Source organism: Oncorhynchus keta, chromosome 35 (assembly GCF_023373465.1).
Source record: "Oncorhynchus keta strain PuntledgeMale-10-30-2019 chromosome 35, Oket_V2, whole genome shotgun sequence".
Taxonomy (NCBI): Eukaryota; Metazoa; Chordata; class Actinopteri; order Salmoniformes; family Salmonidae; genus Oncorhynchus; species Oncorhynchus keta.
The window spans coordinates 66019690-66091778 of NC_068455.1; the positions used below are offsets into that span (position 1 = coordinate 66019690).

At 40.5% G+C, this 72089-nt stretch overlaps 3 protein-coding genes and 3 long non-coding RNA genes across 15 annotated transcripts in view; 1 reads left to right on the plus strand and 5 right to left on the minus strand.

The window, feature by feature from the left end:
• Nucleotides 1–5259: 5259 nt before the first annotated feature.
• On the minus strand, nucleotides 5260–7652 carry LOC127916076 (uncharacterized). 4 transcript variants are annotated; one of them, XR_008093294.1, is made up of 2 exons: nucleotides 7518–7652; nucleotides 5260–7435 (listed from the first exon to the last, which is right to left on the minus strand). It is a non-coding gene; the product is annotated as an uncharacterized LOC127916076 (long non-coding RNA). The 4 variants fall into 4 exon arrangements; XR_008093293.1 differs by having other exon boundaries at nucleotides 5260–7476; XR_008093295.1 differs by having other exon boundaries at nucleotides 5260–7394; nucleotides 7436–7652.
• Nucleotides 7653–8566: 914 nt separating this feature from the next.
• On the minus strand, nucleotides 8567–10260 carry LOC118368864 (uncharacterized). The gene is made up of 3 exons (XR_004822443.2): nucleotides 10045–10260; nucleotides 9369–9522; nucleotides 8567–8704 (listed from the first exon to the last, which is right to left on the minus strand). It is a non-coding gene; the product is annotated as an uncharacterized LOC118368864 (long non-coding RNA).
• A 13276-nt stretch (nucleotides 10261–23536) lies between these two features.
• Nucleotides 23537–32600, minus strand: LOC118368865 (potential E3 ubiquitin-protein ligase ariadne-2-like). The gene is made up of 4 exons (XM_035753311.2): nucleotides 32396–32600; nucleotides 31414–31514; nucleotides 26201–26368; nucleotides 23537–26044 (listed from the first exon to the last, which is right to left on the minus strand). The coding sequence occupies exons 1-4, from the start codon at nucleotides 32505–32507 to the stop codon at nucleotides 25592–25594; spliced, it is 834 nt and encodes a 277-aa protein (XP_035609204.1). The 5' UTR covers nucleotides 32508–32600; the 3' UTR covers nucleotides 23537–25591.
• A 16793-nt stretch (nucleotides 32601–49393) lies between these two features.
• On the plus strand, nucleotides 49394–51279 carry LOC127916077 (uncharacterized). Of its 4 annotated transcripts, none has more exons than XR_008093300.1 (4): nucleotides 49394–49923; nucleotides 50003–50106; nucleotides 50175–50538; nucleotides 50801–51279. It is a non-coding gene; the product is annotated as an uncharacterized LOC127916077 (long non-coding RNA). The 4 variants fall into 4 exon arrangements; XR_008093298.1 differs by having other exon boundaries at nucleotides 50175–50584; nucleotides 50801–51278; XR_008093297.1 differs by having other exon boundaries at nucleotides 50175–50636; nucleotides 50801–50860.
• A 10365-nt stretch (nucleotides 51280–61644) lies between these two features.
• LOC118369171 (uncharacterized) lies at nucleotides 61645–63437 on the minus strand. The gene is made up of 3 exons (XM_035753635.1): nucleotides 63433–63437; nucleotides 62012–63220; nucleotides 61645–61924 (listed from the first exon to the last, which is right to left on the minus strand). The coding sequence occupies exons 1-3, from the start codon at nucleotides 63435–63437 to the stop codon at nucleotides 61645–61647; spliced, it is 1494 nt and encodes a 497-aa protein (XP_035609528.1).
• A 7791-nt stretch (nucleotides 63438–71228) lies between these two features.
• The window catches only part of LOC118368866 (uncharacterized), a 20696-nt gene continuing 19835 nt past the window's right edge, over nucleotides 71229–72089 (minus strand). For all 4 annotated transcript variants that reach the window (XM_035753312.2, XM_035753313.2, XM_052497332.1 and 1 more), the window contains one exon: nucleotides 71229–72089. This exon is cut by the window's right edge and continues 785 nt beyond it. In XM_035753312.2, coding sequence (XP_035609205.1) covers nucleotides 71263–72089 — 827 coding nt within the window. In that variant the 3' untranslated portion in view covers nucleotides 71229–71262.

Here is a 72089-nt window from a genome sequence, read left to right on the forward strand (position 1 = left end):
AACCATTAGGGCTACCACAGCATTCTGCAACGATACAACAGGACAATGACCCAAAATGCACCTCCAGGCTGTGAGGGACTATTTGACCAATGACAGTGATGAACTGCTGCGTCAGATGACATGGCCTCCACAATCACCCGACCTCAACCCAATTGAGATGTTTGGGAATAGTTGGACCACAGCTGGTTGAGAGAATGCCAAGAGTGTACAAAGCTGTCATCAAGGCAAAGGGTGGCTACTTTGAAGAATCTGAAATATAAAATATTTTGTGATTTGTTTAACACTTTTTTGGTAACTACATTATTCCATATGTGTTATTTCATTGTTTTGTTGTCTTCACTAATATTCTACAATGTAGAAAATAGTAAAAATAAAGAAAAACCCTTGAATATGTAGGTGTGTCCAAACTTCTGACTGGTACTGTGTTTAAGAGTAATATTATATTATAAACTCAGCAAGAAAATAAACGTCCTCTCACTGTCATCTTTGTTTATTTGCAGCAAACTTAACATGTGTAAATATTTGTATGAACATAACAATATTCAACAACTCAGACATAAACTGAACAAATTCCACAGACATGTGACAAACAGAAATGTAATATTGTGTCCATGAACAAAGGGGGAGTCAAAAGTAACAGTCAGTATCTGGTGTGGCCACCAGCTGCATTAAGTTCTGCAGTGCTTCTCCTCCTCATGGACTGCCCCAGATTTGCCAGTTCTTGCTGTGAGATGTTACCCCATTCTTCCACAAAGGCACCTGCAAGTTCCCAGACATTTCTGGGGGGAATAGCCCTCACCCTCCGATCCAACAGGTCTCAGACGTGCTCAATGGGATTAAGATCCGGGCTCTTTGCTAGCCATGGCAGAACACTGACATTCCTGTCTTGCAGGAAATCACGCACAGCATGAGCAGTATGGCTGGTGGCATTGTCATGCTGGAGGGTCATGTCAAGATGAGCCTACAGGAAGGGTAACCACATGAGGGAGGAGGATTTCTTCCCTGTAACGCACAGCATTGAGATTGCCTGCAATGACAACAAACTCAGTCCGATGATGCTGTGACACACCGCCCCAGACAATAACGGACCCTCCACCTCCAAATTGATCCCGCTCCAGAGTACAGGCCTCAACGCTCATTCCTTCCACGTTAAACGCGAATCCAACCATCACCCTTGGTGATACAAAACCACGACTCGTCAATGAAGAGGACATTTTGCCAGTTCTGTCTGGTCCGGCGACGGTGGGTTTGTGCCCATAGGCGACGTTGTTGCCGGTGATGTCTGGTGAGGATTGTGTGTTCCTGGTGTAACTCGGGCAGTTGTTACCATCCTGTACCTGTCCCGCAGGTGTGATGTTCTGTTGTACCGATCCTGTGCAGGTGTTATTACACGTGGTCTGCCACTGCGAGGACGATCAGCTGTCCATCCTGTCTCCCTGTAGCGCTGTCTTAGGTGTCTCACAGTATGGACATTGCAATTTATTGCCCTGGCCACATCTGCAGTCCTCATGCCTCCTTGCAGCATGCATAAGGCACGTACACACAGATGAGCAGGGACCCTGGGCATCTTTCTTTTGGTGTTTTTCAGAGTCATTAGAAAGGCCTCTTTAGTGTCCTAAGTTTTCATAACTGTGACCTTAATTGCCTACCGTCTGTTAGCTGTTAGTGTCTTAACGAGCGTTTCACAGGTGCATGTTCATTAATTGTTTATGGTTCATTGAACAAGCATGGGAAACAGTGTTTTAAACCCTTTACAATTAAATATCTGTGAAGTTATTTGGATTTTTATGAATTATCTTTGAAAGACAGAGTCCTGAAAAAGGGATTCTTTCTTTCTTTTTTTCTGAGTTTATAAGATTTATCTGGCTTTGTAAATTTCTAATTAATTCCACAATTAAAGGGTTTCCTCATCAATCTACACACAATACCTCATAATGACAAAGCAAAAGTCTTTGGGAATATTTTACAAATGTATCTATTGATCATCCATGTTTCTACAACTTGGTTGGAGTCCACCTGTGGTAGATTTAATTAATTGGACATTATTTGGAATGGCACACAACTGCCTATATAAGGTCCCACAGTGGACAGTGCATGTCAGAAAAAAAACAAGCCATGAGGTCGAAGGAGTTGTCCTTAGAGCTCAGAGACAGGATTGTGTTGAAGCACAGATCTGTGGAAGGGTACCAAACAAATTCTGGAGCATTGAAGGTCCCCGAGAAGGCCTCCGTTATTCTTAAATGGAAGAAGTTTGGAACCACCAAGACTCTTCCTACAGCTGGCCGCCTGGTCAAACTGAGCAATCAGGGGAGAAGGGCCTTGGTCAGGGAGGTGATCAAGAACCCGATGGTCACTCTGACAGAGCTCCATAGTTCCTCTGTGGAGGTGGGAGAACCTTCTGAATTGACAAACATCTCTACAGCACTCCACCAATCAGGGCTTCATGGTAGTGGCCAGACGGAAGCCACTCCTCAGTAAAAATGCACATGACAGCCCGCTTAGAGTTTGCCAAAAGGCACCTAAAGGACTCTCAGACCATGAGAAACAAGATTCTCTGGTCTGATGAAACCAAGATGAATCTATTTTGCCTGAACGCTAAACATCATGTCTGGAGGAAACCTGGCTCCATCCCTATGGTGAAGCATGGTGGTGAGAGCATCATGCTGTGGGGATGTTTTTCAGTGGCAGTGACTGGGCAACTAGTCAGGATCGAGGGAAAGATGAACGCAGCGAAGTAATACAAATACTTGTTCTCCCCACTGTATGTAAATGTCATATCCGTTGTTTTTTTAATACATTTGCAAACATTCCTAAACCTGTTTTGTCTTGATGGGGTATTGTGTGTAGATTGATGAGGGAAAAAAATATTTAATACATGTTAGAATAAGTCTGTAACGTAACAAAATATGGAGAAAGTCAAGGGTTCGGAAAACTTTCTGAATGAACTGTAGATATTGCACATTACATGAGAGAGAATCACCAAATGGTGCCGCAAAGTATTGACAAAGTAGTGTGGGGTTGCACCTCCATCACTTGGTCATTGCTATTGTTGTCAACGTTCCACAGACGCACCAGCCACATTGATGTATTGAAGTAGAATGGCGGCTAATGACTTTGAATTGTACCTAATTAATGTTTCAACCAGTGATGTAGTTGAGTCACTAAACCTTGAGTCTGAATCGAGTCCCAAGTCCCTTGTGCTCGAGTCCGAGTCCAAGCCTGAGTCACCAATGGTCGAGTCATGAGTCCCTTCGGCTGAAGTCAGAGTCCCAGTGCTCAAGTCCATGTCCAAGAGATCAAGTCAGAGTCACTGGGTCCACATGAACTGAAAATAAAGTTATTTACCCAGTCAGATATAGCGTAGTGGAAAGATACATTTACTAAATCAATTGTTTGCTATTCCTTTTCCTGTCTTTCTGTGCCACCAAATGTTTGCATACAGGCTACTAGTAGTTTTACCAGGGCCACATTCAGTTGAAAAACGTTCTTCAGATTGAAATTCTATGAATAGAACGTTATTTCTTATTCCACATGTCAGAGAGGCATGTTTGTTTAACATGGCATATTTATATCTGAACTTTCCAAAATGTTGTGTCCTGCTGAACGCGACCCAGGTTATTCGCTATAGCTAGCCAATGTGTTAACGTGATGGAACAAGTTGTCACCTAAACAAATGGTTAATGGTTACTCAAATAGCCTGATTTTAGAACTGCCCGCGATATGCTTTATGGATGTAAAATGCAGCCTGCCAATGTACGATAGAAAGACAAAAACGTAGGACTGGTATTTTGGGTCATGTCGTTTGAATGGTAGAATCAAGCATTTTGATTTGGCAAAAGTGGGAGAGTTGAGCGAGATAACATTCAAAGATAGACATATATTCTCTATAACCTGCTCAAGGGAGAAACAAACATTGTTAGACCTTTGTTGTACTATTAAACATAATGCTGCTATTGTTTTTATTTTGAAATAAAATCAATCAAATTTGATGTGTCACATGCTTTGTAAACAGGTGTAGACAAACAGTGAAATGCTTACTACTGCCGTTCCCAAAAATGCAGAGGGGACATTTAAATAATAGATGTGCAGGTGTACGAGGTAATTCAGGTAGATATGTACATATAGGTAGGGATAAAGTGATAACAACCAGATAGATTATGAAAAGTAACAGCAGCTTACGTGATGAGTCAAAAACGTTAGTGCAAAAAGGGTCAATGTAGATAGTCCGGGTAGCTATTGCTTAACTATTTAACTATTTAGCAGTCTCATGGCTTGTGGGTAGAAGCTGTTCAGAGTCCTGTTGGTTCCAGACTTGGTGCATCACACAGCATCTTGTGTTTCTCAACCAGGCCAAGGGTTGCTAACTAAAAGGCTGGTGGTGTAGCAAGAGAGTTGCCTGCACAACGTTATAATTGGAGGCTGAGCCAGAGCAAAGCTTGTCTTCCTGTTTGCCCACACCAGTCGCTTGCGTCCCTGCAGCTCACCAGCTGATGTAGGCTGTGTTTACCGGACACATCCTTCAGGCTGCTGAGCAGAACTGAAAAGCTCTCAATTTCCCCAAAAAACTATTGTCCAGTCCACATAGTAGTCAGATTTTAGTCAGAGATAATTTTGTCTCCTCTTGTCTTAGTCAACTGAAACCATTTTTTTTTGTTTAGTTAGTTTCTTTCTGTGTCTATATAGCTAGTTGTAGTCTGGTCAATTGCCAATGAAAAATAGGTGTTTGACTATTATTTTAGTCACTATTTTTGATGATGAAATTAATACTGCAGTGTACTGATCTTTGCCTAGGTAGGCATGTTAGGATCTAATTTCATTGGGTTATTAGTGGATGCTTGATAATAAACTTTGTCAAATTAATCATGAATAAAAATGTCAAAGGGCTAAAAAGCAAGACATTTGTAAAAATGTGCTTGAAATGTCAGTGATAACTACATTGGACTAAGAATAGGTCACACATTTTTTATTAAAAGAAGAATCTGATTTAATTTGTTGACAACAATCCGTATTATGCAATATACATGTGTCAAACCACATTTCACGCCTCAAGGAGTCAATTAATCAATATTCATAAACTTCTTCCACAGTAGTAATAGAAATAGGGCAAATAGCATCCTGAGTTAAACGGAGTTAACTGCTAACTTGGAAACATAAAAGATGAACTGGCACAGAAAGACAGGAAACACAGGGATAAATACAGTGGTGAAAACAAGCGACACTGTAACAGTTTTCTTTAGGTGAAGGAGAAGCGGACCAAAATGCAGCGTGTTTTTTTTAATTCATGTTTAATAACAAAAGATAAACACAAACACTACAAAAACAATAAACGTGGAAAACCAAAAACAGCCCTATCTGGTGCAAAACACAGAGACAGGAACAATCACCCACAAACACACAGTGAAACCCAGGCTACCTAAATATGGTTCCCAATCAGAGACAATGACTAACACCTGCCTCTGATTGAGAACCATATCAGGCCAGACATAGAAATAGACAAACAAGACATCCAACATAGAATGCCCACTCAGACACCTGGAGGGGGTGGCGACAATAACGAGGACAGGTGAAACAGATCAGGGTGTGACAAGATGAGTAATGCGAGATATGTAAACATTCTTAAAGTGTCATTATTAAAGTGACTAGTGTTCCATTTATTAAAGTGGCCAATGATATCAAGTCTATAGGTAGGTAGCCGCCTCTCTGTGCTAGTGGTGGCTGTTTAACAAGCTCTTTTTCAATCTCTCTGTCCCAGCGTTGATGCACCTGTACTGACCTCGCCTTCTGGATGGATGCGGGGTGAACAGGTACTCGCTCAGGTGGTTATTGTCCTTGATGACCTTTTTTCGCTTAAACATGACCTTCATTCACATACCATTTTTCCCCAAACGTTGCTTTTTTTGTGTCAGCAATTAGACATGGTTTTTAGGTGGAGCTAGTTACCCCTTAGTACTCTACTGCACTTAGTCAGATATTATCTCAAAGTGTTGCCTGAACATGTGGGGAAAATGATGGAAGAACCAAGATCATTTGGTATTTAAGAAATCCATTTTGGGGAACATCTGAAGTTCAGAGTTCTGACTGGGAAATGTTGAATTTCAATCATTTTAGTCAATAAGATTCTTGCTACGTAAGCTTAACTTTCTGAACATTCAGAAATGTATTGTAAATAAATTGTATTATTAGCAACATTTAATATATTACATTTTATTTGTTGAAGAATTGGTCCGACGTCAAAAGCATGTGAGCACAGTCATGTCTGACTTACCACTTCACACTTCACACCCTTAAGGAAAAACCACACGAATTTCACATGATCTTATGTGAAGTTAATGTGATAACCAGTGGTGGAAAAAGTACTCAAGTGTCATAATTGAGTTAAAGTAAAGATACCTTAATAGAAAACGACTCAAGTGAAAGTCACCCAGTAAAATACTACTTACGTAAAAGTCTAAAAGTATTTGCTTTTAAATTTACTCAAGTATCAAAAGTAAATGGAATTGCTAAAAAAGTTCAACTATTAATTTCACATTCCTTATAGGGGCACACTCCAATACAAAGACACTAATTTACAAACAAAGCATTTCTGTTTAGTGAGTCTGCCAGATCAGAGGCAGTAGTGATGACCAGGGATGTTCTCTTGATAAGTGTGTGAATTGGACCATTTCCCTGTCAAAAAGTAACTAGTACTTTTGGGTGTCAGGGAAAAATGTATGGAGTTTAAAAGTACATTATTTTCTTTAGGAATGTAGTGAAGTAAAAGATGGCAAAAATATGAATACTAAAGAAAGGTACAACTTATGTACTTAACACCACTGGTGATAACATGAAAACATGTAAAAGCAACACTTGAGAACATGAAACTGCACATGTGAATACATGATCTCTTGAAATACAGTGCCTTGCATAAGTATTCACCCCCCTTAGACTTTTTCACAATGTATTTGAAAGTCATTTGAAAGTATTTCCCACATGTGAACAACTGACCTCACATGTGTCTCTTTTGTTTTCACATGTGAACAACTGACCTCACATGTGTCTCTTTTGTTTTCACATGTGAACAACTGACCTCACATGTGTCTCTTTTGTTTTCACATGTGAACAACTGACCTCACATGTGTCTCTTTTGTTTTCACATGTGAACAACTGACCTCACATGTGTCTCTTTTGTTTTCACATGTGAACAACTGACCTCGCATGTGTCTTTTTTGTTTTCACATGTGAACAACTGACCTCACATGTGTCTCTTTTGTTTTCACATGTGAACAACTGACCTCACATGTGTCTCTTTTGTTTTCACATGTGAACAACTGACCTCACATGTGTCTCTTTTGTTTTCACATGTGAACAACTGACCTCACATGTGTCTCTTTTGTTTTCACATGTGAACAACTGACCTCGCATGTGTCTTTTTTGTTTTCACATGTGAACAACTGACCTCACATGTGTCTCTTTTGTTTTCACATGTGAACAACTGACCTCGCATGTGTCTCTTTTGTTTTCACATGTGAACAACTGACCTCACATGTGTCTTTTTTGTTTTCACATGTGAACAACTGACCTCGCATGTGTCTCTTTTGTTTTCACATGTGAACATTTCAACTCAACATGTGAAAATGAAATGCAAGGGAATTCATTAAATTGTGTGTGTGGGGGGGGGGTGATGGCATTACCCTTTTGCTACAAAACAGCAAGTGAGAGACAAATGATAAGCGCTCATTTAAATACATCACATGTTTTATGCCCATTGGTGAGAAAGAGAGCAAGGAGATTATTGAACTGCAATGCCAAGCATATCGCCCACCTCAATTAAAAAAGATTTGTCACGCAATTAAGCTGAAATCAAATCAATGTTGACCGTTCAAAATGGGTCATTCTTGAATTGTGTTGGCGTTTGGGCATGGCATTTTGGTAAAGCAATTACATAATTTAAACGTATTTTGGAACATCCTCCCATTCTAAATCAACTAATGTGGCAGCTTAATGAGATAATGTTTTCCATTATGATAACATTATGCCACTACTGGGAGTAGTAACTCCAATGATGGTAACACACATGCCTAAATCTAAGGTCATTAATATATAAAAAGACTAAACTGTCTTTAATAACTTAAAATATGCTTACATTTGACATGATCACCTAGTACTGACTTTCCAATATGACCTCAACTGGAATTTGAACTCACTATCTCTGGATTTTGGGTATGCTGAAATTCTGCTGCACCACAAGTTCTGTAGCATTCTCAGATGTCCCCTACACATTCATTACCAATAATATATCTCTGCGCTGCTTTTGTAGTTATCAGTTAACATGATTATTCGCCCATCATTGATTTAATTTTCTTACTTCAGAAATCTGAGAATGTTCTCTATAGTTGTGTAATGTTGGTGTGGGATATCATTATGTTTTTATGTTACTCCTTAATTCCTATGATAAATATAATCGTATTATACAAAGATAAAATGTACTTTGAAGTCCTGAATATGACAAGAGAACACAGCAGAATGGTGAGGAACAGTAGGCTTAGTACTTCAACTGGGGAGAGGCTTAATTGACAGAACAACAGAGTGAATGTAAAGGTGAAAGTTTTATTAAAATATTGAAACATCCCGGAATGGATGTAGACTAGGTTCTGGTGACGGGACCTTCAGCTGGTGGCGGTGGGGAAATGGAGGACTGACGGCGCATGGTGGCACTATCCTTTTGCTGCAAAACAGCAAGAGAGAAACAAAGGGTAAGCATTCCCTTAAATACATCACATGTTTTATGCCCATTGGTGAGAAAGAGAGCAAGGTGGTTATTGATCTGCTATGCCAATTGGTATATTAGGAATCCTGGTGGAATTACGTTATTATACTGTGACTCATTGGCTAAAAGGATAAGTAAATCGCTCTCCGCTGTTTAGACTTGACCAGATTTTACAACACCTGGATATATATTTTAATCTGTATTTTAATCGGTGCGCAAGCGGTGTACTTGATCTGCGCATGCTGAGCGAGCCTCCCTCTTTTAGCACGAGTGAAGTGAGTTCGGATCAACTGAATGTATGCATTTTAGAAGTAGTTTTCAAATTGGCCTACAAACCCTTCCCAAAAATAACATGGTGCTGTGGTAGAAGGTTTACTTTGAATGGCGATTTTCGGCATTTATCAGTGCAATTTCAGATGTGTCCATGCAAATAGTATTATTAGGGGAAATCGTTCTTGCAAAGCATATCAACGTTTTAATCGAATATTATATTAATCTGACTATCTGGAATAATAGCATTATTGTGTGCTGTAACCGTACGCAATTATGGGCAATTCTAGGCTACTACTGAACCAACGTTTATGTAAGAGACATTCTGACCATCCTTTCAGATTCAACTTACGCTACACTTCATTGGGATGTCATGATCAGCCAGTCATGTCCTCCAGGCAAGATCAGCACTTGCATAATGATAGACTGATTCTGTATCCCATAGTGGCCGAGCCCGTATGAGTCTTCCAGCTGTTTGTTGGTGAAGATCAGCCGCATTTCCACCGCTAAAAAAAAGCCAGTTCAGGGTATAATGTTTATTGTCACAAATCAGGATATTGGTGGCAAATTATCTTCTCATTAGATTATTCTTGTACTTTTCTTCTTCGTAATGCATTCTATTTAATTTATATTTTCTGTTATTTTCTATGACATGTTTACATCTGAGTGAAATGTCTTGCCTACTTTACACTACATTTTTGTCAGAGGACTTTCCCAACCGTGACGATGTTATCAGTCAGTATATGTAGGCTACACTGTAGGCATTTTTTTCCATTTTATCAGTCATTCTTCAGTTGACCACCTGGAAGTCTTGTTCATGTCTATACTGGAGCTAGACAGATGCAATTGTTGTGTTACAAAGTTAAGGTAAACAAGCCTAATATCCTGATAATATCTTCCCAAAAATATTTTGCGGTCAGACAGATTAAGTGGTGAATAGTGATTGCTAATCTGCTACTATGCATTAGGCCTAGTTTACAAGTAACCAAACATAGTATACAAAGTATGTTTATATTCTACCTCCATACCTTTGGTTGTCGGGTATTTATCAGCAATTTTCTTCTTCAGTTGTTTTACAGTCATACTCTTCATCTCTTCTTCTGTATTACCTACATTGTATGCTGTTCTGTCCTTTTTAATACCTATCACTATGACCTGGTAGAGCATTGTGCTGAATATGCCTGCGAGTTTCTGAAGTGTATGAGGCTGTGGTATGAGGCTGTGGTAGCGTTATGTATTGTCCGACCAAATGTAGCCTATGGGTGTGTTTTGTAAAAGCTAGATGCTTTCACTTTCTTATTTTTATTCAGCTATATGCTATAGGCCTAGCTATGTGTGTTTCTAACTTGTTCTTGGTCATTCCTATAACATGGCAGATGAGAAGACTGAAAACACATGGTTGAAAAAGCATTACTGGTGCAGTGGAGCTTGTTTTGACATGTTTTTATTTTTTGATTGTTCAATTAACAACTAACATTTGACCTACATTGAACATCATAGAAACCAATAGCTATTTCCACAAGCTGAATTTGCCATATTATCTATTTTTTTATGCATTAACTCCGAGTGGTTAGCGGGTTAATTCAGTGTGGTTACATAGTTAAAACTGAAACAACCCAAAGGGTCAAGTTTAGTTATTCATTCAGGCTAATTTCCATGGCATGTGAAAATGTTAATGGATGCATTTGCTGCATTGGTTTTGTTGGTAGGCCTCTCTGATACTATCCTCAAAAAGCCACGGTAGCCTATACTTGGCCACACAATTTGAAAAGTGGGATACAGTGCTATGTTCACAGTAAACACATGGCGAAAGTTGCACAGAATGCTCACATTGTTCAAGTTTCTGCTCACAAGACTTGTAATTTACTCATTGCCAAACAGGTTTAATATGGGCTATGATGGGACCAGAGTTTTTATAATCAGGTCACACGGTTTTAAAAAACTGTTGGAAAAACTCCTGGCCTTGGGGAGGATGACAGCCTTGTCAAACTGCAGCAACCTTGTACTTGTTCATACTGACAAGGTACAAATCTGTTGCAAGTTCAAACCCCTGTGTGAATTTAAGTATGTTCTCTCTAATTCTCTCTTTCTATCTTTCTTTCTCTCTCTCGGAGGACCTGAGCCCTACGACCATGCCTCAGGATTACCTGGCATGATGACTCCTTGCTGTCCCCAGTCCACCTGGCCGTGCTGCTGCTCCAGTTTCAACTGTTCTGCCTGCGGCTATGGAATCCTGACCTGTTCACCGGACGTGTTACCTGTCCCAGACCTGCTGTTTTCAACTCTCTAGAGACAGCAGGAGCGGTAGAGATACTCTTAATGATCGGCTATGAAAAGCCAACTGACATTTACTCCTGAGGTGCTGACTTGCTGCACCCTCGACTGTGATTATTATTATTTGACCATGCTGGTCATTTATGAACATTTGAACATCTTGGCCATGTTCTGTTATAATCTTCACCCGGCACAGCCAGAAGAGGACTGGCCACCCCTCATAGCCTGGTACCTCTCTAGGTTTCTTCCTAGGTTTTGGCCTTTCTCTGGACTTTTTCCGAGCCACCATGCTTCTACACCTGCATTGCTTGCTTTTTGGGGTTTTAGGCTGGGTTTCTGTACAGCACTTTGAGATATCAGCTGATGTAAGAAGGGCTATATAAATACATTTATTTTGATTTGATTTTGGAGGTCTACAATTTGTTTTCTGAGGTCTTGGCTGAGGTCATTTTCCCATGATGTCAATCATAGAGACTCTGAGTTGGAAGGTAGGCCTTGAAATACATCCACAGGTACACTTCCAATTGACTCAAATGATGTCAATTAGCCTATCAGAAGCTTCTAAAGCCATGACATAATTTTGATATTTTCCAAGCTGTTTAAAGGCACAGTCAACTTAGTGTATGTAAACTTCTGACCACTGGAATTGTGATACAGTGAAATAATCTGTCTGTAAACAATTGTTGGAAAAATTACTTGTTTCATGCACAAAGTAGATGTCCTAACCGACTTTCCAAAACTATAGTTTATTAGTAAGGAATTTGTGGAGTGGTTGAAAAACGAGTTTCAATGACTTCAACCTAAGTGTATGTAAACTTCCGACTTCAACTTTACATGACATCAGAGCTCTTGCTCTGCACTTCACAGAGCTTTATCAGTTTTGACTGAGAGCCGTTCTGAACTTGAACACCTTGCACGACAACGCGTTTCCCCCACCCCTCCTGCTTAATTGGGCAACTTTTTCAAATAATGTTGAGTAAGAGAAATGCTGTAAATTAAGAGCGTCATAGAAATGTTCTGTATTATCAAATGAGGAGACACAAAATAATCACACAAGTCAGAGTTTTACTTAAACTAAATCTTTATTTACTTAAATGATGTGAGTGCTTTGCAATAATGATGATGGCTGGCCGACGGACCACCCTTAGGTGATTCGTTGGGAGCCCCGACACTAAGAATACACAGACCTTTTATAGCAAACATACCATCCTGAATGTTCATGACAAACAACAGATGTATGGAATGGGTCACAAGGTTGGGATTCGTATGAAAGATACTAATAATTCTCAACTGACAGTATCTGCTGTACAGACTGTTCTTATTGTACAGAGTATAACCCTCAGCCTTCTCTCAGAAATCATCTCCCTCTCTCAGCAATCATCTGGTCCTCTCTTGAGCAACAGAACACTGGCTTATATTGCTTCAGAAGGAGTCTGTGATTGAAGACAGCTGTGTCCTGACGAGGGGGCGGGGTCAGCTCTCCAATCATCAATTGGGGCCGACCAATCAGCTGCTTGGGGAGAATTTCAGGAAGCCATTTCCTGAAACACACTCACAAATACACAAACTACAACATAGAAACTGGGGAACGTAACACCAGAAACCTGTAATTGAACGGGCACAGTATTATTGGTGACTTCCCCTATAGAGAGACCGTCCAGTGTCCTAGTATCCATGGGCACAGAGAGAGGCTGAGTAGGAATACCAAGCTCCGAAGCTTTCGTGGCATTCATAAGATTTTCATCAGGCACGCCATATCGAAGGTACGAGTGTGCCTGAGACCAGACCTCCTTTCACTCTTGCGTTCCTTTAGGCATCCATCAATTATAATGGTTAAAGCGATAAGGGAGTCGAGGTCCACCGGCAGTTCCCGAGCAGCTAGCTCATCCTTTACCTCAGATAATTCGTGCAGAAAAGTATCGAAAAGAGACTCCGGATTCCTGGCACTCTCGGCGGCCAACATGCTAAAGTCCACCGCGTAGTCTGCCACACTACTTTTTGACGTAAGTCAAGCAGTTTGCTGGCCGCCTTTCTCACGGATACTGGAGACTCAACTTCTCACCTCTGCCATGACTTCCTCCAAATGACCACAAATGGCAGATTGTTCCCAAACTGCCGTAGCCCAGGAGAGCGCCCTTCCCGACATTAGCGTATTTATATACGCTATTTTCGGTCGGGTCTGAAGAAAACGAAGATGGCTGTAGCTCAAACATAAGCGAGCGCTGAGAAAGAATACCCCGGCAGGCGCCAGGATTCCCCGAATATTGCTCTGGAGCAGTTAAGCGGGATTCACAGGGAGTCGGGATAGGCTTGTACAAACTCACCACAGATAGGGAAAAACTTACTGGGTGATTGGGGTTTTTCAGAGGTGGCAGACAGTCTCTGAGCTAACTCCCTGATTTGCTCCTGTTGATGAATAAATATATGAGAAGCGAGACCAAGTTGAGACTCTGGACAAGGCGGATATGGTATAGTAAAGTCTGTTTATTATAGCGTAATAATATATGGTAAAACGTGCTGCACGGCTCCTTTCGGCCAGTTCTTATGGAACCGTCAGAAAAAAGAGAGCGAGAAACATGATGGGCAGTCCATTTTATACATTGAAATGACGTAGGTAGATTCTTGTAGTCCTGGCTTCTGGTAGGTTGCTTGTAGGTGATTGACAGTCCCCTCCAGTCTGGTGTCCGTATCCCATTGGTTCTTGACAGAGTTCTTTGTCTTTGGAGCCTATCCCGAAGAAGGTTGAGTGTGTATGTGTGTAGGAATTTCAGTGTTTATGTTCAGTGTATATTTTATCTCAGTCAGCCCCCCGTACGGGGCTGTACCAGTGCGGTTAGTATCTATTAGAAGGACAGGGGGAGGGGAAGGTTTATGACACAGTGTGCAAGCTATTTTATCATGCTTAGGCCACAGGCAGACAACAGTCAGTGAATGCGTTATTTCATGTGTTAATATGTTACTACACTCCATAATAGCCTTTAACCCATGGTTGTGGCATTCCTTCAAGGAACTGAGCCCTTCCAAAAGGCAGTGTAGCAACTCCTGATGTCTCCCAATGGTGGTTCCCTGTAGGGAGACAGCGTAGCGGAGCTGGTCCAAGTCTGCTGGGTCTGTCATGGCCAGTTCGTACTATCATGACACTAGGCGAGACCCAAATGCAGTCACAGGAGGCAGATGGTTGGAGTTTAAGATGTTTAATAAATCCAAAGGGAATAGGCAAGATCTGGTTATGACCTTTTGCCTGTCCATGACCAAAGTCCAGCAGGCAGAATGGTCAGGCAGGCGGGTACAGAGTCCAGAACAAGCAAGGGTCAAAATCGGGAGGACTAGATAAAGGAGAAAAGACAAAGCAGGAAAATGGGAAAAAATGCTGGTAGGCTTGTACATACAAGCCGAACTGGCACAGAGAGACAGGAAACACAGGGATAAATACAGTGGAGAAAACAAGCGAAACCTGGAGGGAGGGGGTGGAGACAATAACGAGGACAGGTGAAACAGATCAGGGTGTGACAGTGAAAGCCTAACACTCTAATGGTATGTTATAACTTAGCTAGTCATGTTGGTAATAGAACATGCCTTCAAATGATAGCCCCCAAACACAGACAGTGCCTGAAAGTATTCACACCCTGTGACTTTGTCCACATTTTGTTGTGTTACAAAGAGGGATTAAATTGATTAAATTGTCATTTTATGTCAACAATCTACACAAAATACTCTAATATCAAAGTGTAAGAAATATTCACACATGAAAAAACAATAATATATCGTGTTTAGATAAGTATTCAACCTCGAGATAATACATGTTAAAAACAACTTTGGCAGCGATTACAGCTGTGAGCCTTCTGGGTAGGTCGCACACCTGGATTGTACAATATTTGCACATTATTGCTTTTCTGATTTATTTTAGCTCTGTAAAGTTGGTTGTTGATCATTTTCAAGGGGAGACTCTCACGAACATAATGGTGTTCTCTTCCCCCCTACCAGCCAAGTGTCAGGAGACTCATCTGGTAACCAGTACTGGTTTAAAAAATCTAATGGAAAAATGAAGGTAGTTTTGTGCCTACCCCAAAAGAGGGGTTAAATATGTGTAAAATAAACTCTAAATATTTTCTGAGCTTTATATCTCCTAGATTTAGGACAGACACTTCAAAACCTTGTTTCTTATGATTTCTTTTTGGCCATTTATGAATGTGTTATTTAATGTATTTCTATGGGCTTTAGTACTCAAGGGCAAAATCAATATTTTATCAAATCATTTTTTAAGTATATGTTTTGTTACCTAAAGGGGTCCTAAAATTCACAATCAAATACCTAAATGGTCCATAGTATGACCATCTTAAAACAATTCCAGAGGTCAGCTTAGCACCCCTCCTTCCCCAACATCTTAGACTCTAAAGAATTAAGCACATTTCTACTCCTTATTTAGGCTTGCTATAATATAGGTGTAAAATACTTATTGACTCAAGACATTTCAGCTTTTCACTTTTTTAATTCATTTGCAAACATTACTAGAAAAAAAAATATTAATTTGACATGGGGTATTTTGTGTAGGTAGGCCAGTGACACAAAATCCCAATTTAATCCATTTTGGGGACAATGCCTACTTAAATGTTATATTCTAGCAACAGTTGAATAAAGCTATATGCTACTCATAATTCATTATATTATAATACATATTGATCTAACCTTATGGCAATTTGAATGATAGCGTAATTCAAATTCATGGCGCAAGAATGGATATCAATATTCACACTTGCTGCTAAGGCATGGTTTATGGACTAGAGTTTTGAGAACAGAGTAAGCAATAATATGTCAACTTCTTCATTGCATTGTGTTGTTGTAGCCTATGGAGGAAAATGTTATTGTTCCTAAAAACATAATCAATAGGGGAGCTACAAGATGTTTGCCCAGGGGCTGTGAGCGCGGCATCGGGAGCGCACACAATGTAAACTACCTGTCATTTTATCATCTGATTTTTAAAAAATCTTCAGAGTGGCTGTGGATCCGACTTTTCTTCCTGGGGGCTAAAGTTCCTTAAGCTTCTGCTCATGTGCGGTATTCTCTACTTACTCACAGGGAAGATCTCAATCGCATAGTCAGCACGTCCTCTCTCCTTGTCTCCTCAAAGATCATAGGATGAGAAAGCCTAAGGGCCCTTCCCTCTGACCAATGGCTTTTGAGAAGGAGATGAGTATGCAGTTGAGATCTTGCCATTGTCTCTGCTCTAGCCTACTTTATTTTGTACAGTCTTTTTTGCTAATCTTTATCCAGGGTTCAAATCATTTTAGGGGTGACTGTATACATCCAATGATTATTGAAGAATATAACACAACTGCCTCATGAGCTTAGTTCAACTGTCATATCCAATCAGCTGAGACCCAGAGTTCAAAATTACTTTTTATGAATGGGTGTGCACCCGACGCATGCAAATACACACAAACAAAAACACACACACACACACATACACACACCCCAATATATATATTTGATTTAAAATGGTTTAATGATTAATTATCTTATCTACAACTACAGAAATTGTATCTGCATTGAATTGTTGTGTTGTAAATCTATTGACGTACTATCTCTGTCAATCAGATGATAGAATAACATATACGTATATGAATTTCACAAAATATTATAAGGATTATACATGTTTTCTTCTAATGAGCTGTACTTTGACAACTTTGCATTATGCTTTTTTATATAAAAAAAATGTATACACCAGATATCATGGGTGCTTATAATTATTATTCTTATTTTTTCTTTACAGTAAATGGATGTTGTCATTATCTTCAACTCTTCCATACAACCAACCTACTTTGTTCAGCTCTCCTTTCAGCCTAATAGAGTACTCAGGCTCCTCAATGTGTGAGATAGTGTTTTTAAATGTGTTGACCTTTAAATTAATAATATATACCAATTTAATATTGAAGAACATAATTTATAAATGCCTTTATGTCTCCGTTCTGCAGCAGTTCTGAAGAGCTGGTCAGTACTGGTACAGTGTGTATCATTTCGTCTTGAGCATTACAGAAAAAGTGCTAGGACTGCAACATTACAGCGTTTCAACCACAGTGCTGACAGCAACACTCTAGAATTGAATGTCAGACTTGTGGTTGTCTGACTCTGACTGCTATTTTCAGTGTTCCTGCATGGTTGATAAGGCCACTGTTCCAGTTAGGGGGGTTTTGTATCTATGTGTTTATGTCTATGTGGTCAGACAGACAGACACAGACAGCAGGTCCTCACGGAGACCACCAGACACAGGAAGTGACATCACCACAAGATGTTACCTGAAACAGGGTTTTGACTAGAGGGAGTACAGCTACGGACAGAAGTGACTTTTTCGTAGCAGGCTAGGATATTGTTTGTTTTTTACAGTAAATGGATGTTGTCATCATGGTCAACTCTTCCATACAACCAACCTACTTTGGTCAGCTCACCTTTCAGTCTAATAGAGTTCTTGGGCTCCTCAATGTGTAATTTGAAGTGTCAATCCTTGATTGTTAAATCAAATGTGTTGACTTTTAAATTAATAACATTGAAATTAATTTCATATTGATGAAAATAACTTATACATGTCTCCCCTCTGCAGCAGTTCTGAAGAGCTGGTCAGTACTGGTACCGTGTATCACTTCCTCTTTAGCATTATAGAAAAAAAGCTAGGACATTTCAGTGTTTCAACCACATTGCTGACAGCAAAACTCTAGAATTGAATGTCAGGCTTGTGGCTGTCTGACCCTGACTGCTATTTTCAGTTTATCTGACCAACCATCTGGTAAGGCCACTGTTCCAGTTAGACAGACAGCAGGTCCTCATGGAGACCACCAGACACAGGAAGTGACACCAACAAAAGATGTTACCTGAAACCAGTGACGACCGGTCATTCAGACAACCACAAGCCTGACTTACAATTCTAGAGCTTAGAGAACCACAATGGTAGTTATGTCACGAGTCCGACCGAGGGTGTTTCCCCTTCCCGGGCGGGTGGCGCTCGGCGGTCGTCATCACCGGCCTATTAGCTGCCACTGATTGTTTTTCCTCTCCCTCCTTGTATGTTTAGTGGTAGCACCTGTTCATGTGTAATTAGTTAATTAGTTTGTCTTTATTAGTCAGCCGGCCCGTCTGGTTGTTGTGCGGGATTATTTCAGTGTAACCTTCGGCTCTGTTGTAGAGGTACGTGTTAGTGCCTGGTCGTTACTTTTCCGTTGTACATTCTCATTCCCTGTGTTTGGGGCCGTTACTATTGTGAGCACCCTGTGGTGCGTTGGTGCTATTAAAGACGCACAGCTTTGCACTCACTGTCTCCTGCGTTTGACTCCACACACCTACGACACCTGAAACATTACAAGTAAAAAAAAAAGATCTACACTACCGGTAAAAGGTTTTAGAACACCTACTCATTCAAGGGTTTTTCTTTCTATTTACTATTTTCTACATTGTGGAATAATAGCAAAGACATCACCACTATGAAATAACCCATATGGAATCATGTAATAACCAAAAAAGTGTTAAACAAATCAAAATATGTTATATTTGAGATTCTTCAAATAGCCACCATTTGCCTTGATGACAGCTTTGCAAATGTGACGCTTGGCATTCAGGCCTAAGCGTTCATTCTTGATGAGAATTTTGTTTCTCATGGTCTGAGAGTCTTTAAGTGCCTTTTGGCAAACTCCAAGCGGGCTGTCATGGGCTTTTTACTGAGGAGTGGCCACTCTACCATAAAGGCCTGATTGGTGGAGTGCTGCAGAGAATGTTGTCCTTCTGAAAGGTTCTCCCATCTGCACAGAGGAACTCTAGAGCTCTGTCAGAGTGACCATTGGGTTCTTGGTCGCCTCCCTGACCAAGGCTCTCCCCCAACTGTTCAGGTTGGCCGGGCAGCCACCTTTAGAAAGAGTCTTGGTGGTTCCAAATTTCTTCTGTTTAAGAATGATGGAGGCCACTTTGTTCTTGGGGACTTTCAATGCTGCACAATTTTTTTGGTACCCTTCCCCAGATCACAACTGATTGGCTCAAATGCATTAAGAAGGAAAGAAATTACACAAATTAACTTTTAAGAAGGCACACCTTCGCATTCCAGATGACAACCTCATGAAGCTGGTTGAGAGAATGCCAAAAGTGTGCAAAGCTCTCATCAAGGCAAAGGGTGGCTATTTGAGGAATATAAAATATAAAATAGAGTTTGATTTGTTTAACACTTTCGACCGGTAGTGTATATAAAAAAAATCTTGCGTATCTTAATTTCCACAATAACAATCTATTTATAAATACTATACATAAAGTCAAATACTCATTATTTGACAGCATTCCCTATCTTGAATGGTATATTGTATTTGTAGTTTATATCTTTATAAATTAATTGTTTAATTTTGTTGGTGGGGGGGTGTCTTGTTTCAGAAAAGCAAAGAATTTAGCTGTTTCTCGAGTCCCGTTGGTAGCAAATCTGCGATCTGAGGATAATTATCTTATTATCAAGTGACTATACATTAGCTATTAGAATGGAGGTAAGAGGTGTCCTGTTGTCCCTTTGCCTTAATCTCAAAAAGACCCCCCCTCGAGACTGTAACACCGGCGTTTCCTATTGGGTAGCCCAAAAATTGGGTCAGAATTACAGAAAGAGCTCAGGTCAGATGAGTCGAAGTTGAAGCTGGAATTGGGGTAAGTAACTGCCAATCTGATGTTCAAAAGTTTTTGTTAGTTTGTAAGAAATAATAGCAGATACATTTCGTGAAAATAAAGTAAATTTAAAAGACAAAATAAACACAAAATAGCAAAGTTGGGTCAGAGTTTGCAAAACGGTGGCCATCCAGTACAACGCCATCCTTCTGGACTTTTTTTTTATCAATCTGAATTACAATTATACAGAAGTAAAGATATATTTGTTATGGATCTCCCATCTCCACAGAGGAACTCTGGAGAGTGACCATCGGGATCTTGGTCACCTCCCTGACCAAGGCACTTCTCCCCCAATTGCTCAGTTAGGCCAGGTGGCCTTCTTTAGGAAGAGTCTTGGTGGTTCCATTACTTAGAATGATAGAGGCCACTGTGCTCTTGGGGACCTTCAATGCTACAGAAATGCTTTTGTAGATCTGTGCCTCGACACAATCCTGTCTCGGAGCTCTACTGACAATTCCTTCGACCACATGGGTTGGTTTTTGTTCTGAATTGGCTTCCTATTTTGCAACAAAGCATCCTTCACTCATGCTGCCAAACATACCCTCGTAAAAACGGACTATCCTACTAATCCTTGACTTCGGCATTGTCATTTACAAAATACTCAGCAAATTGGATGCAGTCTTTTTTTTTTTTTTTTTTAACCTTTATTTAACCAGGCAAGCTCGGGGGTTTGAACTCGCAACCTTCCGGTTACTAGTCCAATGCTCTAACCACTAGGCTACGCTGCCGCCCCACAGTGCCATCCGTTTTGTCACCAAAGCCCCATATACTACCCACCACTGCGACCTGTATGCTCTCGTTGATTGGCCCTCGCTTCATATTTGTCGCCAAACCCACTGGCTCCAGGTCATCTATAAGTCTTTGCTTGGTAAAGCCCCGCCTTATCTCAGCTCACTGGTCACAATAGCAGCATTGGTCGCCACCAAAGCCAATTCCTACTTTGGTCGCCTTTCCTTCCAGTTCTCTTTTGCCAATGAATTGCAAAAATCACTGAAGCTGGAGACTCATATCTACCTCAATAACCTTAAGCACCAGCTGTCTGAGCAGCTCACAGATCACTGCACCTGTAAATTGCCCATCCAACTACCTCATCCCATACTGTTATATATTTATTTATTTTGCTCCTTTATTATTATTATTATTATTATTTCACCACTATGGCCTATTTATTGCCTTACCTCCCTTATCTTACCTCATTTGCACACACTGTATATAGACTTTTTCTATCGCATTATTGACTGTATGTTTGTTTATTCCATGTGTAACTCTGTGTTGTTGTATGTGTCGCACTGCTTTTCCAGGTCACAGTTGTAAATGAGAACTTGTTATCAACTAGCCTACCTGGTTAAATAAAGGTTAAATAAATAAAAAATATAGACAGGCGTGTGCCTTTCCAAATCATGTCCAATCTATTCAATTTACCACAGGTGGACTCCAATCAAGTTGTAGAAACATCATGGATGATCAATGGAAACAGGATGCACCTGAGCTCAATTTCTGGTCTCATAGCAAAAGGTCTGAATACTTATCTAACTAAGGTATCTGTTTTTATTTTGTACAACTTTGCAAAAATGTATAAAACCTGTTCTCGCATGTGTTAACTTAGTCAGCCGAAGCCTTGAGGCGAGGGCTAACCGAGCTGTTGTCTGTGCCTAACAATGTTCGTGCTACTACCATATTGTGCCGCTGTCATGTTGCTGCTGTGTCTAAGATCTCTCTTTTCATAGTGTTGTGGTGTCTCTCTTGTCGTGATATGTTTTTAATCCCCGTCCCCGCAGAAGACCTTTTGCCGCTTGGTAGGCTGTCATTGTAAGTAAGAGTTTGTTCTTAATTGACTTAATTGTACTCAACACTAGCGACAGGAACACTTCAGTCCTGCGTTCGGCAGCATTAACCTAACGGTTCGCCTAGGAACTGTTCGGTAGGTCAGAAATCTAGTCATACTGAGGAGAGCTTTATTGGACGTAGTCAACTTCAGCAAGGAAGAGAGGAGAGAATGACCCGTTGGCAGGCCAGTGGCTCCTTTATGAAGGAGATGGGCTCACTAGACCTGTGTCTCCAACAGACACCGTGTGATTGGTTGCTTTGAGCATGCGGTCACACCCTTGCATTTGCCATTGTGAGACAAGTATTTGAAATAGAACAGGGAAGTTTGCGGGCGCACCTCCCATTTTCAGGTCCTTCACGAACTCAGACATGAGAGAGCACACCAAGCGTTTAGGTGAAACTCTCCAAAACCATCCAAGAATGTATGCGTCAATGAAACATTTTGTACACAATGTTATCACATTGAAGAAGGAACTAGAAAAGGAATTCACTAAACAAGAACATTTGTTATGTTTAGCATTCTGGCCGCTAGATGCTAATAGTCCAAGTCAAGCAGACAATTTGAATCATTGATCAGTTTTCTTTATGCTACATACTGTACAGTACCTGTCAAAAGTTTGGACACCTACTCATTCCAGGGTTTTTTGTTATTTTTAATATTTTCTACATTGTAGAATAGTAGTGAAGACATCAGAACTATGAAATAACACATATGGAGTCATGTAGTAACCAAAAAAGTATTGAGACCCCTTGACTTGTATTGTTACAGTCTGAATGTAAAATTTATTACATTTTACATTCAGATTTTGTGTCCAAACTTTTAACTGGTACTGTACAGTATGTAGCATAAAGAAAACTGACCAGAGATTTTGTGTCACTGGTCTACACACAACCCATAATGTCAAAGTGGAATTATGCTTTCAGATGTATATATTTTTTAATAAAAAATAAAAAGCTGAAATGTCTTGAGTACGTAAGTATTCAATCCCTTTAATGGCAAGTCTAAATACGTTTAGGAGTACAAATGTGCTTAACAAGTCATATATTAAGTTGCATGGATGAACTCCATATGGATGAACTCCATATTGAATATCCCTTTGATCAATACACCCAGTCACTACAAAAATACAAATGTCTTAGTTGCCGGAGAGGGAGGAAACCACCATTTGACCATGAGGCCAATGGTGACTTTAAAACAGTTAGAGTTTAATGGCTGTGATAGGAGAGAACTGAGGATGGATCAACAACATTATAGTTACTCCACAATAATAACCTAAACGAAGGATGCCTGTGCAGAAAACATGCATCCTGTTTGCAATAATGCACTAAAGTAAAACTGCAAAAAATGTAGCAAAGAAATTAACTTCATGTCCTGAATACAAAGCATCATGTTTGGGGCAATCCAACACATCACTGAGTACCACTCGTCATATTTTCAAGCATGTTGGTGGCTGGATCATGTTATGGGTATGCTTGTCATCGTCAAGGACTAGAGAATTTTTTTAGGCTAAAAATATATGGAATAGAGCTAAGCACAGTCAAAATCCTAGAGGAAAACCTGGTTCAGTCTTCTTTATATTAGACACTGCAGGACATATGCACCTTTCAGCGGGACAATAACCTAAAACACAAAGCCAAATACACACTGGAGTTGCTTACCAAGATTACATTGACTGTTCCTGAGTGGCCTAGTTACAGTTCGACTTGAAAATGGCTGTCTAACAATGATCAACAATCAACTTGACAGAACATGAGTATTTATTTTAAAGAATAATGTGCAAACATTGTACAATCCAGGTTTGCAAAGCTATTAGAGACTTACCCAGAAGGACTCACAGCTGCAATCACTGCCAAAGGTGATTATAACATGTACATTTCATTTACATTTAAGTCATTTAGCAGATGCTCTTATCCAGAGCGACTTATGTATTGCCTCAGATGTGTGAATGCTTATGTCAATGCATCATTTCTATATTTAAGTTAATACATATTCAAAAAAATGTAAAAACATGTTTTCACTTTGTCATTATGGGGTATTGTATGTGGATGGGTGAGAATTTTAAAAGAATCCTTTCTGAATTCAGTCTGTAACAAAAAATTGTAAAATAAATCAAGGGGTATGAATACTTTCTGAAGGCACGACAAATTGGATATTGTTTCATCATGTCAAATCAATTCAAATTTTATTTGTCACATGCGCCGAATGCAACAGGTGTAGACATTACAGTGAAATGCTTACTTACAAGCCCCGAACCAACAATGCTGTTTCAGAAAAGTACGGATAAGAATAAGAGATTAAAGTAACAAGTAATTCAATAGCAGCAGTAAAATAACAATAGCGAGACTATATACAGGGGGGTACCGATACAGAGTCAATATGCGGGGGCACCAGTTAGTTTAGGTAGTATGTACATGTAGGTAGAGTTATTAAAGTGACTATGCATAGATGACAACAGAGAGTAGCAGTGGTGTAAAGAGGGGGTGGGGGGGCACTGAAAATAGTCTGGGTAGCCATTTGACTAGATGTTCAGGAGTCTTATTGCTTGGGGGTAGAAGCTTTTTAGAAGACTCTTGGACCTGGACTTGGCGCTCTGGTACCACTTGCCGTGCGACAGCAGAGAGAACAGTTTATGACTAGGGTGGCTGGAGTCTTTGGCAATTTCAGGGCCTTCCTCTGACACCGCCTGGTATAGAGGTCCTGGATGGCAGGAAGCTTGGCCCCAGTGAAGTACTGGGCCGTTCGCACTACTCTCTGTATTGCCTTGTGGTCGGAGGCTGAGCAGTTGCCATACCAGGCAGTGATGCAACCAGTCTCTATGGTGCAGCTGTAGAACGTTTTGAGGATCTGAGGACCCACCCAAATCTTTTCAGTCTCCTATGGGGGAATAGGTTTTGTCGTGCCCTCTTCACAATTGTCTTGGTGTGCTTGGACCATGTTAGTTTGTTGGTGATGTGGACACCAAGGATCATGTGATCTTCCCCGGGACCACCCATACGTAGAATGTATGCACACATGACTGTAAGTCGCTTTGGATAAAAGCGTCTGCTAAATGGCATATATTATTATTATTATTATTATCTTGTTTGGCTGGTTCATGTAAAAGTGTTGAGTCAAGCAAAGCGCTATACAAATTAAATGTGTTATTATTACTATCATTTCTGTTAATACTATCATTATTATGATTATTATATAACTATTATTAAATATGTGTATTTGTTTGATGATTCATTGTTCTTGTACCCAGTGGGAAATCATTATAAAGGAAACAATATCACAATACTGGTAACATATTTAGAAGAGTACCCCTTGAACAATACCTAGGGTTATGGTTGACAATAACATGATTATAGAAATATTATCAGAAATGTATGTCTCATACAACAACCGCATTCATAAAACTTTTTCTAAAACATCCAGGTTATTTTAAGGGGGCAAACATTTCTGTTGACCATTGATTACATTTTTGAAATGATTATTATTTCTATTTGCGTTTTTCTTTTTGTATCAGGCACAGATAAAACAACAGAAATAGATCAGATAATAATCAGTAGTATATGGATTGTTAATCATGAAACATTATAGAATCTAATACATTTATTACACATTCTTACACATGTATTACTACGCACGTATTGACGTTATACACAATTTGAGTTAGGTACCAATACATTGACATTTTCAATAACATTTTTGTATTAATACATCCCAATTTCTGTGCTATTATGCCTGTTCTGCATCAGTGTAAGTAATTCAAGTGCCCGTAGGAAGGAAAGTGGTACACCTGGATAAAATCTTTATTTATCACTCCATGAGGGTATAGAAGTCTGCCTGGGGGCCACACCAGCAGAGCAGCCTATGAAGTATTTGCTGGTCTTCAAGCACTCAATTGTGAGCTTAAGGCAAACAAAACAGAACTCTTTATTGCAATTCTTGCATTCTATATTTTTACAGCCAGTCTTATCGTGTTCTAACAATGCACCACAGGTGGGACAGGCACGTGTGGATGGGCAGCCGGTGACACCCTGGACATCAGCAAAAGTGACAGTAGGGCAGGTCTTCAGCAGTTCCAGATCAATCATGCAGTCATCGTTGTCACAGTGGTCAGAACTCAGTTGTGAACCTTTCCACTGCTGCAGGCACAGCCAGCAGAACTCGTACAGCTGGCCTTTTTCTGCTGAGCACACTGTGCAGTGGACTCTCAGGTTGGAGAGGTCAGTCCTTGCAACATATGAGTTGCAGCCTGGACACTTGTTTGAGGTGAGGTGTGTAGGATAATAAGTACAAATGAATACTAAATAGGCTTGATTCTGTCCTGCAACATTGCATACTCACAGTTCTTTGAAAAGTGATAGTTTGAATGACTGGATAGTTGAATGCATAAAACAATTTCAGAAAATACTGACCGATTTGTAAGAGTTCTGGGCTGAAACCAAGTCAGCCATTGTCTCCTCAAATTTCTTCATCTCCTCAGGAGTCAGAAGAGCCAGTTTACGCACTTCTGTGTAAGACCACTCCGCACCACACATTTCACCATCTTCACGTGATGCAGGGCAAATGAATGTGCACTTTTTCTGGAATCACAAAATACAGTTTGTGGTCAGCGGTGAGAAATGCAAAATACTCTATTCAAATAGCTTTGTTCTTGATCTTGACGGCAAGTTATAAGCTTCAGAAATTCAGAACAATTGAGTATTCTGAAAAGTGTGTTATTTCATAGTTTTGATGTCTTCACTATTATTCTAATGTAGAAAATAGTAAAAAGAAAAGAAAAACCCTGGAATGAGTAGACTTTTGACTAGTACTGTAAGTATTCAGACCCTCAAATCAAATGTTATTGGTCACATGCACATGGTTAGCAGATGTTAATGCGTGTGTAGCGAAATGCTTGTGCTTCTAGATCCGACAGTGCAGTAATATCTAACAAGTAATCTATTCCCCAACAACTACCTAATACACAAAAATCTAAATAATCAAATCAAATGTATTTATATAGCCCTTCGTATATCAGCTGATATCTCAAAGTGCTGTACAGAAACCCAGCCTAAAACCCCAAACAGCAAGCAATGCAGGTGTTGAAGCACGTTGGCTAGGAAAAACTTCCTAGAAAGGCCAAAACCTAGGAAGAAACTTAGAGAGGAACCAGGCTATGAGGGGTGGCCAGTCCTCTTCTGGCTGTGCCGGGTGGAGATTATAACAGAACATGGCCAAGATGTTCAAATGTTCGTAAATGACCAGCATGGTCAAATAATAGGTCTAGGACAGGTAGCACGTCCGGTGAACAGGTCAGGATTCCATAGCCAGCCACCATAACACACCAGCCAGCTGGTCTGCGCATGCTCTGAGGTCTGGGCCAGCAGCCTTGCGAGGGTTTACACGTTTAAATGTTTTACTCATGTCGGCCACGGAGAAAGGGGGGAGGGGGCGCAGTCCTTGTTAGCGGGCTGCGGCGGTGGCACTGTATTATCCTTTAAAAGGGCAAAGAAGGTGTTTAGTTTGTCTGGAAGCGTGGCGTCGGTGTCGAGGACGTGGCTGGTTTTCTTTTTGTAGTCTGATTTCCTGTAGACCCTGTCACATACATCTCGTGTCTGAGCCATTGAATTGTCACTCCACCTTGTCCCTGTACCGGCATTTTGCTTGTTTGATTGCCTTGCGGAGGGAATAACTACACTGTTTATATTCAGCCACATTCCCACACTTCTTTCCATGGTTAAATGCGGTGGTTCGCTCTTTCAGTTTTGCGTGAATGCCGCCATCCATCCATGGTTTCTGGTTAAGGTATATTTTAATAGTCACAGTTGGTACAACATCTCCAATGCACTTCTTTATAAACTCACTCACAGAGTCAGCGTATAGGTCGATGTTGTTCTCTGAGGCTGACCGGAACATATTCCAGTCCGCGTGATCAAAACAATCTCGAAGCGTGGCTTCCGATTGCTCAGACCAGCGTTGAATGGATCTCGTCACTGGTACATCCTGTTTGCGTTTCTGCCTATTAGATGGTAGGAGCAAGATGACGTTGTGGTCGGATTTGCCGAAGGGAGGGCGGGGGAGGGCTTTGTATGCAACTAGGAAGTTAGAGTAGCAGTGGTTGAGTGTATTGGCCCTGCACGTAGTGCAATCAATATGCTGATAGAGTTAAGGTAGCCTTGTTCTCAAATTTGCTTTGTTAAAATCCCGAGCTACAATAAATGCAGCCTCAGGATATATGGTTTCTAGTTTACATAGAGTCCAGCGAAGTTCCTTGAGGGCCGTCTTTGTGTCTGCTTGAGGGGGAATGTACACAGCTGTGACTATAGCTGACTAGAATTATCTTGGTAAGTAAAATGGCCGGCATTTGATTGTAAGGAATTCTAGGTCGGGTGACCAGAAAGACTTGAGTTCCTGTATGTTGTTATGATTACACCATTAGTTGTTAATCATGAATCATATACCCCTGCCCTTCCTCTTCCCAGAGTGGTGTTTATCTCTGTTGGCGCGATGCTTGGAGAAGCCCTGCATTGGCTTGGCTGTGTACGTAGGGTCATTGTCCTGTTGGAAGGTGAACCTTTGCCCCAGTCGGAGGTCCTGAGCGGTCTGGAGCAGGTTTTCATCAAGGATCTCTCTGTACTTTGCTCCATTCATCTTTCCCTTGATCCTGTCTAGGTTGTTATCCTGGTACCACACTGCCAGGTCTCTGACCTCCTCTCTATAGGCTGTCTCATCATTGTCGGTAATGAGACCTACCACTGTTGTGTCATCAGAAAACGTAATGATGGTGTTGGAGTCGTGTTTGGTCACGCATTTGTGGGTGAACACGGAGTACAGGCGTGGGACTAAGCACGCACCTCTGAGGGGCCCCAGTGTTGAGGATCAGCGTGGCAGATGTGTTGTTGCTTACCCTTACCACCACGGCGGATCGTCAGGAAGTCCAGGATCCAGTTGCAGAGGGCAGTGCTTAGTCCTAGGGTCCTTAGCTTAGCCATGAGCTTTGAGGGAACTATGGTGTTGAACGCTGAGCTGTAGTCAATGAACAGCATTCTCACATAGATGTTCCTTTTGTTGGGGCGATATGCGAATTGGAGTGGGTCTAGGGAATCCGGGATGATGCTGTTAATGTGAGCCATGACCAGCCTTTCAAAGCACTTCGTAGCTACCGACGTGAGTGCTACAGGGCAGTAATCATTTAGGCAGGTTACCTTCACTTCCTTGGGCACAGGGACTATGGTGGTCTGCTTGATATTATTACAGACTCGGTCAGGGAGAGGTTGAAAATGTCAGTGAAGTTGCTCCACGCATCCTTTGAGTACACGTCCTGGTAATCCATCAGGCCCTTCAGCTTTGTGAATGCTGACCTGTTTAAAGGTCTTGCTCACATCGGCTACAGAGAGCGTTATCACACAGTCGTCTGGAACAGCTGGTGCTCTCATGCATGCTTCACTCATGCAGGCATTTAGCTCATCTGGTAGGCTCGCGCTACCGGGCAGCTCACGGCTGAGTTTCCCTTTGTAGTCTGTAATAGTTTTCATGCCATGCCACATTGGATGAGCATCAGAGCCGGTGTAGTAGGACTCAATCTTAATCCTGTATTGACACTTTGCCTGTTTGATGGTTCGTCTGAAGGCGTAGCGGGATTTCTTATAAGCATCCGGATTAGTGTCCCGCTGCTTGAAAGCGGCAGTTCAACACGGATGCTGCCTGTACTCCATGGTTTCTGGTTGGGATATGTACGTACAGTCACTGTTGGGACGATGTCGTTGATGCATTTATTGATGAAGCCGATGACTGAGGTGGTATACTCCCCAATACTATTGGATAAATCCCGGAATGTATTCCAGTACTGTAGCGTAGCATCCGCGTCATCTGACCACTTCCGTATAGAGTGAGTCACTGGCACTTCTTGCTTTAGTTTTTGCTTGTAAGCAGGAATCAGGAGGATATAATTATGGCCAGATTTGCCAAATGGGGATGAGGGAGAGCTTTGTATGCATCTCTGTGTGTGGAGTTTTCTCCCCTTTGGTTACACAGGAGACATGCTGGTGGAAATGATATAAAAATGATTTCAGTTTGCCTGCATTAAAGTCCCCGGCCACTAGGAGCACCGATTCTGGATGAGCATTTTCTTGTTTGCTTATGTCCTTATACAACTGGTTGAGTGCAGTCTTAGAGCCAGCATTGGTTTGTGGTGGTAAATAGACAGCTATGAATAATATAGATAGGAACTCTCTTGGTAGATAGTGTGGTGTACAGCTGATCATAAGGTACTCTACCTCAAGTGAGCAAAACCTCAAGACTTCTATCTACCAAGCGCTATGATGAAACTGGCTCTCATGAGGTCCACCACAGGAAAGGAAGACCCAGAGTTACCTCTGCTGCATAGGATAAGTTCATTAGACTTAACTGCACCTCAGATTGCAGCCCAAATAAATTATTCACAGAGTTCAAGTAACAGACGTCTCAACTTTGACTGTTCAGAGGAGACTGCGTGAATCAGGCCTTCATGGTCGAATTGCTGAAAAGAAACCACTACTCAAGGACACCAATAAGAAGGAGAATTGCTTGGGCCAAGAAACACGAGCAATGAACATTTAGACCGGTGGAAATCTGTCATTTGGTCTGATGAGTCCAAATTTGAGGTATTTGGTTCCAACCACCGTTTCTTTATGAGATGTACTGTAGGTGAACGGATGATCTCCGCATGTATGGTTCCCACCGTGAAGCATAGAGGAGGAGGGGTGATGGTGTAGGGGTGCTTTGATGGTGACATGGTCTGTGATTTATTTAGAATTCAATGCACACTTAACCATTAAGGGTACCACAGCATTCTGCAGCAATACAACAGGACAATGACCCAAAACACACCTCCAGGCTGTGTAAGGGCTATTTGACCAAGGAGAGTGGTGGAGTGCCTCATCTGACCTGGCCTACACAATCGCCTGAGATCAACTCAATTGAGATGGTTTGTGATGAGTTGGACCGCAGAGTGAAGGAAATGCAGCCAGCAAGTGCTCAGAAAATGTGGCTACTCCTTCAAGACTGTTGGAAAAGCATTCCTCATGAAGCTGGTTGAGAGAATGCCAAGAGTATGCAAAGCTGTCTTCAAGGGAAAGGGTGGCTACTTTGAAGAATCTAAAATATATTTTGATTTGTTTATCACATTTTTGGTTACTACATGATTCCATATGTGTTATTTCATAGTTTTGATGTCTTCACTATTATTCTACAATGTAGAAAAGTAATAATAAAGAAAAACCCTTGAATGAGTAGGTGTTCAAACGTTTGACTGTATATCTAGTATTTTTATTTAAAATTGTTGGTGTTGAGCTGGAGTATGGCGACTGCTATACTCAATTGATGCCCCTAGGCGAAAAGGGCAGGTGTTCCAGCATCCCCAGTGCTCTATCTGTGCACATGCCTGTACTGTCATACAATTATGGCTGAAGACAGATGGTGCGCTGAAGACAACTGGGGGAAAAAACTGGTAAAATAATGACCAGTGATTTTGAGGTCAGAAAGTCAGAGTTCGAAAAAGAGGCCCGAGTTCCCAGCTTGGAATTCCGAGTTGGATGACCTTTCAAAATGAATTTTCCCAGTCGGAGCTTGTTTTCTTCCAGAGTTCCTAGCTGCATAAGTAGCCTACCTTGTCGAGTAGGCTGAGGCACCATCCGGTCAATGACTCTGGGGTGACAGCGTGACCACAGGACATCTCTGCCCTCAGAGACTCATATATAACCCCGCCAACTGAAACACAGCACAAACAATATGTTTCTCTTTTGAATTTTACCTACTGGTATTCCCTTTAAATTAGCATTTTCTGTAATGGAGGTCACAGATGATCATATCTAAGGTTATAACCCAGGAAAAATGATTTACTAAAGTTATATGATGAATCATTTTGCTTACAATGTAATTTCCTTTCATTTAAATCGTCAATTGTCACTTTGAATTTAGACACACCAAATGTCCAATCGAATCCTAAAATGTATGACATACGAAATGGGTACGAATAGCTAATAATTGTTTTAAATATAGACCCCTCCTCCAATAACAGTTTTCCGCTGGGGGGAATGCTCAATCTTTGTAATGAGGGATTTTCAAAGCGGTAACACAAATGACAAACTTAAAGACATATTATATTTGTAGAATCAGTATAATATTGTAATACCCCTAATTGATTGAATTGACATATATAAGCTATGAAATACTTGTTTACTTTCTAGCATTAAAAATAATAGATAAATACCATAAAACTCTACTGAGTCACTGCTGGGACAGGCTAATTTGCTTACCCATCAGAACATTAAATGCTTCAGTATAAATTGTCTATAATATTTTTTCATTGATAAGCCGTTCAATATGAACAAAAACATTTGTAGTTATTTGTAATTTTAAAGGGTTTTTCATAGTTGCAAAGGCGAGTGACGCAAATGCCACCGCAATTGAAGAACGACCCATATGCAACATGTATCTGATATGTAAACCTATAAGCTTCTATTACATTTTCAAAGTAAACGCTTTAGTTCTTGCCACTGTTGTCATTAGGGTAACATAGCATGCAGAACAAATTATTAGCTTAATTTACTCTTCAATTGTCTAACGTCTTAAACTAATGAAAATCTTACTAATGTCGTCATCTCTGTTCACAAACTTGAGTGTCTTGTCTCCGGGGTCATAACATTTCTCTTTCTCCTGCTTCTCTTTCTTCTGGCATTGGGTTGTTTTGCTGTTCCCCATCTTGTCTTTCAACTGCTGCTATCACTATGCTGTGAAGTGAGTTATGAATCTGACTTAGCAAGTGAGCCAAGTCTGCTCGCTGGCTATTTCTTACTGCTGCTTTCAACTTTCACTTTTTCTTTCCATGTCAGTGTTTATAATAGGACACCAGACTGAAATTGACCTCCAGGGGCAGAATGGGACCAGAAATTGCCTTGGCATTTCTGGCCCATTTTTGACCTTGAGGCCTCCACACAGGACATTTTTTTCCTTGAGGCCACCATATATTTTTTACATATTTTTTTTGTGCAAATAGCAACTGACAGATTCCCAAAAGCGACAGAGACAGGACACAGCATTGCTCAGCCCATTCCAAGCTCTTCTCTGTCCAGGCACCCTAATGGTGAAACTAGGACAGTGGAGTCCTACCTGAAACCTTACCTCTTCGAAGAATATCTTAAAATAAGCCCACAGAACCCCCTCTCCCACCCCCTTGTTTTTCAGTTTGTCATTTTCTTAACCCATATAGTGACTAAATGACAGCATACGTTTCAAGTATCATGCTAGCTAGTCTTTGATGTTACAGGAGGAATGACAGTAACGCAATGCAAACTGATGACCTGGAATAAAATAAACATTTAACCACAGGCCATTGTCTCATCTAGTTCATATTGCTTTTATACTGTCAGCAAAATATCAAAAAGTTACTGAATGTTTGAAAATTATAGATGACATCATTAGAATGCCTTAATTGACTTGATGGATCAGCTTCTCACATAAGCTTACAGGTAAAAAATATATCTCTTTATGATTCTGTTTGAAATTCACTGCACGACTGATAGGAATTGTATGAATAATGACTAAACAATGTCTACATTTAAATAGAACTATAACTAATTAAACTCTACCCTGTTTTACAATAATGTTAGTTCATAAGAGATTATGTAGCATGAACAAGGAGTAATTAAACATAAACACCATTCCAACTTAGTTGGAGAGGTATGTGTTGTGTGTTTGAAGTAAGCAAAGAGGCTCATTAACCTATGTTTGAACCCACTCAGCTATAACTCTGTGGCGATTAAATAAGACAGCGAGAGCCTCTCCAGGTTTTCCGTATCTGGAACTGTCTGATAAGTAATGATAGATAATGGTGAGACTTCAGAAGTTAATCTTGATATAGTGTGTGTGTCAGGAGTGTGCGCTAGTGGGTTGGAATACACTTTTGAACCTGCTTTGTCTTGGTCGAGAGGAGGAGATTCATTCTATAACCAATGACATCATATTTTAAATATAAACTGTTGTTTGTGGTTCTATGGCAGCGCGCTCCGAGAATAAATACTATTATTTAATTTTGATAAGACTGGTCTCTGTCTTTATGCAAATAAGGATCTTAAACATTTTTAGAAACAGACAGAGTGATTTTAATTGAATTGGTTAATGAACACATATAGGAATTATGAAATTCCCGTGACAACGACTGAGGGACCTTACAGATGTGTGGGGTGCAGATATGAGGTAGTCATGAAAAAAAGAATGGAGCTGGCACAGGACGTACCGGGCTGGGGAGGCGCAATGGAGGCCTGGTGCGTGGAGCCGGCACAGATGGCACCGGACTGATGACACGTTCTTCAGGCCAAATGTGGTGCAGAACATACCAAACTAACATTTCTCTCCTTTCTCTCTCCTCCAACAGCTCCATCGCCTCCCCAAAGGCACAGGTGGCACCGGACTGAAGTCACGCTCTTCAGGGCGAGTGCGGGGAGCCGGCACAGAATGTACTGGACTGGGGAGGCGTACTGGAGGCCTGGTGCGTGGAGCCGACACAGGTGGCACCGGACTGAAGACACGCTCTTCAGCACGCCTGCTCTGCAGCATGCTCCTTGCCAACACCTCTCTCCGGTATCCCTCTCCGGTATCCCTCTCCGGTATCCCCATGGAAGGACCCCGGCATCGTCGCTGTCCTTCCATCTTCCTTTGCGATTCACTCCATGGAAGGGTCTCCTAGGATTTCCTCCCATGTCCAAAAGTCCTTTATCTCCATAGTACTCCAGATATAACAAACTGACCCTAGCCCCCCGACACATAAACTACTGCAGCATAAATACTGGAGGCTGAGACAGGAGGGGTCAGGAGACACTGTGGCCCCATCCGAGGACACCCCCGGACAGGGCCAAACAGGAAGGATATAACCCCACCCACTTTGCCAAAGCACAGCCCCCACACCACTAGAGGGATATCTTCAACCACCAACTTACCATCCTGAGACAAGGCCGAGTATAGCCCACAAAGATCTCCGCCATGGCACAACCCAAGGGGGGGCGCCAACCCAGACAGGATGACCACATTAGTGAATCAACCCACTCAGGTGACGCACCCCTTCCAGGGACGGCATGAGAGAGCCCCAGTAAGCCAGTGACTCAGCCCCTGTAATAGGGTTTAGAGGCAGAGAATCCAAGTGGAAAGAGGGGAACCGGCCAGGGAGAGACAGCAGGGGCGGTTCGTTGCTCCAGAGCCTTTCCGTTCACCTTCCCACTCCTGGGCCAGACTACACTCAATCATATGACCCACTGAAGAGATGAGTCTTCAGTAAAGACTTAAAGGTTGAGACCGAGTTTACGTCTCTGACATGGGTAGGGAGACCGTTCCATAAAAACGGAGCTCTATAGGAGAAAGCCCTGCCTCCTGCTGTTTGCTTAGAAATTCTAGGGACAATTAGGAGGCCTGCGTCTTGTGACCGTAGCGTACGTGTAGGTATGTACGGCAGGACCAAATCAGAGAGATAGGTAGGAGCAAGCCCATGTAATGCTTCGTAGGTTAGCAGTAAAACCTTGAAATCAGCCCTTGCTTTGACAGGAAGCCAGTGTAGGGAGGCTAGCATTGGAGTAATATGATCAAATCTTTTGGTTCTAGTCAGGACTCTAGCAGCCGTATTTAGCACTAACTGAAGTTTATTTAGTGCTTTATCCGGGTAGCCGGGAAGTAGAGCATTGCAGTAGTCTAACCTAGAAGTGATGAAAGCATGGATTAATTTTTCTGCATCATTTTTGGACAGAAAGTTTCTGATTTTTGCAATGTTACGTAGATGGAAAAAAGCTGTCTTTGAAATGGTCTTGATATGTTCTTCAAAAGAGAGATCAGGGTCCAGAGTAACACCGAGGTCCTTCAGTTTTATTTGAGATGACTGTACAACCATTAAGATTAATTGTCAGATTCAACAGAAGATCTCTTTGTTTCTTGGGACCTAGAACAAGCATCTCTGTTTTGTCCGAGTTTAAAAGTAGAAAGTTTGCAGCCATCCACTTCCTTATGTCTGAAACACATGCTTCTAGCAAGGGCAATTTTGGGGCTTCACCATGTTTCATTGAAATGTACAGCTGTGTGTCATCCGCATAGCAGTGTAAGTTAACATTATGTTTTCGAATAACATCCCCAAGAGGTAAAATATATAGTGAAAACAATAGTGGTCCTAAAACGGAACCTTGAGGAACACCGAAATTTACAGTTGATTTGTCAGAGGACAAACCATTCACAGAGACAAACTGATATCTTTCCGACAGATAAGATCTAAACCAGGCCAGAACTTGTCCATGTAGACCAATTTGGGTTTCCAATCTCTCCAAAAGAATGTGGTGATCGATGGTATCAAAAGCAACACTAAGGTCTAGGAGCACGAGGACAGATGCAGAGCCTCAGTCCGATGCCATTAAAATGTCATTTACCACCTTCACAAGTGCCGTCTCAGTGCTATGATGGGGTCTAAAACCAGACTGAAGCATTTCGTATACATTGTTTGTCTTCAGGACGGCAGTGAGTTGCTGCGCAACAGCCTTTTCTAAAAATTTTGAGAGGAATGGAAGATTCGATATAGGCCGATTAGTTTTTTTATATTTTCTGGGTCAAGGTTTGGCTTTTTCAAGAGAGGGTTTATTACTGCCACTTTTAGTGAGTTTGGTACACATCCGGTGGATAGAGAGCCGTTTATTATGGTCAACATAGGAGGGCCAAGCACAGGAAGCAGCTCTTTCAGTAGTTTAGTTGGAATAGGGTCCAGTATGCAGCTTGAAGGTTTAGAGGCCATGATTATTTTCATCATTGTGTCAAGAGATATAGTACTGAAACACTTGAGCGTCTCTCTTGATCCTAGGTCCTGGCAGAGTTGTGCAGACTCAGGACAACTTAGCTTTGAAGGAATACGCAGATTTAAAGAGGAGTCCGTAATTTGCTTTCTAATAATCATAATCTTTTCCTCAAAGAAGTTCATGAATTTATCACTGCTAAAGTGAAAGTCATTCTCTCTCGGGGAATGCTGCTTTTTAGTTAGCTTTCCGACAGTATCAAAAAGGAATTTCGGATTGTTCTTATTTTCCTCAATTAAGTTAGAAAAATAGGATGATCGAGCAGCAGTAAGGGCTCTTCGGTACTGCACGGTACTGTCTTTCCAAGCTAGTCGGAAGACTTCCAGTTTGGTGTGGCGCCATTTCCGTTCCAATTTTCTGGAAGCTTGCTTCAGAGCTCGGGTATTTTCTGTGTACCAGGGAGCTAGTTTCTTATGAGAAATGTTTTTAGTTTTTACGGGTGCAACTGCATCTAGGGTATTGCACAAGGTTAAATTGAGTTCCTCAGTTAGGTAGTTAACTGATTTTTGTCCTCTGGCGTCCTTGGGTAGACAGAGGGAGTCTGGAAGGACATCAAGGAATCTTTGTGTTGTCTGTGAATTTGTAGCACGACTTTTGATGTTTCTTGGTTGGGGTCTGAGCAGATTATTTGTTGCAATTGCAAACGTGATAAAATGGTGGTCCGATAGTCCAGGATTATGAGGAAAAACATTAAGATCCACAACATTTATTCTATGGGACAAAACTAGGTCATGACATGTAGGACAAAACCCACTGAGGCGATGATGGCTCCGAAAGCCTTTTGGAGTGGGTCTGTCGCCTTTTCCATGTGAATATTAAAGTCACCAAAGATTAGAATATTATCTGCTATGACTACAAGGTCCGATAGGAATTCAGGGAACTCAGTGAGGAACGCTGTATATGGCCCAGGAGGCCTGTAAACAGTAGCTATAAAAAGTGATTGAGGAGGCTGCATAGATTTCATGACTAGAAGCTCAAAAGATGAAAATGTCTCTTTTTTTGTAAATTGAAATTTGCTATCGTAAATGTTAGCAACACCTCCACCTTTGCGGGATGCACAGGGGATATGGTCACTAGTGTAGCCAGGAGGCGAGGCCTCATTTAACACAGTAAATTCATCAGGCATAAGCCATGTTTCAGTCAAGCCAATCACATCAAGATTATGATCAGTGATTAGTTCATTGACTATAATTGCCTTTGAAGTAAGGGATCTATCATTAAGTAGCCCTATTTTGAGATGTGAGGTATCATGATCTCTTTCAATAATGACAGGAATGGAGGTGGTCTTTATCCTAGTGAGATTGCTAAGGCGAACACCGCCATGTTTAGTTTTGCCCAACCTAGGTCGAGGCACAGACATTGTGGAATAATAGTGAAGACATTAAAACTATGAAATAACACACATGGAATCATGTAGTAACCAAGAAACTATTCATCAAATCAATTTATAATTTTTATTTGAGATTCTTCAAAGTAGCCACCATTTGCCTTGATGACAGCTTTGCACGCTCTTGGCATTCTCTCAACCAGATTCAATGGGAATGCTTTTCTAACAGTCTTGAAGGAGTTCCCACATGTGCTGAGCACTTGTTGGCTGCTTTTCCTTCACTCTGCAGTCCAACTCATCACAAACCATCTCAACTGGGTTGAGTTAAGGTGATTGTGGAGGCCTGGTCATCTGATGCAGCACTCCATCACTCTCCTTGGTCAAATAGTCCTTACACAGCCTGAAGGTGTGTTTTGGATCATTGTCCAGTTGAAAAACAAATGATAGTCCAACTAAGTGCAAACCAGATTTGGACCAAATGACAGATTTCCACCCGTCTAATGTCCATTGCTCATGTTTCTTGGCCCAAGCAAGTCTCTTCTTCTTATTGGTGTCCTTTAGTAGTGGTTTCTTTGCAGCAATTCATCCATGATGGCTTGATTCACGTATTCATTGACCTGGCCACGGCTTTCGACTATCAATCACCACATTCTTATTGGCAGACTCGACAGCCTTGGTTTCTCAAATGATTGCCTCGCCTGGTTTACCAACTACTTCTCGGATAGAGTTCAGTGTGTCAAATCAGAGGGCCTGTTGTCCGGACCTCTGGCAGTCTCTATGGAGGTGCCACAGGGTTCAATCCTTGGGCTGACTCTCTTTTCTGTATACATCAATGATGTCGCTCTTGCTGCTGGTGATTCTCTGATCCACCTCTACGCAGACGACACCATTCTGTATACTCTGGCCCCTCTTTGGACACTGTGTTAATTAACCTCCAGATGAGCTTCAACTCTCCTTCCGTGGCCTCCAACTGCTCTTAAATGCAAGTAAAACTAAATGCATTCTATTCAACCGATCACTGCCAGCACCTGCTCGCCCATCCAGCATCACTACTCTGGATGGCTCTGACTTAGAATACGTGGACAACTACAAATACCTAGGTATTTAGGTATCACATTAAGCATCTCCAATCCAAAATTAAATCTAGAATTGACTTCCTATATCGCAACAAAGAATCCTTCACTCATGCTGCCAAACATACCCTCGTAAAACTGACCATCCTACCGATCCTTGACTTTGGTGATGTCATCTATAAAATAGCCTCCAACACTCTACTCAACAAACTGGATGCAGTCTATCCCAGTGCCATCCGTTTTGTCACTAAAGCCCCATACACTACCCACCATTGCGACCTGTACGCTCTCTTTGGTTGGCCCTTGCTTCATACTCGTCGCCAAACCCACTGGCTACAGGTTATCTACAAGTCTCTGCTAGGTAAAGCCCCGCCTTATCTCAGCTCACTGGTCACCATAGCAGCACCCACTTGTAGCACGCGCTCCAGCAGGTATATCTCACTGGTCACCCCCAAAGCCAATTCCTCCTTTGGTCGTCTTTCCTTCCAGTTCTCTGCTGCTAATGACTGGAACGAACTGCAAAAATCTCTGAAGCTGGAAACGCTTATCTCCCTCACTAGCTTTAAGCACCAGCTGTCAGAGCAGCTCACAGATTACTGCACCTGTACATAGCCTATCTATAATTTAGCCCAAACAACTACCTCTTCCCCTACTGTATTTATTTATTTATTTATTTTGCTCCTTTGCACCCCATTATTTCTAATTCTACTTTGCACATTCTTCCACTGCAAATCTACCATTCCAGTGTTTTACTTGCTATATTGTATTTACTTCGCCACCATGGCCTTTTTTTGCATTTACCTCCCTTATCTCACCTCATTTGCTCAGATTGTATATAGACATATTTTTCTACTGTATTATTGACTGTATGTTTTGTTTATTCCATGTGTAACTCTGTGTTGTTGTATGTGTCAAATTGCTATGCTTTATCTTGGCCAGGTCGCAGTTGCAAATGAGAACTTGTTCTCAACTAGCCTACCTACCTAAATAAAGGTGAAATAAATGTTTTTTTTTCATTCACGCAGTCTCCTCTGAACAGTTGATATTGAGATGTGTCTGTTACTTGAACTCTGTGAAGCATTTATTTAGGCTGCTGTCACGACTCCTACCGAAGGTGGCTCCCCTTCCTGTTCGGGTGGCGCTCGTCGGTAGTCGTCACCGGCCTACTAGCTGCCACTGATCCTTTTCCCCCTTTCTGTTGATTGGTTTCACCTGTTTTGTGTTTAGGCTGATTAGTCGGGCTATAATTACCAGGAGGCCCGCCTGCTCTTTGTATGGGATTGTTTTGTGTGACTCGTGTGCACGAGTGAGGTTTACGTGTTTCCCATGTCATGGGGTTTTGCTGGACTGTTTAAGTCCCTGTGTTTGGGGCATTTGTTTTGTTGTGTGCCCTGTGTTTTGTGGGGTGGCTTGTGTTCGCCGTTAGTGCATTAAATAGCACTCCCCTGAACTCTCTGCTTCCTGCGCCTGACTTCGCACCCACTACACCCAGGTCGTTACAGCTGCATTCTGAGGTGAGGTTAATTCTAATGAACGTATGGTCTTCAGCAGAGGTGACTCTGGGTCTTCCTTTCCTGTGGCGGTCCTCATGAGAGCCAGTTTCATCATAGCGCTTGATGGTTTTTGTGACTGTACTTGAAAAAATGTTCAAAGTTCTTTACATTTTCCGGATTGACTGACCTTCATGTCTTAAAGTAATGATGGACTGTCAATTCTCTTTTGCTTATTTGAGCTATTCTTGCCATAACATGGACTTGGTATTTAAATAGGACTGTTCTGTATACCACCCCTACCTTGTCACAACACAACTGACTGGCTCAAACGTGTTAATAAGAAGGAAAGAAATTCCACAAATTAACAAGGCACAATTTAAATGTACACAAGGTGACCATGTAGCTGGTTGAGAGAATGCCAAGAGTGTGCAAAGCTGCTATCAAGGAAAAGGGTGGCTTCTTTGAAGAATATCATGTATAAAATATATTTTGATTTAAAACGTTTTCGGTTACTACGTGATTCCATATTTGTTATTTCATAGTTTTGATCTCTTCACTATTGTTCTACAATGTAGAAATGTGTTTAAAAAAGGAATTAAACCCCCAGAATGACTAGGTGTGTCCAAATGTTTTACTGCTACTGTAAATATATTTAGGAGATTTTTCAGGGGGTGCTGCACCCCTACTTCCCATGGCTATGAGAGCATGTTAAGCTTTATGAGTAACTGCTCCTGCCGGGAGCATATGTAGCCACATTATTATAGGACAATATGGGAGAAGGATGACAAGCAACAGACAGAGCATCTTAGTATTAAGAAGTTAAAATACAGCCAGACTGGCCTGCTAAGGTGCCTTACTAGACCTTATGAACTCTTGAGAGTAGACCTGCAACTGATACAAATGGAATGAAACATTCAAATCACAGAGTTTTTGCACCATTATTTAAATAACATTTTACAGCCTAGAGTAGAATTTTGGAATAATTTGAAAACAATAATGCAATTATTCATTGCATTGTTGTGTTGTAGGCTAATCTAGATGACTGTATTGTTCTTTAACAAGATCAATAGATGAGCTTCTTGAGCTGCATGTCTCCACTGTTTTTTATGCACAATGATGCACCTGATCTCTCTGCCAGTGGTATAAAGTACTTAAGTAAAAATACTTTAAAGTACAACTTAAGTAGTTTTATTGGGTACTATTTATATTTTTGACAAATTTTATTTTCCTTCACTACATTCCTAAAGAAAATAATGTACTTTCTACTGCATCTGATCTGGCAGACTCACTAAACACAAATGCTTTGTTTGTAAATGATGTCTGAGTGTGCCCCTGGCTATCTGTAAATAAAATTTTAAAAATGTAATTGTGCAGTCTGGTTTGCTTAATATAAGGAATTTGAAATGATTTATACTTTCACTTTTGATACTTTAGTATATTTTTGCAATTACTTTTATACTTCTACTCAAGTAGGATTTTACTGGGTGACTTTCACTTGAGTCATATTCTATTAAGGTATCTTTACTTTTACACAAGTATGACAATTGGATACTTTTTCCACCACTGCTCTTTGCTGCCTGTCACCTATTCATATTTGTTCTTGTGGATTCTGTAATGAATACTCAGGGAGAAAAAGGTGTAGATTCATGCGCAGAGCGCGGCAGGTGTTTATTTTGCCTTTGCAGAAGGCAGGAATCGTGGTCACAGGCAGACAATGGTCATACACAGGTAGGCAAGCATGCAGGTGTTGTGTCTTTACTATCATTAAATTGAGGACTTCGTTTTTATCAAAGATTCTCTGTAATTAGTATTACGCGATTAAACTGATTAATCATGTAACTGTAATTAACTAGGAAGTCGGGGCACCAAGGAAAACATTCAGATTACAAAGTTATAATTTCCTAATAGATATTTTTATCTGATCAATTAGTCTTTGAATTAATTAATTATTTACTTTACCTCATGTTAGTCTTATTCAAAACTCCGTAAATTGTTTTATCTGCACGAACCCAGTCTTCACTATGAGTCATCCATACATCAATTGTCTTAAATCATTTATTTACTAACTAATTCACAGAAATGCATAAACAAACAGAGTAAATATGGTTACAAGAACTGATAGGGGAATGTTCCCTAGTGGGCTAAACTGGCATCGCGGCTTGTTATACAAAAGGGAAGTGGGGGTCGACTGAGAAGACAACACAGTTGATAATTATAACAATTGAAATGCTAATCCTTGGCACATGAACGCTCACTCATTCGGGAACAATTGCAATCAATATATATATTTACGCTCAGGGTGTCGTCGGGATCTCTGCTGAAAAGTTAGTTTCTGTTCGAGAGTTTCCGTCCTCTCTCTCTCTGTCTGTCGTGGTTAGAGGGAATAGTTCAGAGTGACATTCATTCATGTTGTAGAATGAATGTTTCGGCGGTTGTCGTTCTTCACGTTCAATGATGCCGAATTCCTATCTGCAGACTAGTATTGAATATCAAAGACTTGTTCTTATTTTGTGGGTGTCACGTTCTGACCTTAATTCCTTTGTTTTGTCTTTGTTTTAGTATGGTCAGGGCGTGAGTTGGGGTGGGCAGTAAATGTTTGTGTTGCTATGTTGGTTTTTGAGTTTGGCCTGGTATGGTTCTGGTATGGCAGGTGTCGTTAGTTGTCTCTGATTGAGAATCATACTTAGGTAGCCTTTTTCCACCTGTGTTTCGTGGGTATTTATTTTCTGCTTTTGTGGTATTCACTAGATAAGACTGTTTCGTTTGTTCCTTCTTCCTAGTTGTTATTTTGTGTTCAGTTTTGATTATATTAAAAATCAACAGCATCCTCCCGGATACCTTAGACCCACTCCAATTCGCATACCACCCCAAAAGATCCACAGATGACACAATCTCAGTCGCAATCCACACTGCCCTTTACCACCTGGACAAAAGAAACACCTATGTGAGAATGCTGTTTATCGACTACAGCTCAGTGTTCAACACCATGGTGCCCACAACTCATCACTAAGCTAAGGACCCTGGGACTAAACACCTCCCTCTGCAACTGGATCCTGGACTTCCTGACGGGCCACCCCCAGGTGGTAAGGGTAGGCAACAAGTCTGCTTCGCTGATTCTCAACACGGGCCCCTCGGGTGTGTACTTAGTCCCCTCCTATTCTCCCTATTCACCCACGACTACGTGGCCAACTCGACTCCAACACCATCATTAAGTTTGCTGACGACACAACAACTGATCACAGACAACGATGAGACAGCCTATAGGCAGGAGGTCAGAGACCTGGCAGTGTGGTGCCAGGACAACCTCTCCCTCAATGTGAGCAAGACAAAGGAGCTGATCGTGTACCACAGGAAATGGCAGGCCAAACAGGCCCCCATTAACATCGACGGAGCAGTAGTAGAGCGGGTCGAGTTCCTTGGTGTCTACATCACCAACGATGTGTCATGGTCCAAACACACCAAGACAGTCGTGAAGAGGGCACGACAAAGCCTTTTCCCCCTGAGGAGATTGAAAGGTCCTGCTATCCAGGACCTATATAATAGGTGGTGTCAGAGGAATGCCTGTAAAATTGTCAGACTCCAGTCACCCAAATCATAGACTGTTTTCTCTGCTCCCGCATGGCAAGCGGTACCGGAGTGCCAACTCTAGGACCAAAAGGCTCCTTAACCTCTCTGGGATCGTTCGGGACGTGAGCGTCCCACCTCGCCAACAGCCAGTGAAATTGCAGGGCCAAATTCAAACAACAAATCTCATAATTTAAAATTCCTCAAACATACACGTTATATACACCATTTTAAAGATCAACTTCTTGTTAATCCAGACAGTTTACAATTTCAAAAAGGCTTTACGGCGAAAGCACACCATGCGATTATGTTAGGTCAGAGCCCAGCCACAGAAAACCATACAGCCATTTTCCAACCAAGGAGAGGTGTCACAAGTCAGATATTGAGTTAAAATTAATCACTTACCTTTGATCTTCATCTGATGGCACTCCCAGAGGGTTTGTGAAGGTGAGTGTGTGAAGCTGTCTTGTTCTACTGTGTTCAGAGAGAGACAAATAGAGAAATGGTTGTAGATGTCAAAACCTGTAAAAACCTAGATGTTGAGCAGATGAGTAGGCCTATACATGAAAAGGTGTGTGGGGCTTTCCTTGCTTTTCAGAGAGAATAAGGACAATGTCATTTTACCATACAGTATACTGTAGTTCACTTATCATATTAATTTCTTGTTTACATTTAATCTATCACTCTGATCACTAATTTCCTGGGTTATTCATTTGAACAGTTGACAAACCTGCCATTTAATGCAAGAACCTTCACACACAGTTAACTTCTAAATAGCTCCTGAACCAGATCTGTAACTTTCTAATTCTGATAAGGCTCAATTTTATTCACAGCCACAGGAACTGTAGGGTTCCGGTCCGGAGGAAACGCTGGTCTTCAGTCACTTCCCAGTGGCTCAGAATGGAACACAGTTCATTTATTGGGCAATAAATTGTTTCATTTATGGAATATGAAGTATGTCAACCATACACAATACATATGGCATCAGATGATGACTTTGTTTGGTTACACTGTGTTTACAGAGGAATGGAGTTTCAGCTTCTAATTCGGTTTTTGAATGAGCCTGAGTAACATTAGAAATATATATACATTGTGTAGTTTTTCACCAAATATATTTTTAGATTCAATATGACTTCTAGCTCAATTCCTGTTCTGTCTGTCAATGTAATTTAGTCAGTTCTCTATTTTTCACTCTTTAACTCTCTCTCTTTCTCACTCTCTATTTCTCTTTGTATTCCTCTCCATCTCTCATTCTCCCTCTACGTCTGTCTGTCTCCCTCTCTCTCACACACACTCTTACCTCTGTGTTTCAGTGCTGAGTGCGTTATTCATCTGTGGACACACTCAAGGCGAGTAAATCATCTGAATGTATTTTGCTGCATTTCATCATTAACCATACACAACCACACACATAGTTCACATGGCCAGCAGCATACCACCCTGTATACCACTGCTGCCTTGCTTCTGAAGCTAAGCAAGGTTGCCCCTGGTCACTCCCTGGATGGGAGACCAGATGCTGCTGGAAGTGGTGTTGGAGGGCCAGTAGGAGGCATTCTTTCCTCTGGTCTAAAAGTGATTGGGGACACTGCCCTGTGTAGGGTGCTGTATTTTGGATGGGACATTAAACGGGTGTCCTGACTCTCTGAGGTCATTAAAGATCCCATGGCACTTATCATAAGAGTAGGGGTGTTAACCCCGTTGTCCTGGCTAAATTCCCAATCTGGCCTTCAAACCGTCACGGTCACCTAATAATCCCCAGTTTACAATTGGCTCATCCCCCTCTCCCCTGTAACTATTCCCCAGGTCGTTGCCACAAATGAGAAGGTGTTCTCAGTCAACTTACCTGGAAAAATAAAACAAAGTTCACTAACTGAACTTTCTGAGAGAACTTCTCTTTAAAGAGTCGTTTGAAATAGCTACTCGTATCCAGTTTTGGTCATGTATAGCATGTAACTAATCTGCAAATCTATGTTTTCTCAGCCCTGCCCAGCTATACTGACAGTAAATATCAACTTATTTTAGAAGACAGGGAATTATTTAAGAAAAGTGCAAGGGTGCCAATATATTTGGCTGTACACCTAAAATGTACTATCAATACTCTCCGACAGCTAAATCGTTGGAAATGTATACACATGATGTATATCAAATAATCAGATTAATTTGATGCTCTTTTCTCATAGCCCTGCCCAAAGCTGAACTGAGTGTAGAGCCAAACCCTGTGTACCCTGGAGAGACAGTTACTCTGACGTGTTCAGTAGGGTCTGACAGTAGCTGGAGCTATCACTGGTACAAATACAGGAATGATAATGTAGTATCCCAGTCTTTCAGACCACTATAACAGGAGATACTCTCACCATCAGTAGAGCTGCTGAGTCTGACCAGGGTCTCTACTGGTGTCAGGGAGAGAGAAGATCCAGACCCACATCTTCACAACCAAGTAATGGTATTACCCTCACTGTGAATGCTGAGTTACTTTGTTGCTGTTGTTGCTGCTGTTGTAGTTTGTGTGTCAGTAAAGTGGATCTTTCCACTCAAACCTATTGAAATACCAACAGATTATCAGCCGTCGACATCACTGACTTCAGACAAAGAGAACATATTCACAGGAGACAGAGTGACACTGAGCTGTACTGTAGAGTCTCCTGGATGGAAGTTTTACTGGTGCCTGACACAGACTAGACTCTACACCAGTAACCACAACCTCTGGATACTCCTACACACTCAGCTGGGTCAGTGTCTCTGATGGAGGACAGTACTGGTGCAGAGCTGGGAGAGGAGACCCAGTCTACTACACCCTGTACAGTGACCCAGTCCAGATAAACATTACTGTTGAGTCTAAAACATTTTTATGATAAATAAGATGTTATTTTACATTGATAGAAAGTAGGGTATAATATGTTGTCTATTTACTGTATCCCGTAGCTAACTTGAAGCTATATTCATGAGTAGAACAATTGATGAATAAATATATTTAAATTGTTTGTTCAGTCAGTTGTCTGTGTTACTGTGCAGAGAGACCTGTTGCTGTTCTGACCCTCCAACCCAACTGGACCCAGATATTCATTAGAGAGACTGTCACTATGAGATGTGACATACAGGGAGGAGGAGACTCTGTCTGGAACTACAGATGGTATAATAATAGTCAGTTATTCATCCTCTTTAACACAAAGCCTGAGTACAGAATCAGTCCTGTCTACTGGTCTAACAGTGGATCATATACCTGTGAGGGTGTAAAGGGAAACAAGTTCTCAAGACCAGTGATGATGTACAACTGAATGTGTCTGGTAAGTATATCTATTCATGTAAACATCTCCATGGTTTGCTAAGACTGAAAGTTTGAAAACTGACTCTCTCTGGCCTAAAAACAGAAACCTCAACCTGTCCTGAGTATCTCTCCTCAGTGGCTGAACCCTGGAGACTCGGTGTCTCTGAGCTGTGAAGTTGACAAGACGTCAACAGGCTGGAGGTTCTCCTGGTACAGGACTGTTCCCTACAGAGCTGGGTTACCCTCCCTATCAGACAAGTCTTACTCTCTACAGCCCCTATCTGACAATGTGACTAGTGAAGACTCCTACACTCTGATCCCTGCTGGTCCTACTCCCACAGGAGGATATGTGTGTAGAGAATAATGGTGAAAAGGACATCTCAGTGTATGAATTTTTATGATATTGACTTACTCTGGGGGGAAAAACAAGAGGCTAGGGATATTACTAATCAATAAATAAAGGTTTATATTACTGTTTTCAGGATATTTTCCGACGTTACAAAATGAATGACTCATTGAAAATACAAACACACGCAGAGTGAAATTTAACGTGAAAATATTTTGAATAAAACATTAGCAGTTACACAAATACCACACAACCAATTACAATATAGGAATAAAGATATAACCCCCGGGTACATAGTGTACTCTTAAAACTCAGTCACTGACACTGTTCAACCTAGCATGCAGCAGAAGAGCTCCTGATCTGACACGGTAAGCTACCGTGCCAAAATTCTCCACACAGCAGCAGGTGAATTAAGGTCAATTCTATAGATATTTAACAAGACTTTCTGTAGACTTATAAGAGGTAAGTGAAATTAAGCAACAGTCTCTTTGCTAAATGCAGTCTGTAATCCCTTCAAATGGAAAAGTTGTAAGTTCAAAAACAATAGTGTCCGTCTCAGTTCTCATGTCTTCCAGAAGCATCACCCCTTCGAGCGCCTCAAAAGTCCTCTGCCACAGCAAACCCAGAGTTTACGCGATTGTCCCAAAACTTTAACAAGGCTTCTCATTGGTTAAACCAAATCAGTTTACTTAGTTTACATGAACATAAAATGTCCAAATAATTGAGTGGACTGTACATCAAAGAATTCAACAAACTGTGACTCTGAGAGGCCGTGTAATCAAAAACACGATTTTCCTATGTTTTATATATATTTCCACACTGAATTTTATTTATTTTTATTTAACCTTTATTTAACCAGGTAGGCTAGTTGAGAACAAGTTCTCATTTGCAACTGCGACCTGGCAAAGATAAAGCAAAGCAGTTCAACACATACAACAACACAGAGTTACACATGGAATATACAAACATACAATCAATAATACAGTAGAAAAATCTATAAACAGCATGTGCAAATGAGGTAGGATAAGAGAGGTAAAGGCAATAAATAGGCCTTGGTGGCGAGGTAAATACAATATAGCAATTTAACACTGGAATGGTAGGGTGTGCAGAAGATGAATGTGAAAGTAGAGATACTGGGGTGCAAAGGAGCAAGATAAGTAAATAAATACAGTATGGGGATGAGGTAGATTGGATGGGCTATTTACAGATGAGCTGTGTACAGGTGCAGTGATATGTGAGCTGCTCTGACAGCTGGTGCTTAAAGCTAGTGAGGGAGATATGAGTCTCCAGCTTCAGAAATGTTTGCAGTTCGTTTCAGTCATTGGCAGCAGAGAACTGGAAGGAGAGGCGGCCAAAGGAAAAATTGGCTTTGGGGGATAATGTTGCAATAATACTTTGACATTTTTTAAATTACAATAATGCCCATTCATTTTAAGAGCTGTTTTGAAAAGACTGATGGACGCTTCAGCGTGTTTTAGTGGGACGGAATTTTTTACATGTAATTTCTTTGATGCTTTCACATGAAAATAATATAACATAGGCTTAACAGCAGAGGCTGTAGTAAAACATGTTTCTAATAAATGGTTTATCAGGGTATTATACTTACATGGAACTGATGCTCATAGTATAATGTATCTATTGACAGTATATCTTTGTTTTATTCTTAGGTCTTTGTTTGACTGCAAGCACTAAAAAATGTTGTGTGGTGATATGTTACAGGTCCTTGAGGGAGATGGAGGGATACATTACTTTGTGTGGTGATATGTTACAGGTCCTTGAGGGAGATGGAGGGATAAATAACTTTGTGTGGTGATATGTTACAGGTCCTTGAGGGAGATGGAGGGATAAATAACTTTGTGTGGTGATATGTTACAGGTCCTTGAGGGAGATGGAGGGATAAATAACTTTGTGTGGTGATATGTTACAGGTCCTTGAGGGAGATGGAGGGATAAATAACTTTGTGTGGTGATATGTTACAGGTCCTTGAGGGAGATGGAGGGATAAATAACTTTGTGTGGTGATATGTTACAGGTCCTTGAGGGAGATGGAGGGATAAATAACTTTGTGTGGTGATATGTTACAGGTCCTTGATGGAGGGATAAATAACTTTGTGTGGTGATATGTTACAGGTCCTTGAGGGAGATGGAGGGATAAATAACTTTGTGTGGTGATATGTTACAGGTCCTTGAGGGAGATGGAGGGATAAATAACTTTGTGTGGTGATATGTTACAGGTCCTTGAGGGAGATGGATAAATAACTTTGGATATGTTACAGGGATGGAAAAATAACTTTGTGTGGTGATATGTTACAGGTCCTTGAGGGAGATGGAGGGATAAATAACTTTGTGTGGTGATATGTTACAGGTCCTTGAGGGAGATGGAGGGATAAATAACTTTGTGTGGTGATATGTTACAGGTCCTTGAGGGAGATGAAGTCCTTGAGAGATGGAGGGATAAATAACTTTGTGTGGTGATATGTTACAGGTCCTTGAGGGAGATGGAGGGATAAATAACTTTGTGTGGTGATATGTTACAGGTCCTTGAGGGAGATGGAGGGATAAATAACTTTGTGTGGTGATATGTTACAGGTCCTTGAGGGAGATGGAGGGATAAATAACTTTGTGTGGTGATATGTTACAGGTCCTTGAGGGAGATGGAGGGATAAATAACTTTGTGTGGTGATATGTTACAGGTCCTTGATGGAGATGGAGGGATAAATAACTTTGTGTGGTGATATGTTACAGGTCCTTGAGGGAGATGGAGGGATAAATAACTTTGTGTGGTGATATGTTACAGGTCCTTGAGGGAGATGGAGGGATAAATAACTTTGTGTGGTGATATGTTACAGGTCCTTGATGGAGGGATAAATAACTTTGTGTGGTGATATGTTACAGGTCCTTGAGGGAGATGGAGGGATAAATAACTTTGTGTGGTGATATGTTACAGGTCCTTGATGGAGAGGGAGATGGAGGATAAATAACTTTGTGTGGTGATATGTTACAGGTCCTTGAGGAGATGGAGGGTCCTTGATAAATAACTGTGTGGTGATATGTTACAGGTCCTTGAGGGAGATGAAGGGATAAATAACTTTGTGTGGTGATATGTTACAGGTCCTGGAAGGAGATGGAGGGATAAATAACTTTGTGTGGTGATATGTTACAGGTCCTTGAGGGAGATGGAGGGACACACCAGAGGAGAAGCAGGAGCAATCTGGGAACATGGGTTATACACACACACACACACACACACACACACACACACACACACACACACACAACAACACCTCTTGTACATGAAGGATTTTTATCTTATTTTATTTACGAACATATATTTTTTTATCGTAGTTTAATTGTCTATTACTGTAACATACATTATATTATTTAATTATGATGGATCTGATCTGCAGCTACAGCAATTCTATCTGTTTTGTATTGTGTATTGTATTGTTGGGTTGTAATATGTACTGAAATGTATTATCATTGATTCTTTATTTATGTCATTCAGATGATAGAATAACATTTTGTTAATACATTTCACATATACATGTTTTCTTCTAATGACCTGTACTTTTACAATATCGTTGCATTGTGCTTTTTTAATAAACTTCTTTTCATAATCCACTTGATGGTGCACTGTTACAGTAAACTGATATTGTCAGTCAGCTCTTGGTCGTCCCTCCTTTTAGCCTATAGTGTCCTTGGGCTCTACAATGTGTAAGTTAAAGGGGAGAATTGATTGGTCAATTTTTCTACCCATTGAGACTTTTCATAATGACTGCTGGTTGGTTTGTGTTGGAGCTGAGCATACCACTGGAATCCACCTAACATGGCCACGCTCTTATTTCTATCTGGAACCAAAAAGGGTTCTGGGATGGGGACAGCCGCAGAACCCTTTTGGAGCCCTTGTGTTCTATTTTGGGAACCCGAAAAGGGTTTCTTCTTTTTGGTTCTAGATAGAAAATAAGGTGCACACAGTCAAAGGGCTGGCTAAACATTAACCCTTCAGCCCCATAATACTATCGTCGGGGAGATAGTACTGGGATCTGTGTTTGGCACGCAAGGAAGTGTGGGACACAAATGGAATGGTTGAATGGGTGTAATTTGATGGGCCAGTTGACAATGAGTGTGATTCTTGCCCCTACAGGCAGAACTGAGCGATTTTAATTGATGGGCCAGCTGCAAAGTCAAAATTGGCTGTATTTTTGGTATTGTTAACACAACGAGATGTGAGCTACAAAAATATATTTAATTTTAAAGATAAATTTACAAAGGTTCAGAAATTGTGAAACAGCACAGTTGGAAAATATAAACTCAGCAAAAAAATAAATGTCACTTTTTCAGGACCCTGTCTTTCAAAGATAATTTGTAAAAATCCAAATAACTTCAAAGATCTTTATTGTAAATGGTTTAAACACTGTTTCTCATGCTTGTTCAATGAACCATTAACAATGAATGAACATGCACCTGTGGAACAGTGGTTAAGACACTAACAGCTTACAGACGGTGGGCAATTAAGGTCACAGTTATGAAAACTTAGGACACTAAGGAGGCCTTTCTACTGACTCTGAAAAACACCAAAATAAAGATGCCCAGTGTCCCTGCTCACCTGCGTGAACGTGCCATAGGCATGCTGCAAGGAGGCGTGAGGACTGCAGATGTAGCCAGGGCAATAAATTGCAATGTCCATACTGTGAGACACCTAAGACAGCGCTACAGGGAGACAGGACGGACAGCTGATCGTCCTCGCAGTGGCAGACCACGTAACAACACCTGCACAGGATCGGTACATCCGAAAATCACACCTGCGGGACAGGTACAGGATGGCAACAACAACTGCCCGAGTTACATCAGGAACGCACAATCCCACCATCAGTGCTCAGACTGTCTGCAATAGGCTGAGAGAGGCTGGACTGAGGGCTTGTAGGCCTGTTGTAATGCAGGTCTTCACCAGACATCACCGGCAACAACGTCGCCTATGGGCACAAACCCACTGTCGCTGGACCAGTCAGGACTGGCAAAGAGTGCTCTTCACTCACGAGTCGCGGTTCTGTTTCACCAGGGGTGATGATTGGATTCACGTTTATCGACGAAGGAATGAGCGTTACACTGAGGCCGGTACTCTGGAGTGGGATCGATTTGGAGGTGGAGGGTCCGTCATGGTCTGGGGCGATGTGTCACAGCATCATCTGACTTGTTGTCATTGCAGGCAATCTCAACGCTGTGTGTTACAGGGAAGACATCCTCTTCCCACATGTGGTACCCTTCCTGCAGGCGAATTCTGACATGGCCCTCCAGCATGACAATGCCACCAGCCATACTGCTCATTCTGTGCGTGATTTCCTGCAAGACAGGAATGTCAGTGTTCTGCCATGGCCAGCGAAGAGCACAGATCTCAATCCCATTGAGAAAGTCTGGGACCTGTTGGATCGGAGGGTGAGGGCTAGGGTCATTTCACAATTCCTGACATTTAATCCTGGTAAAAAAATATTTGTGTCATGCACAAAGTATGTCCTAACCGACTTGCCAAAACTATAGTTTGTTAACAAGAAATTTGTGGAGTGGTTGAAAAACGAGTTTTAATGACTCCAACCTAAGTGTATTTAATCTTCCGACTTCAACTGTATGAGCTGGAAATAGACACCTAAGTGTTGTTGTCCATTAGTTTTGTTCCAAATAGGAGAGGGTGGTAGGTGTAAGGGAAAACAATAAAGGAAAATATATTTTAAAAATATGTGTGTGTATATATATATATATATATATATATATATATATATATATGTGTATATACAGTGCCTTGCGAAAGTATTCTGCCCCCTTGAACTTTGCGACCTTTTACCACATTTCAGGCTTCAAACATAAAGATATAAAACTGTATTTTTTTGTGAAGAATCAACAAGTGGGACACAATCATGAAGTGGAATGACATTTATTGGATATTTCAAACTTTTTTAACAAATCAAAAACTGAAAAATTGGGCGTGCAAAATTATTCAGCCCCCTTAAGTTAATACTTCATTGTATATAGACGGCCCATTTTTTTCTACTGTGTTATTGACTTGTTAATTGTTTACTCCATGTGTAACTCTGTGTTGTCTGTTCACACTGCTATGCTTTATCTTGGCCAGGTCGCAGTTGCAAATGAGAACTTGTTCTCAACTAGCCTACCTGGTTAAATAAAGGTGAAATAAAAAAATAAAAATACATTTACATTTACATTTAAGTCATTTAGCAGACGCTCTTATCCAGAGCGACTTACAAATTGGTGCATACACCTTATGACATCCAGTGGAACAGCCACTTGCATCTAAATCTTTTATACTTAAAATACTTTGTAGCGCCACCTTTTGCTGCGATTACAGCTGTAAGTCGCTTGGGGTATGTCTCTATCAGTTTTGCACATCGAGAGACTGACATTTTTTCCCATTCCTCCTTGCAAAACAGCTCGAACTCAGTGAGGTTGGATGGAGAGCATTTGTGAACAGCAGTTTTCAGTTCTTTCCACAGATCGATTGGATTCAGGTCTGGACTTTGACTTGGCCATTCTAACACCTGGATATGTTTATTTTTGAACCATTCCATTGTAGATGTTGCTTTATGTTTTGGATCATTGTCTTGTTGGAAGACAAATCTCCGTCCCAGTCTCAGGTCTTTTGCAGACTCCATCAGGTTTTCTTCCAGAATGGTCCTGTATTTGGCTCCATCCATCTTCCCATCAATTTTAACCATCTTCCCTGTCCCTGCTGAAGAAAAGCAGGCCTAAACCATGATGCTGCCACCACCATGTTTGACAGTGGGGATGGTGTGTTCAGGGTGTTGCTTTTACGCCAAACATAACGTTTTGCATTGTTGCCAAAAAGTTCAATTTTGGTTTCATCTGACCAGAGCACCTTCTTCCACATGTTTGGTGTGTCTCCCAGGTGGCTTTTGGCAAACTTTAAACAACACTTTTTATGGATATCTTTAAGAAATGGCTTTCTTCTTGCCACTCTTCCATAAAGGCCAGATTTGTGCAATATACGACTGATTGTTGTCCTATGGACAGAGTCTCCCACCTCAGCTGTAGATCTCTGCAGTTCATCCAGAGTGACCATGGGCCTCTTGGCTGCATCTCTGATCAGTCTTCTCCTTGTATGAGCTGAAAGTTTAGAGGGACGGCCAGGTCTTGGTAGATTTGCAGTGGTCTGATACTCCTTCCATTTCAATATTATCGCTTGCACAGTGCTCCTTGGGATGTTTAAAGCTTGGGAAATCTTTTTGTATCCAAATCCGGCTTTAAACTTCTTCACAACAGTATCTCGGACCTGCCTGGTGTGTTCCTTGTTCTTCATGATGCTCTCTGCGCTTTTAACGGACCTCTGAGACTATCACAGTGCAGGTGCATTTATACGGAGACTTGATTACACACAGGTGGATTGTATTTATCATCATTAGTCATTTAGGTCAACATTGGATCATTCAGAGATCCTCACTGAACTTCTGGAGAGAGTTTGCTGCACTGAAAGTAAAGGGGCTGAATAATTTTGCACACCCAATTTTTCAGTTTTTGATTTGTTAAAAAAGTTTGAAATATCCAATAAATGTCGTTCCACTTCATGATTGTGTCCCACTTGTTGTTGATTCTTCACAAAAAAATACAGTTTTATATCTTTATGTTTGAAGCCTGAAATGTGGCAAAAGGTCGCAAAGTTCAAGGGGGCCGAATAATTTCGCAAGGCACTGTATGTATACAAAATATAGGGATTAGAAATGATACAGACAATTACAAAAATTGTCAAAGACCTCGGCCACCCCAGTCATAGACTGTTCTCTCTACTATCGCATGGCAAGCGGTACCGGAGTGATAAGTCTAGGACAAAAAGGCTTCTCAACAGTTTTTACCCCCAAGCCATAAGACTCCTGAACAGGTAATCAAATGGCTACCTAAACTATCTGCATTGTGTGCCACCCCCAACCCCTCTTTTACGCTGCTGCTACTCTCTGTTTATCATATATGCATCGTCACTTTAACTATACATTCATGTACATACTACCTCAATTAGCCCGACCAACCAGTGCTACCACACATTGGCTAACCAGGCTATCTGCATTGTGTCCCACCCACCACCCGCCAACCCCTCTTTTTATGCTACTGCTACTCTCTTCATCATATATGCATAGTCACTTTCACCATACCTACATGTACATACTACCTCAAAAAGCCTGACAAACCGGTGTCTGTATATAGCCTTGCTACTGTTTTATTTCTTTACATACCTACATACACACACATTCATTTTTTTCGCACTATTGTTTAGAGCCTGTAAGTAAGAATTTCACTGTAAGGTTGTATTCAGCACACGTGTTGTATTCGGCACACGTGTTGTATTCGGCACACGTGTTGTATTCGGCACACACGTGACAAATACACTTTGATTTGTTTTGACATTGATGGAATCTACAATCTACAGTTGAAGACGGAAGTTTACATACACTTAGGTTGGAGTCATTAAAACTAATTTTTCAACCACTCCACAAATTTCTTGTTAACAAACTATAGTTTTGGCAAGTCGGTTAGGAGATCTACTTTGTGCATGACACAAGTCATTTTTCCAACAATTGTTAACAGACAGATTATTTCACTTATAATTCACTGTATCACAATTCCAGTGGGTCAGAAGTTTACATACACTAAGTTGACTGTGCCTTTAAACATCTTGGAAAATTCCAGAAAATGATGTCATGGCTTTAGAAGCTTCCGATAGGCTAATTGACATCATTTAACCTCTTGCTCCTACCTGACACGCAGGCGTCCCATCTAGACATCTGGAAATGCAAATGCGCTACGCTAAATGCTAATAGCACTCGTTAAAACTCAAACGTTCATTAAAATACACATGCAGGGTATTGAATTAAAGCGACACTCGTTGTGAATCCAGGCAACAAGTCAGATTTTTAAAATGCTTTTCGGCGAAAGCATGAGAAGCTATTATCTGATAGCATGTAACACCCCAAAAGACCCGCAGGGGACGTAAACAAAATAATTAGCATAGTCGGCGCTACACAAACCGCACAAATAAAATATAAAACATTCATTACCTTTGACCATCTTCTTTGTTGGCACTCCTAGATGTCCCATAATCACTATCGGGTCTTTTTTTAGATTAAATCGGTCCATATATAGCCTAGATATCGATCTATGAAGACTGTGTGATCAACGAAAAAAAATAGCGTGTTATAACGTAACGTCATTTTTTTAAATTAAAAAAGTCGACGATAAACTTTCACAAAACACTTCGAAATACTTTTGTAATGCAACTTTAGGTATTAGTAAACGTTAATAAGCGATCAAATTGATCACGAGGCGATGTATATTCTATAGGGGTACGTCTGGAAATAATGTCCGGGTAAATCTCAACCAAAATATCCGGTCGGAGACCTGAAGAAATGGGTTGTCTCATCTTCGTTTGACCAAGAAACAAAGCCTAGGCAAATGACAAGACTGTTGACATCGTGTGGAAGCTGTAGGAATTGCAATCTCGGCTCCAGGTAATTTGCTTTCCCATAGACAATACATGCAAGTGGCGCATTGATATATTTTCCAATTTTCAGTGATCAGATTTTCCTGCGCTTTTCGATGAAACGCACGTTCTGTTATAGTCACAGCCGTGATTTAACCAGTTTTATAAACGTCTGAGTGTTTTCTATCCACACATACTAATCATATGCATATACTATATTCCTGGCATGAGTAGCAGTGCGCTGAAATGTTGCACGATTTTTAACAGAATGTTCGAAAAAGTAGGGGGTAGGAGTAACAGGTTAAGTCAATTGGAGGTGTACCTGTGGATGTATTTCAAGGCCTACCTTCAAACTCAATGCCTCTTTGCTTGATATCATGAGAAAATCAAAAGAAATCAGCCAAGACCTCTGAAAAAGAATTGTAGTCCTCCACAAGTCTGGTTCATCCTTCGGAACAATTTCCAAACCCCTGAAGGTCCCACGTTCATCTGTACAAACAATAGTACGCAAGTATAAACACCATGGGACCACGCAGCCGTCATACCGCTCAGGAAGGAGACACGTTCTGTCTCCTAGAGATGAACGTACTTTGGTGCGAAAAGTGCAAATCAATCCCAGAACAACAGCAAAACAAACAAAAGTATCTATATCCACAGTAAAACAAGTCCTATATCGACATAACCTGAAAGGCCTCTCATCAAGGAAGAAGCCACTGCTCCAAAACCGCCATAAAAAAAGCCAAACTATGGTTTGCAACTGCACATAGGAACAAAGATTGTACTTTCTGGAGAAATGCCCTATGTTCTGATGAAACAAAAATAGAACTGTTTGGCAAGCCGAAGAACACCATCCCAACCATGAAGCACCAGGGTGGCAGCATCATGTTGTGGAGGTGCTTTGCTGCAGGAGGGACTGGTGCACTTCACAAAATAGATGGCATCATGAGAAGGAAAATTATGTAGATATATTGAAGCAACATCTCAAGACATCAGTCAGGAAGTTAAAGCTTGGTCACAAATGGGTCTTCCAAATGGACAATGACCCCAAGCATACTTCCAAAGTTGTGGCAAAATGGCTTAAGGACAATAAAGTCAAGGTATTGGAGTGGCCATCACAAAGCCCTGACCTCAAACCCATAGAAAATCTGTGGGCAGAACTGAAAAAGCGTGTGCGAGCAGGGAAGCCTACAAACCTGACTCAGTTACACCAGCTCTGTCAGGAGGAATGGGCCAAAATTCACCCAACTTATTGTGGGAAGCTTGTGGAAGGCTTCCCGAAACATTTGACCCAAATTAAACAGTTTAAAGGCAATGCTACCCAATACTAATTGAGTGTATGTAAACTTCTGACCCACTGGGAATGTGATGAAAGAAATAAAAGCTGAAATAAATCATTCTCTCTACTATTATTCTGACATTTCACATTCTTAAAATAAAGTAGTGATCCTAACTGACCTAAAACAGGGAATATTTACTTGGATTAAATGCCAGGAATTGTGAAAAACTTATTTTAAATGTCTTTGGCTAAGGTGTATGTAAACTTCCAACTTCAACTGTATGCAGATCTACCCCCCCCAAAAAAAAAAAAAAAAAAAAAAAACATTTACAAAGAAGGGTATACATGCATATGAACAACATTGGCAAAAGTTTGATATTATTGTAGGCATTTATATACTTGCAAATCAAATCAAATGTATTTGTCACATACACATGTTTAGCAGATGTTAATGCGAGTTAAGCGAAGTGCTTTTGCTTCTACTTCCGACCATGCAGTAATAACCAATGAGTAATCTTCAGTAATATCTAACAAGTAATTTAACCTAACAATTTCACAACAAATACCTTATACACACAAGTGTAAAGGAATGAATATGAATACGTACATAAAAATATATGAATGAGTGATGCCCGAACATATATACATATGAGATGAGTAATGTAGGGTATGAAAACATTATATGAAGTGGAATCAATTTTTCCATTATTAAAGTGGTTTGAGTTGAGTCAATATGTTGGCAGCAGCCACTCAATGTTAATAATGGCTGTTTAACAGTCTGATGGCCTTGAGATAGAAGCTGTTTTTCAGTCTCTCGTTCCCCGCTTTGATGCACCTCTACTGACATCGCTTTCTGGATGATAGCGGGGTGAACAGGCAGTGGCTCGGGTGGTTGTTGTCCTTGGTGATCTTTTTGACCTTCCTGTGACATTGGGTGGTGTTGGTGTCCCTGAGGGCAGGTAGTTTGCACCCGGTGATGCGTTGTGCAGACCTCACTACCCTCTGGAGAGCCTTACGGTTATGGGCGGAGCAGCTGCCGTACCAGGCGGTGATACAGCCCGACAGGATGCTCTCGATTGTGCATCTGTAAAAGTTTGAGTGTTTTTGGTGACAAGCTGAATTTCTTCAGCCTCCTGAGGTTGCTGAGGCGCTGCTGCCGAGGAACTTAAAACTTAAAACTTCCCAGAGTAGACAACTAGACAGCTAAATAATACCTAAGGATATAGCTCAATGATAATGTAATAGCACTTTTCAGATTAATAAACAAAACATTACATAAACAGAAATATGGTCCTCCTTATACTGTACATAGTCTCATACAGCATATTATCTGGTAACATAAAATAAAATAATCTGGTAACATAAAATGTACATTATAACAATTCAACCCTGCCAACTCAACGGCAGGTCAGTTATCAGTCCTCATTAATCCCTACATATCTAATAGATGCCATTCTGCCTTACCACTGAGCTAGTCTACAGCTAGGGACTAGTTCCTCAAACTGAACTGTAAAGGCCTTACAGTAAAGTGGGCTATCCCCGAAGTCAAGTGCCTACGCTCTCTCACCCTGAACCTTATAAACCCAGCGCCTTCTCAAGATTGTCCGAGCCAGAATTTCAACCTCAGCACACTATGAGTGGGTTGCCCTCCCCTGTGTTGGCTTTAGCCCAGTGACACCCCTCCCCACGAATCCTAACAATGCACTCAGTACCTGTAGTTGGGTCTCAGGTTAGGTTCCTTTATACCAGCCACTACGGTCCCTGATAGACTAACTAACCATATGCTGAAAAAATCCTCAATTAATCAAGTCTATTCCAGAGACAGAAAGTAAAACAACACGCGCTTGTATGAATCTTTGATGACACAGGGTTTCAGAACAGTAAAGCAGGTGTATTCAAAATTACAGGCATAAAAACTCCCAAAACAATCGAACAATCACAAATCAATATCACCAATCAATGATAGTCAAACATCAAATGAAATTGATAGACCCTTTCAGCGCCCTTAACTAAACCCTTATTGGGGTGTGCAAATAAAATATTTGTTGTATATTACAATTTTATGAGATGCACAATATTTAATAACAAGAAAAACAGTTTCTTACCTTCTGCAACTCTATCAACAGTTTTTGGGCTCCTACCTCAGGATAATCAGTGCCTCAGACGGAGTCTAAAAACCCTAACCACTACTTTAACACACTTAAATCAATGGGCTAAACTTAAGGGTTCCCCATAGAAGTTTACCTTAACTGAGTATAATCAAAATCAAAATATGAGTATAATAAAAATGGAAATATATTTTTTGCTAAAAAGCAACAGCAAAAATCTTCTTCCAGCAGTCGACAGGTTCTTCCAAAATCATGCCTCCTTTATACCCTCCATCTTCCTTTCTGCTAACGCCCGATGACGCATTCAGTGGTTAACACCTAATGTGGACATCACTCCTTTCCCCGCCTAGGCAGGACATTCTCTCACACAGGATGCCCGCCTTGACAGGATGTCTCCTCCTAGCCGCTCTGACCAGGTCATTTCCAATGCAAGCTAGCACCCTTAGTACACTCCATAATCATTCACTTTTAAACCATTCATTTCTAAACAGAAATGTTTAAACATTAACATTCCCTACTTCACCCAATTATAATCTTACTCCAACTCAATGTATTACTCCCATTACATCTTAAATATCCAACAACACAAACATTTCATCATTACAACATCTCAACATTATGGCCTTTCATTAGCAACCTCCTAAGACCTTGTTCCTCTAAGCATAACAAACATAGTCTATATGCGTCATACCTTAAACAAGAGTGTCACATGAACTATTTTACTGCATTACTTTAATCCCCCTTTTATTATCCCCCTACTGTATGTTTCCTCATACTTTCAGCATGTATCTAACATATTTAACCTTGCATTATTATCTCAATAAATTCCAGTCCAAATGTATTTATTTTTCTTACTTTCTTTCAATATCAATTCTCTCTCAATGTTCATTCTTCTTTGTTCTCTATGTGTGTGTGGAAGTGGAACTTCTTCATATGTGTGTGTGTGTTGGGGTGTATAAGAGTATAAGAGTGTGTCTCTAAAATGTCACAGAGAACTTGAATAGAAAAATCGTGAATAACAACAGCACTCCTTTTTTTCTTTTCAACAACTTCTTTGCTTTACTATGTTTCAGTTTTATTTTCCCCATAAATTATTCCACCCTTGCCTCACACCAGCTTTAAAGTAATCTAAAGCTCCCTTGTGTTCCTCAGCTCTCTTCTTCATCTCTTCCAGTTTCTGAACCTTCTTTGTTTCTCCTGTCTCCTTCATCTTGTCAATCAGGAAGCCAAGATGCAGAGCAGCGGACAGAGAGAGGGACTTCAAAGCGATCTCATCCAGTTTGATGAGGTGCTGGTAGGATTCCTCCACCAGTGTGGCATTCTGGAGAGTGAATTGCTCCAACTCAGCCTGAAGTCTGATGATCACATTCCCTTTCTCTAATTCATACTTATTTTTCAATTACTCATATGTCCTTGTAACCTTCCTGGTCTTTGTAACATACATTTTATATCCTTTGAGATGATCGGTGTAGTGACATTTGCCAGTACACACAGTGCAGCAGTTGTTCTGCATCACACTGCACCATGAGAGATTACTGACCCACCAGCAGCCTGGATAGTGACAGTTCTCCTCACACACTGTGCAGGTAGTTGCATTCCCCTCTTTTGTAGGAACCTTCTCTTTGTACGACTCGTCAACAGTATGTGTAAAGTTCTTGTTTTCCTCAATGTCATACTTGTGTTCCTTGAGTGCCCCTTGAGTCTGCTTGATTTCATCCTGCTTCAGATCAACCATGTGGATCCGCTCGCGTAGGTTGCTGACACACGCCTCCAGATGTTTGCGTTCTCTCAGAACTCCTTCAGTCATCTTCACACTTTTTGGTTCTATTTTATAGTTTAAAAACTTGTCCATGGACTTTGCTCCCTTGTCCCAGGATGTCTTCTGACTAGACACATACTCCTCACAATCCTCATCATCCTCATCAAAGACTTCACATTGACAGTTGTTGAATGCAAAATGAACAGGTTGATTCCTGTCATTTTTGGCACAGGGAACGTTTGCTCTTGTAATAGCTTCAAGGGCATTCTTTGGGGGCCTCCCATCTGAGTGTGTGATAAGGGTCACAATGTTCTTCTCCATGCCAAATATAGACAAAACTGCATCGAAGATGTACTTCTGTCTGTCATTGAGTCGATTCTCAGTTGCCTTCACCACTAAACCCACAGCATCAATTTGATGAATCCCATTGGTAGACCTAAACATCTCCAACAGTTTTTCAGAGATCAGTTGGTCTTCTTGGATCCCTCTGGTGTCTCCATACCCAGGAGTGTCAATGATGATGAGAGAGTAGGGGACTCTCAGGCCCTCACACCCGAAGACTTCATACATAGTGATAGCTGTAGTTTGACTTTCACTTTGAATTCCTTTTTCCTCCTCAATGATCTCAAACCAGACTTTATGCTCCCACTCCACACCCAGGATGTAATTGACCATGACATTGATCAGAGTTGACTTCCCTGTTCCTGTCTCTCCCACTATCAGAATGGTTTTGTTGAGCTTACTGTGATCTCTCTCTCCAAAGGTACATCTTCTGAGCAGGCCTTCATCATCTAGATTCTGTTTCTTTGTTACCAGCTGATACCTTGCAGGAGGTCCTGAATTGATACGGGTACTTATTGCAATGGTGTCTTGTATTTTTGATGATGTGTCCCTAAAATGTCAAATAAATGAACATGTGTTATATACTCTTATGCACTATGCATTTCATTATACATTCAATTGTACTGTAACAATACATATCCTCTTACATTACAATATGAATGATGCTCACAACCTTAGGGATACAAATGTCTTATTTGGGGTTTAGCCCTCCCATAATGTTTCCCCCGGAATTGAGTTATTTGAATGGCATGAATCAACTACTTCATGTTTATCACGAACAATGTACTTTATTTTAATGGGCATTGTGGTCATATTCTTTGCCCTAAGCCAGATCCACTCTGTCTGTATGGTACGTCATTTATTTTTATTTTGCTCAGAGATCTGTAGGCAGGATTCAACATATTACATTTTTAGGATTTAACATCAGATAAAGTATCCTACATTTGTTGGTCTAGTTCATCTAATTAAATAATACTTTAGATTGAAATCTTTTTACATTTTTGATTCTTCCCTGCCTATTTTCCTTGGAGTCTTGATTTGCACAGACTGGGTTATATTATGACTACAGCACTTATACTCTGCAATGAAATATTTCTGTTTGACACAGAGATTTAATGGCATTCAACCGGACTGACTTGTTTGATTAGTCAACCAACTCTCTCTGCCATATCAGTCCTCCATGATAATGTATGTTAACTACAAAGAAATGTAATGGAAGGTTTGGTATAAGCAAACACCACATATCCTTAGTTATTAAACGTAAGTCTGTAATTAAGAGGAAGCTTAATGCGAATGTTGGGGTATAATGATGGAAGTATTGTTATCCCTGTGTTATTATCTATGATACTAAATTATGTTTGTCTTCCATCTATGCGCCAAATGTTTTGGAAGCTTAAATTGCTACACTTCCCAGACTCAGTGAGTATTTTTGGGAGAGATTTTAACCTGACATTAGATTCTACTATTGATACCACTAATACTGACATTACGGCAAGCCGGGCACCTTCAAGCTATATTAAGATTTTATTTTTGTGGATGACTGGTTCCTTAGAAATCCTAATACTAGGGATAATACCTTCTTCTCTCCCCATCATCAGTCTTTCTCACAAATTGATTGTCTTTTACTTTCATCTGTTTTTCTGATATGTATATCCCATGCAAATCATTCACCGTTATTGATTTATTTTGAGTCCTCTTGTTAGAGCCATACTTGAGAACATTAGAAAATGTTTAGGTTTAAACTGTTTCTTCATCTTAAAATGTGACTTAAAATCATTGATGTAGTTGCATGTGATCAAACACTACATGTTAGCTGTCCACATGACATAACATTTAGCCCTATGCTAACCTGAGTAGGAGGCAGTGATTATATACTGTAACAAATTCCAATGCCATTTCATAAAATAGGTCAACTGGGCCACCAGAGAGATGTTTTCAACCTATTCCATTTGGTCCGTCTCAGGTGTAGTGCCTATATTGCATGATGCATTATTGATAAGGCTTCCTGCTACAAACATGAGACAAAATTCAGCACGCTTTTTTGCATATATGACAATATTCCACGTTTTTACTCATCTGTTTCACACACGTGCTTTAATGAAACAAAGATAAAGGAGGTCTATACAGCATTTAAGGTTATAGTACATTGTAGAAAAAAAACAAGACACTTAAGGACTTGTCAAATAGCTGTTATGTAATGTTATCATCATAGCTTCCTGGTGGCACACACTGCTGAAGCGGTTGACCGTAAAACGACAGTGCACATTGAACGTGGTTTTGGCACGCGTGAAGCATTTTTGTTAGAAAACCATTGTCCACGGCTGGTCCTCGATGCTCGATTCAAATAATGCATATGTGACGAAGTGGATGATTATAATAATGCATATAAAACGTACATGTAAGTGTAGCCTACACTCCTATGTAATATAACCTACAGTCGTGGCCAAAAGTTTTGAGAATGACACAAATATTAATTTTCACAAAGTCTGCTGCCTCAGTTTGTATGAGGCCAATTTGCATATACTCCAGAATGTTATGAAGAGTGATCAGATGGATTACAATTAATTGCAAAGTTCCTCTTTGCCATGCAATTGAACTGAATCCCCAAAAAACATTTCCACTGCATTTCAGCCCTGCCTCAAAAGGACCAGCTGACATCATGTCAGTGATTATCTTGTTACAGATGAGTCAAAGTATATCTTATTGGACAACATGGTTCCCATTTTGCCTGATGAAAACCAAACACTGCATTCCACAGTAAAAACCTTATACCAACGGTCAAGCATTGTGGTGTTAGTGTGATGGTTTGGGGATACTTTGCTGCCTCAGGATCTGGATGACTTGCATTAATAGAAGGAACCATGAATTCTGCTCTGTGTCAGATAATTCTACAGGAGAATGTCAGGTCATCCTTATGTGAGCTGAAGCGCAGCTGGGTCATGCAGCAAGACAATAATCTGAAACACAAAATGTGCAGTTCATGCATGAAAACCCACCAATGTCGCTGAGTTAAAGCAGTTCTCCATGGAAAAGTGGGCTGAAATTCCCCCACAGTGGCATGAGGAACTGATCAACTACAGAAAGAGTTTGGTTGGAGTCATCGCAGCTAAAGGTGGCACCTGTTATTGAGCGGCAATTATATTTTCTCACAGGAGTGTTTGGTGTTGCGTAACTTTGTTTATTAAATAAGTATGTAATTGTTCACTCAGTTAACCTTTATCCAATATTAGGTTTTGGGTGGAGATCTGATCAAATTCAGTATCAAAAATATGCAAAAGCAGAGAAAATTTGAAAATGTGCAAATACTTTCTCACAGCACTGTAGGTTCACTGCGATTTCTGAAGAGTGGAATGTTTTACCATATGGAGAAGTTGAATCACGTGAATTACATGGATAAAATAGGACCACATAGATACAAAAAGATAGTTCACATTTGTTAACTTACATTGCCTGTATATAAGCAGATACCTACATTAATGGAATAAGAATTATTTACCTCAAGGCCTTCCAAATTTCACAATTACACTTCATTAAAGCTAGAATCCTTAAGCTCATGAGGCACTTATACGTTTTATTATTCAATAATCAATGGGTATATAACATACATTTTTAAGTCCAAAATGGATGTAGGAACTAACGATTATATCTTTAAACAGACACAAGTTAGCAAATAAAGCACACCAGCATCTTCTTAAAATTTAAGTTAGATTTACCTAAAGCTCCAATCTTGTTCAAATAGATTTTAATTGAGCCGTAAGAGAGGAGAAGCAATCCATTCAACTATAACTAGGGATGGTATGCATGTTGAGTAGCATGGTTTTTGTGGTGGTACAGTATATCCTAGATTTTAAAAGTGAAGTATCCCTTACCTGACTGACATAGGTGTTAAAGACATACCAGATGTATTTCTCATAGGACTCATAGCAGCTTAATGTTTGAGAATGTCAAGCTAAGCCTTCAATACCGGGTAAGCCTGCAATACCGGGTAAGCCTGCAATACCGGGTAAAGCATGCAAGGTATCAGGAGCAGGGCTGTCGGTCTTGGTCGTCCGTGAGTCAACTATTATTTCGACCAATCAAATCAAAACATTTGTATTTTTCCATAGGCCTATAAAAACACCCTAGGCCTATGTGTTGTAATAAAATCAACCAACTACATGCACTGAGCTTTAAGCACACTGTTTGATGAAATAATGAAGAGACACATGACTCAAGAGGGAGCCCGATGGAAATTGATTTGTGCCGGGCTGTGTCAAAAACTTGCTGTGTCAAAAACAATGACAGCGAGTGTGACTTGCACACATTCTCTCTTTCCTCCCTGCTGCAGCGACTAGGGACCATAGCATAGCAACCTGGTTTATCGCACTGTCCATGGTGCTGAAGCAGCAACATATTTACAGCAATTTCATGTTTCTTGCCTTCTCTGACTGAAAAGTTCTGTTACCGAAATCCATACCCTGTTACCGAAAAACATTCCCTATTCCTTCAACCCTTGCTCTCTTCATATGACACGAATGCATCACATGCGTGACCAATAGGAGCTAAAGTATATCATAATCAAATCAATAAATTGGTTATAACAAACTCCAATACCATAACACATGTGACAACATAATGGATGCAGATTATGTGAAAAATAAGCTTGAAATAGAGGAATGTTTACTGGTTTCTCAGGAGGGAAAGGGGAAGTCTGATGAATGGAAGACATTTGACTTAGTTGTGGAGGCTTACAATATAACAAAATAAATCTGTCTGTTTGGAACAGTGTAAACCATACTAAATAAATTAGAAATGTAACCGAGTCTGTTCTAACAAGCAAAAAAGGTAAAGCCTTTATAACTGCAAAGACTAAAAACAGTCACATGCATTCCTGAATGCAATTGCAGTGCATATATTGTTTAGGCTAATTATTCAAGGCTCTCTTTGTCATTTCATTTGAAAACTAAAATGATTGATTTCAAAACATGAATTACTTGTATGCTGTGTAGTGATATTAACAAATTAATGATTGAATGATTAGAACAGTAGCCTATATGCAGGGTTGAGAAGTAACAGACTACATGTAATCCTATTACATGTAAGGGATTACAAAAAAATCAGTAACTGTAATCCGTTACATTACCAGCAAAAATATTGTAATCAGATTACCGATACTTTTGAAAAACTAGATGATTACATCGTGGATTACTTTTAAATTCAGAAAGGATGGTTGCGAGAAAAAACATATCTTTCTCTGTTTTCTTAATGACATTCAAATCAGTATTGAAAAAAGGTGCACATTTAAGTTTGACCCACCTGAGCGAGTCTGACCACAAATCAGAGACCACTATGATGACACACCAATTTGTTGATGGATCCCGGGGAAAGAGCAGGAATAAACTTTTGTAGGCTACAGTCCAAGATGTGTGTTCCAATGGTGCGACTGCTGTTGGCATCCAAAGATTATCCAACTTGAATAAATACTTGTAGGTAAGGATGACAGTAGTGTTATAGTCTACAGTGATACGGATATCACTTATTATTGATACCTACATAGCACATTGATGTGAATCACACTGCTGCTCTCTCATTTAGCTATCTGCTCCTTACGGATTGTGGTTGTTGAGGATGGTTGTTCACAAATCTAAATGTGTATTTGAACCCAATAATGTTTGAATTCAAGAAGATTATTACTGCCTATCAATCATTGTTTCTGAAACCAGTGGACAGCCAGTGGAAATGCGTTCTTTCAACAGCTGCATAGTGCAGATCCAAGCCTATGGAATAAAAGTAGGGCTTTTATTGCTCAATCTAAATCATGCTGATTAATCAAAAAAATTGATAGGCCTAATGGACACATGCTCAAACTTGCACACTTTTGATAGACTGAGAGAGGCAATCTGTAGTTGCTACATCCATGTATTATCCTACATTATAGAATAATAGATAAGACATCACAACTTTGAAATAACACATAAGGAATAATGTAGTAACCAAAAAAGTGTTAAACAAATAAAAATATGTTTTAGATTTTGAATTCGTCAAAGTAGCCAACCTTTTCCTTGATGACAGTCTTGCACACTCTTGGCAAAGCATGCCATTCCATGAACACAGCATTTATTTTTGAACTTGAATCATTGAGCCCAATCAGTCCTCCATGACAACAAAATCATAGACAACAGAGTAGGGCTGGCTAGTCCTTTGTTTTGGGGTCATGCTCAGGTAAAACAATTCTATACATCCACATTTCCAAGTCCTATTCTTGAAGATCAAGGGGTATATCATTTATTGTTATGACTGGAATTCTAATAGACTTTGGTTTTTAATGTAAAGATATAATTTAATCGTATTATTATATGTAGTAGAAAGCGATAGGTTAGAAGAAACCTACATAACCCATAAAGTAACATTTAACATCCATATATGGTCAGCTATGTAAACTTTAACATTGATTTATCCTGCAATAAATGTCATTCATTTGGCAACATACATTGTTGTCTTCTTCTAATTTCTCTTAAGAGAAAGGCATCTAAAAGTAGTGGAATGTAATCCGATTACATTACTGAGTTTGGGTAATCCAAAAGTTACATTAGTGATTACAATTTTGGACAGCAGCTGCATAGTGCGGACCCAAGCCTATGGAATAAAAGTAGGGCTTTTATTGCTCAATCTAATTCATGCTGATTAAACAAAAAAAATCCATAGGCCAAATCATTGAACGCAGCTTTTATTTTTCAACTTGAATCATTGAGCCCAATCAGTCCTCCATGACAACAAAATCATAAACAACAGAGTAGGGCTGGCTAGTCCTTCGTTTTGGGGTTATGCTCAGGTAAAACAATTTGGCTAATCTATACTTCCATATTTCCAAGTCCTATTCTTAAAGATCAAGGGGTATAGAGACGACAATGTTGAGCTTCAGAAATATCTTACTGACCATATGACGTCCTCAGTTCTCCATATTACAATAATGTTATACTGTCTAGTATAGTGAACATCCAATACATTCCACTAGGTGTCTCATCAGTCTCCATTTTCACAAAATACTACAAACTCCAACTATTATCTGTTAGTGTTGTTGTTTTCAGTGTTGATGTAATCAAAGTCATATACGCCTGGTTTGGTGAGTCACTAGAAAAATGGGTCAAATTATGGCAGTTAAAAGCTTAGACAGTGACAATATAAAAAGAGTCAGAACGTATATAATTCACTTGTGATGATTTATTTAATATATTTCTTAGTGGAAACATCTAGACCACATGCACAAATGTTTCAGGGTTCCCTATCAACAGTATGTGAGAAACACTTCACAACAAATATATTCTGAAAGATTTTTGATTGTTAGGTTCCCATCCATTTTGATGAAGATAATCAATGATACTATCGGATAAAATGCAATTCCAGTGACAAAAAAGTATATATATACATGTATATAGGTTACATACATGTAACATACATCCACATCATTGTTTTTGCTTTACTATATGTTTCAATAGTACTTTCCCTGGAGATGATTACACCCTTTACTCACACCAGCTTTAACACAATCCCTAACTCCCTTGTATTCCTCCTCACCTCTCTTCTTCATCTCCTCAAGTTTTTGAACCATCTCTCTGTTTCCTGTCTCCTTCATCTTCACAATCAGGAAGTCCAGATGCAGAGCAGTGGACAGTGAGACGGCCTTAAAATATGATCTCTTCCATTTTGATGAAGCACTGATAGGATTCCTCCACCAGTCTGTCTTTCTCAGGTGTGAGCTGCTCCAACTCTGTCTGAAGTCTACTGATCAGACCCCCCTTCTCCATTCTTATTGATTTCAAACCTATTCTTAAATTCCTCACATATCCTGAGAACCGATCTGTTCTTGGTAACATACATTTTGTATTATTTGACATGCTTGGTGTAGTGACATTTAGTTTTATACAAAGTGCATTGTTTGTTATTAATCACACTACACGATAACTCACCAGTAGCCTGGAAAGTGGCAGTTCTCCTCACAGACACTGCAGAATAATACACATTTAGTTAAATGCCACCATGATGATTCTATGGGGACATTCTCTTTGTAATGTTCTTCAACAGTACATGTTAAGTCCTTATTTTACTCCATGTCTTTCTTGTGTTCCTCCATGGATGTTTAGAGTCTGTTTGATCTCATCCTGCTTCAGATCAGTCATGTGGATTCACCCATGTAAGGTGCTGCCAAATGCCTCCAGTTGTTTGTGTTCTCTCTGAACTTCTTCATTAATCTCCCCATTTGTGGGTGTTTTATTTACAAAGAATGCCATATATGCAAGCTATTGAAGAAAGTGTTATTAATGTAGGCAGGTATCCATCATCTGAGGTTATGATTAACAAACAAAAAATAGCATTGGTTATTCTCATACAACACATTATGTAGTTGACATTAAATGTACATTATTTCTTGAAGAGAAAAAGAATTAAGAAGAACAACTTTCATTTCCACCCAGCATCTCTTTTCTATCCTACGGTCATGTTTATTTTTCACGTTTTTTTTTTGCTTTACTATCTCAGTACTATCTCAGTACTATCTCAGTACTATCTCAGTACTATCTCAGTACTATCTCAGTACTATCTCAGTAAGAGATGATTTCACTGTTTCTTCATACCAGCTTTAAAGTAATCTAAAGCTCCCCTGTATTCCTCCTCAGCTCTCTTCTTCATCTTCTCCAGTTTGTGAATCTTCTCTGTGTTTCCTGTCTCCTTCACCTTCTCAATCAGGAAGTCCAGATGCTGAGCAGTGGACAGTGAGCTGGTCTTTAAGGCTTTCTCTTCAAGGTTGATGACACACTGGTATGATTCTTCCACCAGTCTGGCTTTCTCAGATGTGAACTGCTTCAACTCTGACTGAAGTCTGCTGATCAGAGTCTCTTTCTCCCCAGCCGCTTTCTCAATGATTTCATATTTCTTTTTCAATTTCTCATTCGTCCTTATAACCTGCCTGGTCATAAAAACATACATTTTCTTTTCTTTGACGTGATCGGTGTAGTGACATTTCCCAGTACACCTTGTGCAGTGACAGTTCTTCATCACAGTACACCATGAGAGATCTTTGACCCACCAACAGCCTGGATAGTGACAGTTCTCCTCACAGACTGTGCAGGTGGTAGCCTCACCCTCTGTTGTATCTGCCTTTCCTTTGTATTTCTCGTCAACAATGTATGAAAAGTCCTTGTTTTCCTCCATGTCTTTCTTGTGTTTATCGAGTGCTTCTTGAGTCTGCTTGATTTCATTCTGTTTCAGATCAATCAGGTGGACCTGCTTGCGTATGTTGCTGACACACTCCTCCAGGTGTTTCTGCTCTCTCAGAATTCCTTCAGACATCTTCACGTTTTGAGGTGTTATTCTACCCAGGAACTCTGTGAATTCATTCATGCTCTCCTCTGATACGTCCCATAAATTCTTCAAGATACGTTCTT

What these genes read in the sequence shown, in the direction of transcription:
- LOC118368865 (XM_035753311.2), bottom strand. Translation starts at nt 32,507, where the DNA reads ATGGGGAACAGCAAAACAACCCAATGCCAGAAGAAAGAGAAGCAGGAG. An exon ending in GAACAGAGATGACGACATTA is followed by an intron (nt 31,515 to 32,395) that starts GTAAGATTTTCA and finishes GCTGTGTTTCAG; the next exon opens with TTGGCGGGGTTATATATGAG. An exon ending in CCCAGAACTCTTACAAATCG is followed by an intron (nt 26,045 to 26,200) that starts GTCAGTATTTTC and finishes ACCTCAAACAAG; the next exon opens with TGTCCAGGCTGCAACTCATA.
- LOC118369171 (XM_035753635.1), bottom strand. An exon ending in CATCTCAAAGGATATAAAAT is followed by an intron (nt 61,925 to 62,011) that starts GTATGTTACAAA and finishes TGTGATCATCAG; the next exon opens with ACTTCAGGCTGAGTTGGAGC.